The 72,089-nt window shown below is 36.0% G+C and overlaps 1 long non-coding RNA gene and 1 pseudogene across 2 annotated transcripts; one reads left to right on the top strand and one right to left on the bottom strand.

Annotated features, from left to right (window-relative positions):
* Nucleotides 1–12,228: 12,228 nt before the first annotated feature.
* LOC143657069 (UPF0711 protein C18orf21 homolog pseudogene) lies at nucleotides 12,229–12,878 on the top strand (annotated as a pseudogene).
* Nucleotides 12,879–23,489: 10,611 nt separating this feature from the next.
* LOC143661329 (uncharacterized) lies at nucleotides 23,490–58,920 on the bottom strand. 2 transcript variants are annotated; one of them, XR_013164514.1, is made up of 4 exons: nucleotides 58,831–58,910; nucleotides 55,700–55,889; nucleotides 25,120–25,306; nucleotides 23,490–23,799 (listed from the first exon to the last, which is right to left on the bottom strand). It is a non-coding gene; the product is annotated as an uncharacterized LOC143661329 (long non-coding RNA). The 2 variants fall into 2 exon arrangements; XR_013164515.1 differs by lacking the exon at nucleotides 55,700–55,889 and having other exon boundaries at nucleotides 58,831–58,920.
* Nucleotides 58,921–72,089: the final 13,169 nt, after the last annotated feature.

The following is a 72,089-nucleotide window of genomic DNA, read 5'->3' as shown; positions in this document are numbered from 1 at the left end:
TGAGTACCTCAAAAGAAGGAGTAGGAGAGTTAGAGAAAGGGTGCTAAGAGGGATGGGTGCTAAGGTGGATTTGGGTGCTGGGTCATAGCAGGCTCTAGGGAGGGACTGGTCAGGGTCTGTAAACTAGGGAGTTGCTGGAACACCAAAGGTCTTTATCTTTAGTACATATGATGCCAAGTGGAAACACCATTGACAAGTTTGGTGTGGTCTCATCTAAAATACATGGGTTTGAGTTAATCAGTGTTAAAAGAATGTAAACTTATACGGTCTGTGATAATTAGCATGATTTGCTCTAGTTTATCAATTTTGTACTTCAGGACACATTTTGCGAGTTGTGGTTCCTCTTTCAATATTCATTTATTCTTTCACAGCCTTTCTGCCGGAAAACTTTTCCCTTTCACACCACTGACAAAATGCATAACCTAGGGTAAATCTTTTACATTTGTTTGATTTGGACAATAAAAATCTTGGAGTAGATGTTCAGGTTCAGCAATATTTTTTAACTTGTATTAGAGTGAGGAGACTAACCCTTAAACATCTCTGTTTAAACATAAAGAAGAAAAAGAATTTTTTGTCAACTAAGCCTTAACTATTTAACTCAAATTCCACCTTGGGAGAGTGTATAAATATGTTTTTTAGCATGCAAAAAGTAGAAAATGCCATGTTTTAATTTTCTGAATACTTACTGAAAACGTAAAAATAAGTCGCAATATAAAATCACAGTAGATTTCAAAAATGTCGAGTTTGATATGAAGGGCACTCGTGGTAAATTGGAAAAATGATGATAGTGATGGAACTGTTGACTCAAATGGACATCCATTACCCTCATTAGGTGTCAAAAGAATCGAGGCAATTGCAAATGAAAGAGAAAGCACAAAGACACTGTCTCACAATAAAGACCAGATAAGCAATATACTTTCAACAAAAATTGTTTCTTCCTTAAAATGTTAATAAATGCTTTATTACTTTTATCTCGTGAAAAAAAAAAACACATAAAATGAAGGCAATTTCATTGTCTTTCTAATGGAATCCTCTCCCTTCTGTCAAAAGATGACCCCTATAGGAAAAATGAGAAATTCTTTGCCCTGGACTGGTAAAATCTGTCTCTTCCCTGTGTCATTCTCACTTCTGACCTCTGTAGAATTCATCTTGGTAGGATGCCTGATGGGGCTGTCTTTAAATCACGTGACTTCAACTCTACCTCAAACATGGACATGAAAACGATAAGCTTGCAACAGTTTAAAGTATAGTTAGTATAGCAAACTACCAAAAAAAAAAAAAAAAACCCAGTATAACTTTTAAAAAAACTTGTACTCAAAATTTAAGACTCATTAATGTCTAATTTAAAAAACAGATTCTAGGTCACTCACCATCAGCCGATAAGCTAATTACTGACTAGCAACAATTTGCTGATCTTCATTCTATTTCAAATAATGCAGGGTTCATTATGAGAAGATATGGATGACTCACATACATGCAGAAACCATTACTTCATTTATTTTTTCACTACTTTTCATATCTTATATAAGAATCCTCTAAATACTGATGTATGGTTGTTCTTCTTTATCCAAAATGAATTAAAAATTTTACTAATTTTACTGCTATAGAAAGCAATATATTTCTCCTTTCACTTTTTCCCCATCTTTGTAAGTGGGATAATACACATTGCTTTAGTATAAACAATTTCCCTCACCCTCCTTTTTTGCTACTTGGTTACAGCAACCCAGCCCAGCCACATCTTCCTTAGATAATCCAATATTAACAACCTATTTTTCCCCATATTTTAATAATCTCATAGATGACATATATATTCATAATTTGTTTCATTTTATTTTTCACTACCGTGAACAATTTTGCAAAAGATAACTTTATATACAAGCTGTTACAAATTGGTATGCTTGCTTCTGTAAAATAGCTTTCTGGGAAAGGAATTGCTATTATTTTTCCTCTCAATTTTAGTAGGTATTGCTGGACTATTTAAGAAACCTAAAACACATTACAACCAGCAATCTAAGACAGCATCCTTTCACCCATATCCACACTGCAGTAGGTTTTAGAGCATTTTATAATTTTTTCAGGCTAAGTCATTGTAAATTTGGTTTCCATTTCCCTAATAATTAGTGAATTTCCCTTTTCCCCAGTGTGTTAGTTATTTGGAGTTGCCCTTTGTAGATTGAATATTCACGTATTTTTTTTTCCATTTTATACTGTATTTTTATCTTTTTATCTTTTTAATTTTTAAGAACTCTTTGTATGTTACTGAAAAGAGCCCACTGAGTATAACTGCATTGTCATTTTTCCAGATAAACTTTTGTCTGTTAATCCTGTTTGTTACTTTTTGCAATATGAATGTTTTAAATTTAACTTAGCAAACTCTGAATTTCTAGATACTCTAGGTTTCTAGTATTGAATATAACTATCTATATTTTCCAGCAAGATTGGAAGAAAAGGATCAATGTTATAAGTCAACTGGAATTAATTTTTGTGAACAGTGGAAGACAGGCATTCATTTTTATTTTCTTCAGATGGATACATTTTTGTTCTAACACTGCTTTTTAACAGCCATCCTTTTCTCCCTGAATGCAACCACTGTTTTAATAATGTCCATTATTTTTATAAGCTACATAGTATAATAGAGGATCCAAAAATATGATTTTGAAAACTGTTTTTTAAACGTATAGTTCTTGCTTCTCTTCTAATGCACTAATGCAATTTGGTAAGTGTGAAGATGAAATTCAAAAAATTTCTCTCCTGGCTATAAGAGTACAGTTCTTATGAGTTTGATATTTGTGCTATATTTGCTCATCAGTATTTCTAAAGAGCCCTTGCCAACCATGAAATTATTGATTTACACTAGCATTTTAATTATTCTTTGCCATATGTGTGTATTAGAATACATGAGACTGTGTGCTCACATATATACATTTATATTACATATACGTATATAACTTGGTATATTTATAGATATATACATGTATATGTTTGTATCATACTTCTACATCTCTCATGGATAGGCACAAATGAGCTTTGTGACATTTTAACCTCATGTGTGATATATATACCTGCCATACAAGAAGCCTGAGTGTGTCTTCAGTGAAAGCATGGATTTTGAATTTAGTCTGGATCACTCACTGAGCTCTGTGATTTTAGACTCTGATGGTTAGATTCTGGTGTCAACTTGGCCAGGTGATGATGTCCAGTTGTCTGGTCAGGCAAGCACTGGCCGGACCATCGTTGCAAGGATATTTTGTGGATGGTCGATAAACCAAAAGGCTGGTGTGTTAAATCATCAGTCACTTGATGGCATCTGTGCTGGTTTGAAAGGAAGTATGTCCCCTAGAAAAGCCATGTTTTAATCAAAATTCTATTTCATAAAGGTAGAATAATCCCTATTCAATATTATATGTTTGAAACTGTAATCAGATCATCTCCCTGGAGATGTGATTTAATCAAGAGTGGTTGTTAAGTTGGATTAGGTGGGTCTTGATAAGTTTCTGGAGTCCTATAAAAAAGGAAACATTTTGGAGAATGAGCGATTCAGAGAGAGCAGAGCAGAATGACATAACCACGAGAAGCGGAGTCCACCAGCCAGTGAACCTTTGGAAATGAAGAAGGAAAATGCCTCCTGGGGAGCTTCGTGAAGGGAAGCCAGGAGACAAAGCTAGTAGATGATGCTGTGTTCACCACATGCCATTCCAGATGAGAGAGAAACCCTGACCCTGTTTGTCACATGCCTTCTCACTTGAGAGAGAGAACTTTACCTTCATCGGCCTTCTTGAATGAAGGTATCTTTCCCTGGATGCCTTAGATTGGACATTTCTATAGACTTGTTTTAATTGGGACATTTTCTTGGCCTTAGAACTGTAAACTAGCAACTTACCAAATTCCCCTTTTTAAAAGCCATTCCATTCCTGGTATATTGCATTCCGGCAGCTAGCAAACTAGAAGAACATCTTTGACTGTTTAAACCTGCAATCAACTAAGGTGTGTCTCCTGCAAAATGAGATAATTCAATCAACTGAAGGCTTTTTAAGGCAGAAGACTTTTTCACTGCTTCTTCAGCCAGCGAGCCTCTTCTTTGGAGTTCGTCTAGAGCCTCTTCTGTGGCATTCATCTGGACCCTTGATCAGAGCTGCCAGCTTCACAGCCTGCCCTATAGATTTTGGACTCTTCCATTCCCATGGTTGCATGAGACACCTTTATAAATCTCATTTATTCAGATTACTCATGTTGGTTCTGTTTCCCTAGAGAACTCTGACTAATACAAACTCCTTAACCTGATCACACCTAAATCTCCTCATCTGTTGAAAGAAAGAACAATATCCATATGGTTTTAGTATTAAATTAAAATGTTTGCATGTAAAACATTTAATAAAGTATCTTGATCATTGTGTTGGTTTGAAAAGGTTTATGGACCCTAGAAAAGCCATGTTTAATTCTAATCAACCTGTGGGGTCAATGGTTTCTTCTAATCCCTAATCAGTATGGTATGTTGGAAACTTTAATTAAATTATCTCCATGGAGATGTGACTCACACAAGAGTGGCTGTTAAACTGGATTAAGCGGAGATGCATCTCCACTCATTCCAGATGGATTTTGATTGCTTTTACTGGAATCCTTTAAAATAAGAAACACTTTGGGGAAAGCTAGAGAATGACAAGAGAAAAAGCTTTGAGATTCTGAGAGAGCAGAGAACACTGTAAACCAGCAGGCACAGAGTCCACCAGCCAGTGACTTTTGGTGATGAAGAAGGAAAATACCTCCTGCAGAGCTGGAGACGAAGCTAGCAGATGATGCTATGCTTGCCATGTGCCTTTCCACTTGAGAGAGAAACCCTGAATTTCATCGGTCTTCTTGAATCAAGGTATCTTTCCCTGGATGCCTTAGATTGGACATTTATATAGATTTGTTTGATTTGGACAATTGCATGGGCTTAGAACTGTGTAAACTTGTAACTTATTAAATCCCCCCTTTTAAAAAGCCATCCCATTTCTGGTATATTGCATTCCAGCAGCTAGCAAGCTAGAACAATCATATTAGCCATTCAATATAATATTATTTTCTTTTTCTCTCTTCTCTTCCAGAGACCTCCATAAATGAATTTATAAAATGAAAAAAGTGAAATAGTCCAAAAATCCCTCCTGCATTCTAATTGCTTTTAATTCTGATCCTCTGCTAACTTCTCACGTTGAACACGAGAAAGTCCAAGAATCATTCTCTACCTCTAACTTCTATTTCTCTTCTCTGGTTCCTGCCTATCCTAACTCTACTTCTTCCCACCCTCCAGTGACAACACTTCAGGCTCTAGTCAAACTCCCCAGCACTCACTCCTCCCAAATTCCTCATATCCTGATAACTTTTTATATATCTTCCTAATACCAGATAGGTTGAAATTTAATCTTCATACCCCTTTTTGATCCTCAAATAATCTGTAGAAGTAGGTATTGTTACTATTATACTTATCTAGCTAAAGAGATTTATGTGACTTGCCCGAGATCATCAAGCCTAAAAAACGACAGAGGCAGGATGCCAACACACACTTTCTGATGACATTTGCTTTCTGCTGTTGTCTTATCTATACGATAAGAATATGTCTTTTTCATCTGATTGACCAATCTCAGTTAAGGTGATAATGACTAACAATTGGTGTAGACTTTACCAAATATATAACTAATTTGTTTTCAATATTTAGCAGATGTATTTGGTCACAGACATTGTGTATGTGTGTACATGTGGGTGACGAGGTTATTATGCATCCCAGGAAATACTTTTAATGTACTATGCCAACAAAATAAATTCAAATTTCAGTAGCTCCGATAGGTTTATACGTAGAATTATTTCAGTTGCCATAGGACAGGGAGCAAAGAATTAATGAAAGAATGAGAAGTTAGAAGTTCTATTTACAGAAGGAGCTCCTTGGCCAGAGTCACCTATGACATTCAAAATGTCACTGATACTGATAAATTTGGCATTATAGCCTACAGGCTTCATACTCTCTCTCTTTACAATTCCAAACACTCAAATATACTGTGTTTCTTTTACACAGAATGTACTCTTCTATGTCAAATTATTACAAAAATGTATATTTTATTTTTCTTAGCATTGGCAGATTTAGCAAATAAAAATAAAAGTCACCGTTTGACTCAAAGTTCAGATAAACAACTTGTTTTAAGATAATTAGGTGTCGGCGGGCCGCGGTGGCTCAGCGGGCAAAGTGCTTGCCTGCCATGCCGGAGGACCTCGGTTCGATTCCCGGCCCCAGCCCATGTAAAAAACAAACAAACAAACAAAATACAATAAAACAAGAAAATGTTTAAAGATGTTTCCCTTTCTTCCTCCCTTCCTTCCTTCCATCCTTCCTTCCTTCTCTCTGTCTTTCCTTCCCTTCCTCCCTCTCTCTTTAAAAAAAAAAAAAAAAAAAAAAAAAAAAAAAAGATAATTAGGTGTCATACAATACTTGGGACATACTCAGACCAATTTTATTCACTGTTTATCTGAATTTAAAGTTAACTAGGTGTCCTGTACTTCCTCTGGCAGTTCTGATTTTTATTTATTTAATGCTACAACCACATTAGTATTCATATTAATGCCTTCCAAAAAGAGCAACAGCTAAATAGGCTCACAAGATTGCCTAAACCTATTATTTGATGAATAGCTACTTTATAGTTTATTTTTAATAGAATTCCCAAAATCTAGAGTCATTTCTAATTTATTAGTTTGGGTATCATTACTCTATGGGAGGTAAAATGTTAAAGAAATGATGAAGCAGCCAGACATAGCACACCTAGGAAGGATAACATGAAGGAAAAAATAAAAGGCTTGGTCCATAAATCACAAAAAGTACAAAAAATGGATATACAAGGATTGGAAAATAGGAAATAAGAGGAATATGTCACAAAGAGATAATGACAGCTCCTCATTGAAATGGCCACCTGGCGCTACTCTGGACAAAAAGAGCACGTCACACGCATAATGGATTTCCAGAGACTGGTATTAAATTAATAGGGGTTATCAAGTGTTCAAAGTTATGAAAACCAAGCTTTTGTGCATGGAAAAAAAAACTAGCTACCCTCATTGAGTAGCTTTTAAAAAATGACACAGCAATATATCCTTTACTTTTAAAACTGAACATGTAGGATAGGAACTTTTATGTATTCAATGTAATTCAATTTACAAGGATTCGAGGGCATTGAGTATGATTAGAGCAAAAATTTCCCTTTCCTTTAATTTGGAATAAAGTATTTTCAAAGCTTCCTAAAAGCACAAAACACTAAGTTATCATTGAGATTGTAGGAACAATGTGAGCCTGTGTATAAATCACTTGGATGCCACGGTAATGATTTATTTTTTTAAATAAACACTGTTCGAGGTTACCCAGCATCTCTTAATTTCCTAACAGTTAAATCAAATCTTGGAAACAATTGGAAGAATAACGTGTTTGTTTGTTTGTTTTGTAGTTACTCTACATGTATTTGAATTGTCAAGATTCTTATTGAAAAGCAAAATTGGGATTTTTACTATTACAGAATGTGACTACATTTTAGAAAAATAACTTTTTTCTAAAATTACATCAAGTAGCTATGCCATTTTATTCAACATCATATAAATTAGAAGAATCCTTTAAAGACTTTCACACTCCATTTAAAATGGCCATTTTCTTCACCAAAGTATGAATTAAATATATCATTTAATAATACTAAGTTCACCGTATCACTATGTCTGTATGTATTTTACATATTTATCTTTTTTTTAAATTAACACACAGACTAATATTTGGAAATTGTGTCTCAAAGTCAGGTGGTTCATTATTTGGAGCAACAATATTTTTGAAAACTCAATGTTAGTACATTTCAGCTTCAATGTCTCTGAAGTCAAGTTAATTCCCGCCTATTTCAGTGCCAAAATTAGCTAAATGTAATCATGGGCAGCTGATTTGAAAGCAGTCACTTGTTTAATAGGGGTCTTCAAATAAGAATACGGTAGGTTAAAAACATAATGTGAGTTAAGATCTGGAATGAATTCTTAATCTATCACTTCCAATGATTTGACTTTTGAGAAGTGACATATGCTAAATTGCCCTATTTTCCTTTGAATCTTTAAAATGGAAATGGTGGCAATACCTGTCCCACCTTCTTCAAAAGGAAGTTGTGAGGATCAAATGACTGCAAACATTTCTGGCAGAGAGAATTTCAAATTGAGTTTATTGAAGAATGGTATATAAAATTTTTATATGTCCTTTAGAGACAAATGGAATTATAATTTTTAGTTAAAATCAATTTTTTTACTAAAAGACATTTTGGTGTACTTGGAAGCCATTAGACTCATGTCATACCAAAAAGATGTCTTGTCCTGTTTTGCCAAATGTTCACTATTTGAAAAGAGGATATTCAGGTAAATACTGTGACATTGCATTAATCATCCAGTGCTCATCAATCCATCCTCAAAATTAAATACAACCCATGTAGTATTAGCTACTAGATAAGGATGATGTGTGCATAGCCAGAGTTGCCTTCTTCTTTCCATTTAATCATAACTAAACATACTAGCTGCAGATAACTAGACCTAAGATTTGTCAATTTAATTTATATAATTAATATACCAGAAAACAGAAAACCTGCATTCTTATCTCCTCCCTGTTACTACATTATTTGTATGGCTTTGGACAAGTCACCTGACTTACTGATAGTTGGCCATTTCATGCAAAAACCAGGATGACATATCCATGTTGCAAAGGGAACTGAATTCTCTTATCTCCTGAGTTCTCTTGAAGAACTAAGAAATTTAAAGTTGGTACAAAACATTGAACTAAAGTTTTATATTTACAAAAGAAATTGAATTCCTTACTTATATTGAAAAGAGGCTACATTGTCTGGAAAGAGGTATTCTTGTGTCAAATATTCACAACGACCAGTGGTTTCCATACTGTCTATGGTGCATCAGCCAAAAGGAAATATGGTATTACTAGCAAGAAGAAAATAAGCAAAGACTGCATTAAAAATTTTAAATTAGTTTATTTGATTGCATCTACACTCAGAACACATCAAATCTGCAAATTTTCCGGACAAGACAGTTTATAAAGCAAGATTAGTTCTGTACCGGTGACATGTAATTTTGATAAAGTGATTACGTTCTTCAAAATTAGTGGGTGGGTAGCTGTTTTGAAAATAATGGTTGGAATCATTCTAATTGCCATCCCTAAATTATTTTGTTTATAATAAAATGCAGTTGAAGTAAGATGAGGCTGAATCAGTTGCCAACATATGTTCTCGCATCTCTTGGGTGGTCGTTCCTGGAGGGTGATTAGCAAACTGGGATATTTTCATTTGAATTGGCCAAGTTTCTAAAATTGGAGCAGGAACATATGTGGTCAAGTGATGAGAAAGTCCCATGAGAAGCAGGATTTGTGTTTTTCAATTCTACTTTAACTAGTGTCTTAAAGTTGCAAATTCTTTTGGCAGTTTGCATTTTCCAGAAGAATTCTCAAAATGATAAGACTGGGGAGAATAAGCTAACATGATCAATATTCTGACTTTAGCACTGCAAGAAAAACAGTTAAGTTGTGGAAAAAAAACAAAAGATTGAAAAATATTCTGACTTTAGGACTGCAAGAAAAACAGTTAAGTTGTGGAAAAAAAACAAAAGATTGAAAATTAGGCTCTCTAGACTAATTTTGTGAATAACTGACCCTCTACCTTTAATGAGTAGACAATCTTTTAGGGTTCTTCAGCTCCTCATTTTATGAGCCTTAGTCTCCTTACCTCTAAAATAAGCATATATTTTTTAGGATTATTATAAAAATGAAATAAGCTAATCCATGTAACAGGTTTAGCATAGTGTTTAGCATAGAGTCCAACACATTGTGATTTCTCAAAATAGTTTAAAATTGTTAGTAACAATAGCAGGCACTGGAAAAACAATGATCCCCTTTACAACCCCTATAACTTAATCCAAAAATGTTAGTCCCTTTTCTTTACATATTATAATATATTAAAAAGATTATCAGGCTTCCCTAAACTCAACAGTGTTCAGTACATATAAGATACTTTACTTTTAGTTATTTTAAAGAGGTGACTACAATTCTATTAATTAATGAATGAATAAACTACAAATTAAAGAGGAAGAGTATATAAGAAAGACTAAAATAAGAGCTGTCATTACACCCCCCAAAAAAGAAAAGTTCAGAAGTTGAAATAAACTGTTTCTCAGCCCGTGAGATTTTCTTAAAACCAAGCAAAAAACTATTTTGTCTTTGATAGTACTAGGCATTTTCATACCTGAGGTCTCATCAATGAGTTCTTATTTAATGAGCGTGAATGTAGGTTTTTGAAAAGTTGCATTCATTCCTGCTTGGGAAGTGGAAGTCTCAATGGAAAATTGTGGGATTTTTGTCTTAGGCTATAATGGAGAAGAAAATCTCTCAATTATGTTTAGTCTACATTAGCCTGGATTTGACTTTTGTGTCATTTTGTTCCATGGGCATATTCAATCGAGCTAATACTACTTCTTGAAAGTTGACTCTTTCCTTCCTTTCTCAGATCATTGCAGTAGCCCCTTTGTTGTAAATCTTTACCTTGCCTTATCTCCCACCTCCCCCATATCACCAAGATTGTTTTTGAGGACATTTTCTAGGCTATTTCTGACCCTTTGCATGTCTGTATTAATTTTAAAGTATCTATCAATTTACACAAACACACACATACAGACACAATTGACACAAACACACACACATGCACATAACTTCCTGGAATTTTTAACTAGAATTGTATTAATCTATAAATCAATCTGATGAGAACTGACAACTTTACAATATTAATTTTTCCAATCTGAACATAGTATGTTAATATTCTACTTACTTAGTGTTCTAGTTTGTTAGCTGCCAGAATGCAATATACCAGAAATGGAATGGCTTTTCAAAAGGGGAATTTAATATGTTGCTCGTTTACAGTTCTAAGGCTGAGAAAATGTCCCAATTAAAACAAGTCTATAGAAATGTCTAATCAAAGGCATCCAGGGAAAGATACCTTGGTTCAAGAAGGCCGATGAAGTTCAGGGTTTCTCTCTCAAGTGAGAAGGCACATGGCGAACACAGTCAGGGCTCCTCTCTCGGCTGGACAGGCACATGGCGAATACGGTGTCATCTGCTAGCTTGGTCTCCTGGCTTCCTGTTTCATGAAGCTCCCTGGGAGGCGTTTTCCTTCTTCATCTCCAAAGGTCGCTGGCTGGTGGACTCTCTGCTTCATGGTGCTGCAGCATTCTCTACTCTCTCTCTGAGTCTCTCTGAATCTCCAAAATGTTTCCTCTTTTATAGGACTTCAGAAACTAATCAAGACCCACTCAAATGGGTGGAGACATGTCATCCCCTAATCCAGTTTAACAACCATTCTTAACTAAATCACATCAACCAGGGAGATGATCTCATTACAGTTTCAAATATACAGTACTGAATAGGGATTATTCTACCTTTAAGAAATGAGATTTATATTAAAACATGGCTTTTCTTAGGGGGCATACTTCCTTTCAAACCAGCACATTCCCATCTGGTGAAACAGGATTAATAACTCTAGGGCTAATCCCTTCAGGAGGAGGTTGGGTGGCCAATTCCTCAAGGCAGGCTGGAGGTGGGGCGGCTATGTCCTCACTTTAACGGCAGACACCATGCAAGACTGAGATTTCAGTTTACGTTGTAAAGTTGCTACTCTAACAATAAGATTCTGAGTCTGATTTTCAGAGATCTCAAGTCTACGGCTGCAGGACTTAGATCTTCTTTAATTCCTCTTCATAACATTTTATAGTCTTCTGTGTAGAAACTGCAGGTTTTTAAATTAATTTAATCCCTAATTTTTTATACTATTATAAATAGCTTTTATATCTACTTGTTCACAGAATTTCTATAGATTTTTAAATAATTTTATCCTACATCCTAAGATCTTGATAAATTCACTTAATTCTAAAAGTTCTTACATTCTTCTTGATCATCTTTGCACACAAACTTTAATTATTTTTTATTTGTTTTTTATCTTTTATTTCCCTTCCATGATTTATTACATTGGCTGAGACCTACCGCCAGTTCAAATAAGGAACAGTGATAACTTCTACATTTGTCTTTGCCCCAACATCGAAAATAATCAATACTAAAATTAGGAGTCTGGAACAGCAAGGTGGCCAAGCTAGGCAGCCAGCGTCGGGCATCTTCTTTTCTCGTGGAGCATCCACGGCATGGAAGCAACGATGGCTGCTGGGATGAGGCAGAAGCACTTCTTGAGGCTGCAGCCCGGAAACTACCAGCTAGCTGGTCTCCTCTGGGCCTATGGTTTGTCACACGATGATAAAAGCACTTTTGAAGAAACGTGTCCCTACTGTTTCCAGTTGCTGGTGTAGGATAACTCTCCAGTGCGTCTGAAACCCAAGCCCAGACTGGCAGCCACCAGAAAGAAACTTGCTCATCGAGAAACAAAGAATTACACACTCAAGTTTTAAAGAAGCAAAAATTGTGAAAAAGTACAAAGACTCCAACGTGTATGGTTGATTACTTGTAAAACATGCAACAGAACAGTTAAACATCTTGGGAAAAGTAGAAGCTTTCTATCAGCACTGAAGAACAAATCCTACCACTCCTACAAGGAAACCCAGCCTGAAGACACCAGGGAGAAAGACTCAATGTTCTGCAAACCTAAATCATGGATATGGTTGGTTCCAAAGGCTTAAGTCCAGCATTGATTAGCAGAACACCTACATCTAGGCAGTCGACACCCCTTTCCTCTTCAAAGAATAGGAGGGAAGCAAGGAAACACTTCTCTCAACTGAAAATGTTGCTTAGTCGGAAAGAATCCCCGAACAATTCAAAGGTAGTCTTCAGAAATTTCTTGTTTTCTCTATGAAGGATGGATTTTGATGATAAGAAATAGCTAATGTAATTTCTGAAAGCAAAGTTAGAACAAGAACATTCTTCACTAATTCTTGGAATACATGAAAACTAAGTCCAAGAGCAAACTTTTCTTGGTATCCTTCAGTGTTTATGGAGATAATACATCATTGGAATGAAGAACTGAATTCTGCCCGGCAAAGGGTGGTTGTGAGGATCAAAAAGTATGTGAAAGGTCCTTGTAATTAGCATATAGGTTAACAGATGTTGAGTACTATTATTTTCTCCTCCTTTAATTAGCAGTTTTTATTATTTATGTTTTCTTTCATAAGAAAACTAACATACACACTTATGAGAGGGTCTACTCACTTATGAAGATTTCTTCCAGATATCTAAAGCTTTATTACTAACTCAAAGTAGGGATCAATTATATGTGTCTTTGTTTTCCTTCAGTCAGCTGCACAGCTGTACATTAGAAAATTATTCCTATTCTGAGTGCAAAAATAAATACCTGGGGGGAAAAAATAAATATCTGGGGCAGTCTTGAATTACAGATGATTCAATAGGATACTGAAATTTTCATTTTTACCACTTTGTATTGCTTCTATGATAATATTTCACCTTAGGATATTTTAGGTGAAAATTTTTGCTCTAGTAAAGACTTATTTGTAGGTCTAAAAATTATATCAGAACATAACATGTAAACAACAACTTAGCTATCTTAAATATTTTCTGGGACATAAATACATATACATATTTATATATATTTTTATGTTAAGCTAGGATTGTTTTCAAGCTGTCTTTTAAAAAACCCTTTAAATAATGTCGGTACCTGAACTATAAAAACATTAAGCATGAGATTTGCTCTGTGTTTGTAAATTAGCTTTTAAAATTTAACAAATTCTGTTTCCATATAGATGAACATCTCTTTCTTTTAGTTCCATTTATTTATTTTCAAATATTAAATCAAACATATCCCAGGAATAAAATGAAGTTGATTATAAAGGTCACCCTTCCTAAAAATTGCTGAGCTTATTTTCGAATTTTTTTTTTTAGAGTTTTTAAATTTATGCTCATGCAGTATAGTGGATGTATTTAACCTTCCCTCCTTCCCTCCTGTCTTTGTTGGCTGTTGGTTTCAAATTTATACTGACCTTACAAGGCAATGTCTATTTTCTGGAAGATTCTGTGCAAAACTGGTGTTACTTTTAGAGGCTTAGATGGCTTCATTATTGAATTCACTAAGTCTGTCAATTTCTTTCTGGGAAGGCTAATCACAGATTCAATGTCTTCAATTTTAAATATTGGTAGTGAAGGGTTTTCTATTTCTTCTTGTGTAACTTTTGGTAATCTGTGTTTTCTCAGGACTTTGTTTCTTGAAAATTTTCATTTCTGTTGGTATAAATTTGCAATGTCCTCTTATTCCATTTTTTTTTAATAATGGTAGAATCATTAGTGATGGCCTCTTTTCAGCAATATTAGCAATTTGTTTCTGCTTTTTCTACCATTATCGATTCTTTATTTCTATCTATCTATCTACCTATCCATCGTTCTTCATCAGACTTCCCACTTGTATTTCCTACTTTTCTTGTGACCAAAGATGTACTTGGTTGTGTTGGTCTTCAATATTGTGTATATTGTTTCTGTCTTGTAAATTTCTACTCTTACCTTTATCACCTCATTTCTACTATGAAGATTAAATTTGCAGTTCTTTTCCATGTTACTGAAATAGATACAATTTTTTTTTACTTTCTTCTTTTCTAATATATGCAAAAAAATCAATCTAGTATATATATACCTAGATTGCCCAAGTTTTGATATGGTATATTTCCATCATTATTCATTTAAACTATTTTCTAACCTAACAAGATATTTCCTATTGACATGTGAGACTTTAGAAGTTTTTTAATGAAAAGGAAAATTGATAAATGCATGGTATTGAGTTTTTTAAACAGTTGGGGACATTCTAGCTATTTTTAAATATTGAGTTCTAATTCCTCTATAGTTAGGAAACATATCTGAAGATTATAATTATTTAAAATTTACTCTCATTGTGAATATATTCCAGCATATACTAATTTTTTTAAATGTTTCCTTTGGATTTGTAAAAATGATATATTCTGGAATTTTGGATTGCAGGGCTAGACACAAGTCAATAAATCAAGCATGTTAATTTTCTTCTTCAACTCTGTACAATTGATATTTTTGTCTGAAACTTATTGAAAGCATTGAATTAAATATCTTCTATTGTGGATCCATCTATTTCTTCTTTCAGTTCTGTCAGTATTTCCTTGATATATTTTGAAGTATTATTATTACAAATATATTTAAAAATATTATATATTCCTCATGGATGAACTTTTATATCATTTTGAAATAACTCTTCCCTCATAATCCTTATTGTTTCAAACTCTATTTAGTCTAATAATTGTAAGGCTATACCAACATTCTTTAGACTGTTTTTTCATCCTTTATTTTTCACCATTTATGTGTCCTTATATTTAAGCTGAATATCTTCTAAGCAACACAAATTTGCGTGTGTGTGTCTGTGTGCACATGTTTGTATTTATCCAAGCTACCAAATTTAGTCTTTTAATTGGAGTATTTAATCCACTGACATTTAATGAAATAATTGTAACATTGTCTTTAACTATCATCTTACATTTTTTTCTTGTTCACCACTTTTTATAGTCCTTTTTGATTAAAAATTATTTTTGTGTAGAGAAACCATAGATTGGCAGAAAAATCACACAGAAAATACATAGTTCCTGAATACCCCTCCTACTGACAAATTTGCATTAGTGTGGCACCTTTGTTACAAATGATGAAAGAATATTATTTTAATTGCATTATTAACCATATCCCATAGTTTACATTGGATTTCACAGTTTGTGTTGTGTGGGCTTATGTTTTTTTTTTTTAATTCTATGATCGTAATATAAATATATATAACACCATAATATATATATTTGAAAATTTCACCTTTTAACCATGTTCAATTACATAATTAAGTAGTGTTCATTAGATTCACAATGTTGTGCTCATCAGCACTCCTTCATCAACACATTTACATCACCCCACATGGAAATTTTGTGCCATTTAAACATTAACTCACCAACACTATTCCCACCCCAACCCCCTAAAACCTATATTCTGATTTCTGTCCCTATAAATTTCCTTATTCTAATTATTTCATATCAGTGAGGTCATAAATATTTTCCTTTTAGATCAGACTTTTTTCACTCACCATGATGTGTTCAAGGTTCATTCATGTTCTTGCATGCATCAGATCTTAATTCCTTTGGTATGGCTGAATTCCATTGTAGGTATGTACCACTCTTTTTTTGCATGGGCAGGCGCCAGGAATCGAACCCTTGTCTCTAGCATGGAAGGCAAGAATTTTGCCACTGAGCCATCACTGCACTGTCCTGTACCACTTTTTTGAATCCATTCATCTGTTGGACATTTGGGTTGCACCCAATGTTTGGCAATTGAGAATAATGTCACAAAGAACATTGTTGTGCAAATATCTTTGAATACCCACTTTCGAAACTGAGCTGCATACTTAAAAGTGATTGCCAGCTCCTATGGTAATTACCCATTTAACAGTCTGAGGAACTGTAAAACTGTTTTCCATAGTAACCCTAACCATTTTACATTGCCACCAAAACTTAACAAGTACTCTTAATTCTCCACATCTTCTTCAACAATTATTTTCCACTTTTTAATTGTAGCCATTCTAGTGGGTATGAAAGGGTATTTTCATTGTGGTTTTGATTTGCATTTCCCAAAGCTAATGATGTTGAGAAACTTATATATGCTTTCTGGCCATTTGTAAATATTCTTTGAAGAAATGTCTATTCTTCAAGACTTTTCCCATTTTTCCTATGTCTGTTATTTGGTTGATAGCACCATTCAAATCTTCTCTTTATTTATCAATCTTCTGCCTAGATGTTTTATTAATTATTGAAAGTGATGCATTGAAATTTCCTATTATTAATGTAGAACCATCTATATCTCTTTTCAATTCTGTTGGTATTTGCTCCGTATATTTGAGGCTTTGCTATTAGTTGCATATATATTCATAATTGTTTTATCTTCTTATTGAATTGACTCCTTCATCAGTATATAGCGATCTTCTTTGTCCCTTATAACAGTTTTGACTTAAATCTGTAACAAACACATTTGATTTGATGCCAGCTTAATTTCGATAGCATGTACATACACTGTTACTATACCCTTTCCCCACCATCTTTTTTGTTGTACTTGTTACAAATTATATCTCTATACATTGTGTGTCCAAAGCCATAGATTTATCATTATTTTTTAGGCATTTACATTTTAGAAACTGTAAGGAGTAAAAAGTGGACTTATATTTCAAAAATACAATATAATATTACTGGCATTTATAAATTATCCATATGGTTACATTTACTGGAGGTATTTATTTCTTTATGCTGCTTCAATCCATTATCTAGTGCCCTTTCCTCCCAGTCTGAAGAATTTCCTCCAGCGTTGATGTAGGGCAGGTCTAGTGGTGACAAACTCCCTTAGCTTTGTGGATCTGGGAATGTCTTAATCTCTCTCTCTCTTTTAACATACTGTCTTACTGGATATAAAATTTGGGGATAACAAATTCCTTCTTTCAGCACTTTAAGTGTATCATTCCACTGCCTTCTTTTGTCCATGGCTCCTGATGAGAAATTGGCATTAACTTATTGGAGCGCCCTTGTACACTACATGTTACTTTTATCTTGCAGTTTTCAGAATCTTCTCTTCGTCCCTGACATTTGACAATGATTTTTCACCACACCCATTCAATTTTGAATGTGACTTCCAAGCCACCACACTAAGGCAAGAAAAATAAATAAAAATTATACAGATAGGAAAAGAATGGTGTGAACCTGTCTTTATTCACAAAAGACAATGATTCTTTATGTAAAAAATACTAAAGAAAATATGAAAAAGTTTACTAAAAGTAGTAGGTAATAAATCAAATGTAATTTCTATGCACTAATATCAAACAAGCTATAAAACATTGCTGGGAGAAGTTTGAAGACCTAACTAAATAGCAAGGTATTACATCTCTACGAATTGAGAGATTCAATATTATAATGAGGTTAGACCCGGTCAAATTTAGACATGGATTTAATCCAACAACCAAAAAAAGCATTCCAACAATGCTTTATTTTGTTTTGTTTTGTTTGTTTGTTTCTTTACTGGTAGAAAGCCATGAAATAGTTCTACATTTCACACAGCAATTTGAAACAATTTGGAGGGACGAAAACTTAGTTTGGGTATAAACTACCTAATTTTAAGATTTACTATAAAGCTAGACTAAAGAACATGATGTTGCATAAATAGAAATATAGATAAATGACAGAAAATAGAGAGTTCACACATGTATATTTTGTCAATTGACCTTTGGCCAAAGGGATCAAGGCAACTCAAGGAAGAAAAAATAGTCTTTCCAACAATTTGAGCTGGAGCAATTTGATATTCATCAAGAAGAACATTTCATATCTTACATGTGCAAAAAGTTAAAATGGATCATACATCTAAACTCAAATCTAATACTATAAAAATTCTAAAAGAAAACAAAATGGTTCCCTCTCTGATCTTGAGTTATGTTAAGTTTTCATAGAATGACAGACTAAAAAACATAACATTTTTAAAGTGACAATATTAAATTGATTTTATCAATTGATAAAATAAAATAAATTTTTTCTGCTGTTCAAAATTCATTATCAGAAATGTGAAAAGCAAGTCTCATCTTGGCAGAAAATTTTATATAGCTCTAGGTACATATCTATATCTATATCTATCTATCTATCGATCTATCTATCTATATATATATATATACTTCTAAATGACATTTCCTTAGACTATCTAAAGACCTCTAACAACTCAAAAATAATTCTACTTTTAAAAATAGGCAAAATATTTGAACATACACTTCCTTTAAAAAATGGCATCAAATCATCGATAAGCACATGAAAACATGCTCAACATCATTAGTCATGAAGGAAATTGAAATTTAAACCATAATGAGATACAGTATACATCCACTGTACTTTAATTTTAGTTATTAGAATTGCACTGGCTAGCAATAACAAGTAAGGCATGAATGTGGGTTAACTGGAATTATCATCTATTGCTGTTGGGAACGTAACACAGCTCATGTACCATGGAAAACATCGTAGCAGTTTCTCCAAAAGTTAAGCTTATACTTTCCATATGATATAGCTATTATAATCATAAATCTTTATCCAAGAGAAATGAAAACATCTGCCCAAACAGAGATTCACACACATATTTATAGTAGCTCTATTCCTTATAGCCAAAAATTGAAAGTAACAAGATTATTGTTCAGTTGTATAACAATACCTTGAACTACTGTTGGCAAAAAGAAAGAGTAAAATATCATATACAACAATATGAATGAATCTCAAAAACATAATGCTAAGCAAAAGAAGACAAACGGAAAAGAGTACGAACTATGCACTTCTGTTTATATGACAAACTAGTAAAGCCAAATCAAATTCACATTTATAGGAATTAGGTTTTGGATTGTCTGTGGCTGATGGTGAGGTGGTAATTGCCTGCAAAGGGGCATAAGGGAACTTTTCAGGATGGAGAATATGTTCAATGTCATGTTTTTGGTGGTAGTTGAATAATTCTATACATTTGTTAAAACTCTAACAAGCACCATTTTCTTGACCCACTTTTTGGGTAGACTCTGCCTCCATTTGCCATCAGTAAAAATTACTTACTGTATACCTTCTCTGTGTAATTGAGTTTCTTCACTTCTGATTTCCAAAAGGACTGCACGGAATCCATGAACCTTCTGAAATTATATGCTGAATATTGTGTTTAAAACACTTCATTTCTCCAAGAAGTACCTGGCTTCCAAAAATCTTAAAAGCCCACCAAGAGTAAAATCAGAATCTTATTCTATGTATTTTTCATTCCGTTATCTTCATGTTTTCTGTTGTTCCACAACTTAGAGAAACTCTTCCCCTGCTAGCTCCATAGACAGTGAGAATGCTGAACAAGATAGAGAAGTCAGAGTTTCTTTTTGTCCCAGAATAGTTGTGTAATAGTTTGCAGTATCTTTTTTCACTCAGGAACTCATTTTTCTCACTTGTAAGATATCTCCAAATCATTTTCAAATTTCTATGAGTCTATCTTTTTTTTCATTTTAATAATTTCCCATAAAGTAAAACATCAGAATTGAATATACGCATTGGCTTCTATATTGACTATCATTCTATTTAGCAACTGTTTCTGTTTCTTTCTTCTTTTAATGAACCATCTTGATCTCAGATCTCACAAAACACCAGATGTTTTCATCTACTCTTCACTGCTGTTACCTGTGTAGTGGGTGCTACCAATACATGTGTCTGCAGAATGGTTGCAAACTTTCCAGGTGGAAGTTAAAGTGAGATCTATATGTTAAATTATGGCAGAGAGAGAGAAAAAAAACAGGTTTAGTATCTGCTTCAATTTTCTCCAAAATTTCTATTTTCCTGGTGCCTTCAGTAGTGTCTGATCAAAGCAAAACAAAAACACAAAACCTTTGAAGCATGTGCAAATATTCCTAGAAAACTGAGCTATTATTCAAAATTCCAACATTTAAGAAAAGTCAGGAAACTAACCTGCATTTATTAGTCTTTTAGCTAACAATATATATCCTGATTACTAATCGTGAGAACCATTTTTATTTTGTGTTGGCATACTTTCATTATCTGGATTTATTTATTTTATGTAACTTTTTAAAGAAAATATGGTATTTGTATTTCAGTCTAAAATTTATTAGACACTATTTAGTTTAAAAATAGCTTAAGGGGGTGTAAATGGCAGATTTCTCACCTGCCATGCTGGACACCCAGGCTCAATTCCTGGTCCATGCACTTCCCCTCAAAAATAAAATGAACAAGCAAAACAAACAAAAAGTTCAACAACTGATGCTGCAATAACAGAATACTTACATTGAAAAATGATGAAATGTGACCCCGCCAAACAGCATACAAAAAAAAAAAGCTTAAAACAGTACTAAAATCAAAAGTAATACTCTGGCAAAGGTAGTCTCCCCTGGAGAGTTATGAATTCATCACATTGTTGACATTCAGTGGATAAATTGAAGTGTCCTTTGAAAGAAAGAAGACTAAGCAACTTTTTAAAATAATCTGAAAGGATGAATGGGGAAACTAAAGAATAATAACTTTTTTCTTTCTACCTTTTTGGGAGAGTTCAACTCAAGACATAAATTTTCAAAATTGACACTTGAAGACATACTGGAGCATAGAAAATTGAAGGTCAAATGTCTGGAATATTGTCCCAAGAAATGATGCTGCAACCAGAGTTTTTCAGCAACTGCAAAGTAACAGGAGCAGGGTATCCTTTAATATAAGGTACAAGATACCTTAGCCCTCAGTACATTCTATATGAAATGCCACTCAATGCTCTCTTTCTGTGTGACCCAATTCTGTACTTATAGAGGACATTTTCACTAGCATCTCAGGAATGCTGTTATTGGAAAGATGTTACCTTGGATAAATTACAATTGCTTGATTGAAAGTATCTCTTGTACATTAATGAAGTACAGAGTGGTTTATAATGTTAAGTCTTTTGTAAATTTGATCTATGTTAGTAAGTCTCTCCCTTTTCATTCACCTTTTGAGACATTGATATGCCTAAGGAGCCTTGTTATAAATAACTATGCAATGTTTTGGTTACATCTCTGTGTCCTGTTTTTGACTTAACAGCCTATCTTAGTTTGCCCGAACTGCTATGACAAATACCACCCACTGGTCAGTTTAACAACAGGAATTTATTGGCTCACAGCTTCAGAACCTAAAAGTCTAAACTCAAGACATTGGGAAGACCATACTTTCTCTTGGCTGTCTGTAGTGTTCTGGTGCTGGTTTGCCACAATCCTTAGGGTTCCTTGGCTTGTATCTCTGCTCCCCATCACATGGAAATTGCTCTCTCCCTGTCCCCTGTTCTCTTAGTTTCTGCTCGCTTCTGACTTCTTCCTGTGACTGTTTCTGGTTTCTGACTTCTTTCTATAAAACTTACAGAAGTACAGATTAAGATCCACCATGATTCAGTTTGTCCATACCTAAATATGATCTTAGAAGATCCCATTCACAAAGGAGTCCAGACCTTAATGGATAATTCATCTTCAAAATATCCTATTTATAAACGGGCTCACACACAAAGGAGTGAAAGTTAAGGTTAAAAACATGTCTTTTGTTAGGGTGTATGACTCAATCTAACACACTGCCCTTAACTGAATCCTTTTTAGAAAGTTAACAATTTATGAGCTAAGGAAATATTTGGTTGAGATTTAGAGATTACATATGTTACAACATTCTCCTACAATGATTTGGCTTGTGCTACTCACAAAGGGGAAAAATCTTTTCTGAATAGTTCTAAAATGTATTGGTATTTTTCCAAGGAAACTAGGAATTTTACTAACCATTCTGTTTACATAAACAAACTTATATTTATGTATTTAGAATGTATATTATTTTCCCATTTGTCTAGAAGAATAGATGATTTAGAGGTTGTTAATTAGCATTTATTTCTTTGGTCAACACACTAGGGGAGCACAGAAGTAATTTTTGAGTAAATATAATTGAGTGAAAAAAATGTTTCTTGAATAAGATCTTTAGTATAGTATTTCAATAGAACATATATTCCTTTTTTTAAAATGGCTGAGTTATAGACTCTTAGAAAAAGGATTTATAGTGGAAATGCTGACACAATGTTAGCTCCTGTATGGTGGTGTGAACTCAGTGCTATAATAATTAAGCAATTAGGCATGACAGAGAGTGTGAGTTTCCTGAGATAATCACACCCCTGGGGCATTGCAAGTCATGATCCAAAGATAAGTGTTTTTAATCTCCCAAGGGTATGATTATCGGATGATAACCACACCCTCTGGAGAAGACTTATGATTCATAAAAAAATCTTTACTATAAGGAGAAATGATTATACTACTCTAGTGGATTTAGCTGGCTATGTATTTCCCAAAAATTAATTAATAATTGCAAAATGTACACCACCCTAATGATATTAGGCATCAATCCTGTTGAAATAAAGAGTTGAGAGAAGGAATCTCCAATTCTCAACCTCTGAAAGAAATGTGTAATTGATTAAATGAACCATAAAGATTATATTACCAGGTTTTTCTATTGCCTGTGTCTTATCAAATAAACTCAAGTCAGATTCTCTCATTACTTAAATTGCTCACTTTTAGGTAACTTGGGCACTTTGGAATAATGAGCTTTATCTAAGAGCATTTTATCTTTCATCATTCATTCACTCACTCATTCATCCACTTCATCCCAATATCTATCAAGTAAACATGTAGCAAGTATGCTGAAATTATGCATTTTCCTTTTATAATCTCATTGTAATCCTCACAATAACTGTGTTGAGGTAGGTAATATTTTTCTGATGTTACAGGTAGGGAAACCATGATTCAGTGGTTCTGAGCCAAGATCAAGGTCAGAAACTAGTTGAGGACATGCTAGAACTAGGAAAATGGGTTTGTCTCCAGAATATGTACTCCTAACCACTAAGCACTATTGGAAAAAATGTAGTTTGAATTGCATCCTTGTTTATTTCAGAGTCCCACATGAAGCAAAGCATTCCAGGAAGACAGAATTGGCAGTGTAAAGTGGGGAGTCTCAGAAAGACATAGCATATTCCTTGACCCTTCTCTATAGTTGAAGTCCTTGATGCATGGATCAAGAGAGTACTGGAAGGAAGAGTTAGAAAATTCAAGTTTGAATTAAATTTGGGCCAAGTCACAGAGGAGCTTCATTGCTTTGCTAAGTACATTGTCCTGAACAAATCTGCTTCACTGATGTCAAGTTCAGTCAGACTGGTCATCTGGCAGTGAAGATTCCTTCTCTCACCTTTATCTGCAAAGGTCAGACACACTTCCTAAGAATGTACATCATAGTGGCAGCCATTATAAAACAGATAAGAGTCAGACAGGCCAGGCACTTGCCCTCTATAAAAATAATTTCTGATGGTTATTTTAAAAGTTGGACATCTTCAAATGATTCAAAGGAAGGTGGGAAAATAAAATTTAATTTTGATTTAGAAACTAAACATAAGTTGCAGTGCATATTGAGGAAGTAGAAATTGTTGCTCTAGAACCTATTTTAATGAAAACCCTTTCAGAACCAGGCTGTTAGTCATGCTGAGAACTACAGAAATAAGCATAGAGAGAATATACATATAAATGAGCAAAGTCTGGTATTTGGAAAGAGCTCAAGAGTCCCTGGGAGATACAAAGGTATGTAACACATGGTATCTGCCTTTGATGAGTTTGTGATCTGCTTGGGAGCAAAACATGCTCAATTTTCTGTGAAACCACCAGGAGAAATAAGAGTTAAGCATTGTTAACTATTCTTTAGGGTTTGGATGGAAAACTACTGGTCTACTTATTTTTGGAAAAGTAAAAAATTAACAGCAAAGACAATAGAAATCTTTCATTTCATGTCTTAAATGGGTCTTCATTTGCTCTAACTAGAAAGCACAGGCTTAGAGTCAGTTAGACTTGGAGTTTTAATCCTGGCTGCAGCTCCTGGGTGACACTCCCTTTGCCCATTACTTGACCACAGAATCTCACCCTCCTTTTTGTAAAATACAGTCCATACTTCAACACTTCCCAAATTGCAAAATGGCTAAAAAGATTTGAAATGATGTATTATAGGATTTGGCTTAGTGACCAGCAGATGGGAGGCATTTATGAAATGATAGTTATTAGGATTGAGGAGTTCAACTCTTGGACAAAGGCAGTAGCACAGTCTGGAGGGAGTTGCAGTCCAGAGCTCAGACCACTCTGGATGGCCGTGCTTCCACACATATTTACCTTCCCAGTCCGTTTCCCTCCACCCACAGGCCTTTTTGTCTGGGAGCCTCAGTTAAGGGCTTCCCCAGGTACCTGGGCTGCCATCTCCTCACCAGGGGAGAAGGACACTTTAGAGATATTTTTCTTCTCGCGGTCTCAATACTCTTGCACTCCAAGCCCTTCCTTCTCTTCCTCCCTCCAGCTCCTTGGACCATGAAATGGTATGAGCCTTTTGTTCAGTTTTCCCCTGGCTATGAGATCATCCCCACTTCTGCACTGATCCACCTGGTTCTCACCCAACCTGCCAAGGTCCATTTGGGGATCCAGCACATTCTCCTGTATAGCCTCATGTTTATACTATTGCAGTAAGTGATTTTCTTACCCTGGCACACAAATCTGGACCTCAGCAAGTTCTCTGTTTCTCAATTGGATTCCACAGGTGATCCAAGGGGTGCTGAAGGGATGTGATTCTCCCATGGGAGCATGAAAGACCCACTTCCATCTTATGCATCTGGATGCAGTATCCAGAACATGTTTTAGTTCTTTTACGTGGAGTCAGTCTTCTCTACCTATGGAAGTAGAAATGGAGTCAGAATTTGAAAGGAAAGGCCTTTAGTTCAAGTCTTAATAACCATCGCCGTCTTCATAACAAAATCCTGAAAACACTGGCTGCTGTGTACCCAAATGAATTCTGCCCATAATTATCCTTCTTTCTTACTGTGCTTGCTGCACATGTTCCTTCAGTGCTTTATTAATTAAGCTTCCTTGAAAAGAAGATATGATTAGGACAAGTGACATAATTAAGATCTGAGACCACCCTGAGATTAATGTTTCAAAAGCACTGGAATATTTACTTACTTGTGACCTCTGGAGTTCCCACAAAATCACTGGGTGTCACTATTTCAAGTGAATTTTTGGAGAGGTAATGTAAAATTTGCGCAAACCATGAACAAGTTATTTAGCCACTCTGAAACTTGGTTTCTTCATGTGTAAAATGATGAAAAGCAGGAGTTGACATACTGTTTAAGAACAGCAAGGACTGAAGTCAAAAGCACTAAACTGAGAAACATAACCCCTTTAAATCTTCTCTGGAGTAATATAAGGGAAACGTTAATTACTGTTTAATACCTATACTTAGGGGAACAGACACTACTCTGTAGCAGTTTTTTTTTTTTTTAGTGCAAAACTGTTTGTTTTTTCAGAAATGGTATTTGGAAGAACAAGGTAAATAGTAAGTACTCAAAAGAACTTCATATTCTTCCAAGTTGCTTAACTAAAGATGAATTTGCTTATTTATTTCAGGTCAAGTGAGTGTGCAACTGGAAGCTGAAAAAGACAAATAATTCTATGAAAAATTATGGAATTTGATCTGTATCCTTTTATGGTAAGGTATTTCTGTTGCCATTTTTTGTTCGCTCAGATCCAGAGTAAATTTAAGCGTATTACTCTCTAATTCCCCAAACTCAAAAATACATTAATCATTAGAAGTAGGGGGTATATGAAAAATGTATGTGGCTACATGTCTTGCAGTTATTTTGTCTCTCATGTTATGAGGACACAAATACAGTTAGCTTAAAGTAAGTGTATAAAATTAAAGAATGCTAAACATTGAATGAATAAAAATTATTTTATAAAAGGAATACTGTTAAGATAATTAAGCAGAATAAATCAATTGAAAATAGATTAATGGTTTGAGAGGCAGTACATGTGGGAGACAGAACGAGGTTTGGGATAGGGAGTGACAGCTAATGGGTACAAGGTTTCCTATGGGGGAGATGAAAAAATGTCCCAGGATTAGATTTTGGTGGAGATGGCTGCATAACTTTGTGAGTATAATAAACATGCATATATATACACACACTAAATATGTAAAAAAACAAAAAAGTACTAAAATTGTACACTTTAAAATGGTATAGGAATTACACAATGGTTGTAGAACATTCAACGTGAAGGTCAGGACTGCAGTGTCCATCACAGAAACAGAATTTTGAAGCTAGAATCAATAAAGGAAACATTACCCACCAAAAAAGTTCATGAAGTCCAATAAATTGGAACACAATTAAGCTGTGACTACTTATGACGCAAGGGCAATCAAGTCAAAGTTACCACATTTTCCAAAACAACAACCGAAACAAAGACAAACGGGCTAAGGAAGAGACAATGATTGCCCTGGGTCTTTGTGTATACATAATATTGGAAATGCAGTTTGGAGTTTCAGTTGTTGCAATTGGAATACTTAGGTTTTAAGGGATTGGAGAAACAACAGAATTGAATATTTAGACCACAGCTATTCTAAAATGGCCAAAGTTATGGATTCATATCTCTCGGTCAGAATACTTTGTTGGCTGAAAAACAATTCTAACAGAATAAATCATACCCAAGTAAACGAACACAAAAATACAATTAAAATATTACAGAGTTCACAGTATTGAAGGGAAACAATTAGGTCTCAGGAAAGACAGGAATCAGGAAAACCCTCAGGAAGATAAATGTTCTGGAAACTAATGGAGCGTTTTCTTCAGAGAATCACCATGCAAATATCAGATTGAATCACTTCCCTTCATTTTTTTACTCTTCTCAGGGTTGTATTTTCAGGAGAAAAAGCATTTGATCATCATTTAGACTTAAATAAAGGGAAAATCACCTAAACTGACAGTCCCACCTTGATTGCATCCAATGAGGGAGCAATTTACTAAGGAACTCTTACCAAATGGTAGAGAACAAGAAGCAGGATACAAAACACACACAAACTAGAGCCACCGATCTTCAAATTGCCTAAACCAACCTGCTAGTATACTATAGAACTTATGAGATAACTTTAAGATATTAATGTTTACAAAGTGACTGTGTGATTGTGAAAACATGTGTCTGATGATCCTTTTATCAAAGGTATGGACAGATGAGTAAAAAAGTATGGAAAAAAATAAATGAATAATAGAGGGACAAAGGGTAAAATAGAGTAGATGGAAATACTAGTGGACAAAGAGAGGGAGGGGTAAGGTGCATGGTACATATGAGTTTTTTCTTTTTACTTTTTTCTTATTTTTCTGGAGTGATGCAAATGTTCTAAAAAATTGTCATGGTGATGAATACACACATATGTGATGATATTGTGAGCCATTGATGGTACACCACATATGGAATGTATTTGTGTGAAGATTTCTCAGTAAAAATATTTTTTTTAGAAAAAAGATAACTTGCTTAGGTTCAAATTCTGACTTTGTATTAGCTAGGTGGCCTTGGATAAGTTATGTAACTTTGTTCATCGGTTTCGCTCATTTGTGAAGTGGGGTTAATGCTACTACCCACTTCACAGGGCTGATATTGGTATCAGGCACACAGTATACTCGTTATTATTATTGACATTAAAATATGAATAGCATGTGCAATACATGTAAAACATAAATATGCTCAAAGTATTTATTTATTTAAAAGTTTAGAACATTATAGAATAGCTAGCTATTCCTTATAAGTACATGATAAATCAAAACAATATGATTATATTCATCTAAAAAGTTCAGTAATCTTAACTTAAAACAGATTTTGCTCAATTGATAGAAATCAACCAACTTTTCTTGTACTTCTATAGGAAAAGCAATATTTTACTTAATTCCTTTGGAGAAAGGCCTTGCCTGAATCCAAAATATTCACCTTCTTATTTTTTTGAGCTAATGTTGATTTAGACCAGAAAGCAGACTTTATAACATCAGCATTTACACAATCATTTATATCCCATAGAATGCCGTGCATATGTATCATGCATTATATGGTTTAGTTCGGTCTTACTACATTAGCCTAGTAACAATAGGAATCCATAATTTCTCTATAGTCATTAATCATTCCTGCTCCTTGAACAATAAACTCAACAGAATGGAATGTCACATAGTAGTCAATTTTAAAATAAACATAATTAAGTAAACAACCCCAAAGTAAGAAAAACTCTGTAGAAAAAAGTGTATTTTTCTGTACAGTTAACCTGTTGATGTATCCTTTGTGGATAATTTCAGTGGAATCCTTACTTTTACTCTCGAAAACATTGCCCCCTGCGGGAGCTTCCAATTTCTTAGCCACAGCTGGAGATATTTAGGCTTTCTTACAGAAATGAATTCAATTACCTATTACTAGTTTTAGATGGTGAACGAAAGTGTTACCATGTCACTGCTTTCTGAGCCCTCCCCATCACATACACAGAGACCGGTCAGCACCTCCGGCTATCCTCTCCCTTTGATGCAGATTAGCAACATTTTGGGAACTGCATGGGGATGTTTTCATTGAGCTACTTGTAACATTTAGGTTTCAATTATGGAAGAATCACCACTATAAATATTCTAGAATAAGGAACGTATTCTAAGAATTGGGTCTTACACAATTATATGAGAAGCTGTGGGAAATAAAGATCCAAACACATCAGAGAAAAGCCCACTAACCAGCCCTGGCACTAATGAGTGACCTGGAGCAGAATAAACCCACGGCTGGAAATGGAGTTTCCTAAACACTTCATACAAATATAAAACGACAATAGGTTGAAAAAAATGACAGGTATATCCAAAGTCCAGTTTGAGTTTAAAATAGAAGCGAGCAGCTCTAAAAAAGAAAGCAATGATAACTGAAAAATTCTTGTTTAAAAGAACAGTTATAAATAGGTGATGACTAAATTTCAAATTTGAATTTCCCTTCTCAAATTTGACACTAAGAATAAGTCTGGCAAATCCAAGTTTCCTCAAACTTCAGTAGCTTCTGGTATAACTGGAGAGATAAAATGGTAACAGGAACCTGGCTTTTGATGCCATTTTCCCAAATAGTTCCTTCAGCCCCACTCAAAATTTGAGGGTCCTCTCTGGGGTCTCAACTGTACGTCCAAAGGCTATTTCTACCAGGTGCCTCTTCTTCTTTGCCAGCTATATACACTGGGCCTTGTGATGTCCCTCTCCCTTTGGCCATGTCGCTCCAGGCATATGAGGGTTCCGCCATGTCCAATGGATTCCCCCAGGCCCTACATAGAAGAAACGGAAGAGGGCATATACAGTCCAGAGACGGTTCATGAGTCAAATGTGAGGGAGAACAAACTCCTCAGCCCATGCCGACTTGTGTATTGCACTTTGTGGGAGTGGTTCCCAAGCAGGGATGACTAAGTCCCCCAGGTTCCTTATGAACACTGTTCTTTCTGTAGCCTCTCTCTTGTCAGTGCTCAGACACCAGCATGAGGGGATGATCAGGGTCTGACCCCAGTATTATCCTTTTCATTCCATGCTCATCTTTCTCCTGCAGGTAGCCCCTCTGCCAACAATGTTGAATTCTCTAAAACTGCACAATCCATTAGAAATGTAATACAAGTCAGATAGGTAATTTAACACTTAAAAGTCTAAAATTTTAAATTTTCCATCAAAATGTGAAAAGGTGAAATTAATTTTAACATCTAATATGAAAAGGTGAACTTAATTGTATTTAACTCAATCTATTCAAATATTAACATGAAATCCATGTACAATTATTAATTATTTTCTTCTTTTGTACTAAGTCTTTGAAATCCAGTGTCTATTTTACACTTAGAGCACATCTCGAGTTGAACCAGCTACATTTTAAAGTTCCCAATAGCCACACATGGCTACTGACTACCGTAGTGGACAAGGCAGCTCTAACACTCACCAAGATTCTCATTCCACTTAGGCATATGTTGTAGCAATGTTCTCTTCCCCATCAAAACTACAATTTATGTAGATTGAAATTGTTTAACAATTTATTGGAAAATGTTAGTAAATCAGGGTGGGCCATGGTGGCTCAGCAGGCAAGAATGCTTGCCTGCCATGCCAGAGGACCCGGATTCACTTCCTGGTGCCTGCCCATGTAAAAAAAAAAATTAGTAAATCATAACCACTTAGCCTAACTTTCATTCTTCAGATAAATCAATCTTTCACTTTCTCACCCTTACATTATTGCCTTTGATACCTGTAAATAACATTAATATATGAAAGACAAGGTTTCCAGAGCCATAGGGCAGAGAAAGCTTTAGCTACAAGAATTATCTGCGTCCCTTTGTAATTTCTTTTAAAGAGTAGAGTCTAAAGTTCCTCCTGCCCCAAATTTCTCTCAACCAGAGTGTCAAAAAGGACAACACTTCCCAGTGCCAAGACATTATTTCATGATAAGGAAATGGCTCCACTGATTTTAGTCAAACTGTGGATGCCTGAGCATAATATTAGTCACTTATATCTCGCTCTTTATGAACTTAGGCATTTACTTAAAGTTCCAACCTCATGGCTACTTGAAAACTGGATTTCTCTGTGGAGAGGGGTAGGAGGTGAAAAAGACATTATAAATCAAATGAGGAGATGAGGCCTTTAAAATCACACTTGGTCTACTTTACTCCTATGCCTGGAACTGATAGGTCAGGCTGAAAGCTAATGATTTGCTGGTTGCAAAGTAATGCCATCCTCATTTGTGTAGGTTGTAGATGGTGGGATGAAGGGGAGGTGCCAATGCAAAGACAGAACAGCAGTCACTATAATAAGCAATTGTTACAGTGACATGGCTTTGCCTTCTCCCCATTCATTTTATTTGGGAAGATGAAATTCCTGCATGTAGCCATTTTTAGCACTTATTGGGAGTGTGTGTAGAATCATTTGTTGAATGTTGCAGAGATCCTTGCCCTGGCCACAGCACTTGGACCTTTAAATGCAATCTAGAGAAATAAACACTGAGAGAAGTTTAATTTGTTTCCTACTTATATACATTTTACTTCCATCAAGCAAAAATAGAAGACTTACACTGCCAGCTCTTTCTGCACTAAGGAGCAGGACATTTGCATCTTTGTGGGGTGATTTAGCGGACACTAAGTAGCAGGAAAGTGCTCACCTCAGCAGAAGTAGGGACAGCAAAAGTTAGGAAATGATGTCGGAGCACAGCTGGGTGGTCAGGACATAGGACAGTAATTACTAGCCAGTGAAAAAAGAATGAATTCCAAATGAGAGGATGAAAAGACCAGGGCCCTGGGGATTGGGTTTTCAAGCACAATTAACATAAATCAAGAGACAGGTTTCATTTGCCCAAAATACAGGAGACATATTTCTGTGCTTTTGCTGTGTGGATCTTAAAATGTCTGAAAAAGCAAGCAAATGCATGTTCCCCAATTCTTCCACAGCTGTGCTCTGCTATTATTGCGATTGTTAATAATAACAGTAGTAATAATAGCCAGGGTACCTTTCTCCTGAGGTGTTTAGGACATCAGGTAAAAGCTTCCAAATTCTATGAATAATGTTTAGCTAATAAGCATTGCAAAAATGTCATCTTAGTAAAAAAGAATAAGGTGTGAGCTTGTGATAGGAAACAAGGGAGAAAGTGATAATTTAGAACAAAACAAAACAGAAAGAGCAAAATGAGAAATCATTTGCAAAACAGCAAGTAAGCATAGGAGACATCCAAGCTCCTTTGGCTGAACTTTCCTGGAAAAACTTTCACAAATTAATGTGTAGTCAGAGCAGAAAACCATCATACAAAACCTTTTAAAACAAAAAAATTAAAGGTATAACTGTCTTCATTTCTCTTATTTCAAACCCCTAACTTAGGCCAAGCATTAAAAGCATCATTAACGCAGAGTAAACTGGGAGAGAATTGAGCACTGAAACTTTTCACATGAAGATGAAACAGATATCTAAAAACAGATAGAACAGATGGAAAGAGAACAGTTTTTTGCAGAAAGTCTTTCCAGTTTGTGTTAGGTAGGCTTGTTCCAGCCATCTAGATCTATTGAGATGCTACCTGCTTATGTACTTGTCTTAAATCTTAGTTTTATGTGATTGTGCTGGATAATAATAGGCAGCATTTATTGTACAACTCTGTTATAGCAGGCACTGTTATAAGAACTTTATCACAACCTAATGGGGCATCATTATCCACCATATTTTCAGATGAGGAAGCTCAGGCATAAAAAAATTAAATGACTTACCCAATACCACATGATTATCAAGTTGTAGAGCTGGAATTTGAGTTAAAGCAGTCTGACTCCAGGGGCCTTTTACATCTTCCTCTTTTTTCCCCCAGGTTGACTGTTAAAGTTAATTCATTCATTCATCTACTAACATTTTTATTAATTTCTATTCACAAATATTCTGTACCTACCAAGCAAAACTCCTTCTTGTCCCTTCTTGTACCATCCCATAGTAATCTCTAATGTACTTTGTCTATGAATTGGTCAATTTCTAGATATCTCATGTAAGTGCTGCCATATAATATTTTCCTATATGCCTTTCTTATTTCACTGAGCATAATGTTTTCAAGTTTCATTCATGAAACTTGCATGAAGTTGCATGAAGAAATGCAACATTTCTCAGAACTTTATTCCTTTTTAGGTGGAATAATTTTCTATTATTTGCGTGTGCCAAATTTTGTTTATCCTTTTATTTGTTGATGCACATTCGGGCTGTTTCCAGTGTGGCTATTATGATTAATGCTGTTATGAACACTGGTGTGCAAGAATCTGTTGGAGACCTTGCTTTTCACTTTTTGGGGGCATATTCCTAAGAATTGTCAGGCCATAAGCTATTTATATATATAAGAACCATAAATCTATGACTTTGTGACAAACTGCCATATTGCTTTTCCACAGTGATGGCACCATTTTATACTTCTACCAACAATGCACTAAAGTTTCAATCTCTCTGTATCATCTCCAATTCTTGTAGTTTCCCATTTTTTAAATAATGGTCATCCTTGTGAGTGTGAAAGGGCATCTCATTGTGATATGATTTTCATTGCCCTAATGGCTAATGATGTTGATCATCTTTTCATATGCTCATTGGCCATTTGTATATCATCTTTGTAAAAATATCTGTTCAAGTTGTATGCCCACTTTTTAATTGCCCTTTGTAACTGGGTTGTTTGTCATTTTGTTGTTGCATTTGTAAAAGTTCTTTATATATTATGTGTATTAAGCATTTATCTGATATATGGTTTGCAGCTATTTTCTCCCATTCTGTAGATTGTCTCACTTCCTTGGAAATGTCCTTTGATACACAAAGTTTTCATTTGATGAAGTCCAATATATCTCTTTTTTCTTTTGTTGTTTGTGTTTTTGGTGTCATTTCTAAGAATCCATCAATGAATCCCAGGTAGTGCAGATTTGTCCCATGTTATTTTCTAAAAGTTTTATGACTTTAGGACCCATCTCGTTATTCACTTCACTATATTGGTAAAAGTTATAAATTAAGTTGCCAGGAACTTAGGAACCATAGATGGTTTGCTGGGTCTTTTTATAGATGCTGTGTTAGGGAAAATATACCAAAGCAAAGATCTGTACTAGTCTCTAATTCAAAGACAAAGTAGTCTTCTATACTATCAGAACCATGTGGCATCCCATTTTTACTCCTTTCCATACTCCCTCTCACCAATTTTTACTCCTTCTTCTCTGACTTTATATTGTGTTTCACATCACATTTTGTCTACAAATGCATGAGATCTAGATCTCACTCTGAATTATACTTGGTGACATTAAGAATTTAGGGTAAACATATCATACTCCTTCAAAAAACAAAACAATGATTTCCAAAACCAAATAGGAGTCAGTAATTTAAAACATCTTGCTGGAAAATCTTTGAGAGAAATGTATGTTTTTACTTCAATGAAAAAACAACCCTAATTAGATTTGTCCAAGTATTGGACAGTTTGACTTACCTTGCACCTTGAACAGCATCCGTTAGTTTATTTTCACAATTCTAAATCATCTTATTATTGGACTGAAATAATTATCAACTGAGAGGCTAGAAGATTCTAATAGGAGTTCAGAACTCTTACAATCAATACTGGTTGGCATAAAGTCTCACTGGGGAACAATGAAAAATGTTCTTGCTAGATTTCTAACAATAGGTCAGGTTATTGCCATGGCATTAATGAGTAATGCAGGTGCTTCTCAATTGTGCATTGAAATGCTGCTGTTCTTTCTGTAGGGCAGTTATTTTTGTCTCTCTGTTTTTGCAGCATAATTTGGAAAGAATAGAGACTAAAATTTACAGTTTGCAGACCATGTTTTGATTTCCTTCCTGTAGGTATGTTTTTTCATCAACAATAATTAAAATGAATGTGCTGTGTTCTTACGGAACCAAAATTTTCTGTTTTGTCCAACTATATAAAAAATATAATGTAAGAAATCAAGAGCAAGAGGAGTTTGGGTAATTAAGTATTTTCTTAATTCACTAAAAGCTGCCTTGAAGTCGTGGTTAAACATTAGCAATGAAAATGTTAGCATGTATCTAGCTATACCATGTAAATATTTAATGTAAAGCTTCTTGGGGTTAACTCTTGGCTTTTTCAGGAGTACTTTCGATCAAAAAAGAAATGACTCAGTGAGGCAGTAAATGGCTACAAGATTTTTTGCATTTTCCTTCAGACATTGTGGAGTCACAAGAGTGTCTTAAATGAGAGGGAAAAGAATTTTGTCATCATTTAATTTTGGAAAATTTACTTTGGTTTAATATGGATTGGAAAATGTTGAACTTAAAAGCACGGAAGTAAGTTAGGATGCAATTGCTTCAGTCCAGACATTTTCACTGGGGTTTGATTTTGCTACCCAGGGAACATTTGTAAATGTCTAGAGATATGTTTGGTTATCACAGCATGAGGAATAGAGGTAGCTACAGTCACCTACAGGGTAGATACCAGAGATAATGTGAAATATACCATAATGCACAGGACAGACAGTCTGCCACAATAGGAATTATCTGGTCCAAAATGTCCACAGTCCCAAGGTTTAGAAACCTTGCATTACACCGTGCATAAGATAATGATGGGCTGCACAAAAGATGTGCAAAGTAGAAATGGGTATTTTTAGGATATGTAATGAACCAAACTTGGTGGACCAGTTAAATATAGTCGGTGAGATAAATTAAGGAGTCTTATAATGGCTATTAGAAATAATTATTGGTAGACAGTTTGGATAAAAGTGATAGTTATGAAAAAAAAAAGGAAGAAAAAACTCAATGAAGGGAGTACAAAAAAATAGAAGTTTCGGTAGAAAGAGAGATGAAGAGAGTAAGTCATTGAATTTGAGAGGGACTTGTGATACATCCATTTCCCATGAGATTATACATATCTGAAACTCAGGATAGAAGTCTAATTTGAATATATATATTAGGAGGACATCAACAGCTGTGGAAATGGATAAGATGCCAGTGAGAAAGTGTGTAGGAAAAGAAAGGGATACTATTGAGGAATGATGAATTGATGAGAATGAAATTGTTCAGTTGATACGATTCTGTTAAGCCATGAGGAACTCAATTTGGACATCAGTGGCCTTCCTAAGCCCTTGTATTCTTACTAATTATTAACCACAAAGGGATTTCCTTTATGTGAAAAGGGAAGGCAGAGGACTTTGAATTGCTGTTAGGTGGACACTTAAGAATAAAAAAATAAATAAATATGTAGAGAAACTAATGAAAACATCCTTTCCTAAATGAACACTTGGTACAGAAACTTTGGCAATATCTTCTCGCTAGAGGTGAGAATTGTTTGATTAATTTTAACTTGGTGTAACACAGAACCTGATAAAATATTAAGATTGAATGTTTGGTTTAAGTAAAATTATTAAGACAGGCTTTTTTAAAAATACTAACTTTCTCTCTGAGAAAAATGCCTATAAATTGTTTCAGGAAAGATACAAATCCTGATTCATTATTGTAATGGGTTGAAAAGATACATCCTCCCAAAAGAGAGTCCACAGAGAATTTGAGAATGTGACTATATTTAGAATAAGAGTCTTTGCAGGTATAATAAGACAAGGGTCTTGAGATATGATCATCCTGGATTAAAGTGGGCCATAAATCCAAGGACAAGCATCTTTTGAAGGGAAGGAAGGCAGAGGAGAAGGCCATGTGAGGATGGGGCCAGAGACTGGAGGACGCTGCCACAAGCCCAAGGAACACCTGGAGTCAAGAAGAGCTGGAGGAGGCAAGGAAGGATTCTGCCCCAAGGCTTCCAGAGGGAGGTCAGCCCCTCCAGCACATTGATTTCAGGCTAGTGGCTTCTACAACTGTGGAGAATAGATTTCTATTGCTTTAAGCCAGTTTGGGTATAATTTATTACCAGTTTATTATCAGTTTGAAGTAATTTGTTATAGAAGTCCTAAGAAACTAATACATGTATTCTAATACTATGCTATAACTTTTACTGAGGATCAACTTTCCAGTCACTTTAACAAAATAGTCACAAAGTAACAGGTAATTAAGAATATGATAATATATTTTGAATCAACATATCTTGAAATAATAAGGCTTGAGGTAAAAGAATGATCTCAATCAGGAAGAGATAAACATAAATTGTATTTACTTCCTGTCACAGATACTATTTTCTATTCCCTATTAACATCTATCTTATAAAATTTATTGGCTGACATCACATTGTGATAATTACTAGCCATATATAGATTAGGCAATGTTATATATAAAAGAGAATTAGCATCAACATATGTTATTTTAGGCGTCACGTATTTTGCATGCCCACTCTTGCTTTCAGATTCTAAAATATAAACAAGTGTTTTAGATCCTTAGTGGTAAAAGCAGAAAATAACAGAGGATATTTTGAAATATATAAAGCAAGAGACAAATGTGGCTTTGTGAGTTTTGCTCTAAAGATTTGACTAGACCACTGGGAGTGTTTCAAGCCAGCTGGGTTTCCATGATGAGCATGTCTTGATCTTTACTAGATAGGGGGAAGGGAGGGGCTTCATTTGGATAATAATTCCATGGACAGAAGGTGGTACCAAAGGTTCAAAGAGCATTGCTTTATTATTCACATGATTCTCAAATTTCCCTTCCCAAACATTACTTCAAGAATCTTTTAAAACATAGTTAGGCAGGAACTGGCTTCTCGCCACTTACTGAAAACCGGAAACACAGGACCGTAACAAGTTTCTCTTTCACTTGCCCCACTTTCATTTCACCTACTCTGTTGGTAAACTTGGAGGATTAATTGAACAATACTTGTAAATTGATTTGAGAAGGTTCACAGACACACATTTGTACACTACCATTGTTAAAGAAAGGCCGTTCTCATAAATTAAAAGAGATAAATGTAAACTAATACATTTAGATTCAGTGTTCTGAGGTCTCCATAATAAATTTCACAATGTAGGGAGACACATGATATAAATTCCATGTTCAGCTATCGGCTGATAATACTGAAAATTGTACAAAATCAGTGATTCTTTTCCCCACATAGTATTAGTTAATTTCATTGTAAAGAGATAACTCCACATACAGCAGTTTCTTTAACCCTAAAGGTTTTAAGGAAATTGAGTATACCCCTAAACAGAGATGGTATGCTAATTAGGTAATGTATTCATGCAATAGCATTTGGTAATAGTAATACAATAGAGTATTAAATCAAATAGGAACTGTTAGGTTTAAAATTAAATAACTGCTCCTATGAAAAGATAAAAATGACAATTGTTCCCTAAGAAAAATAAAAGATAATTTCTCAAAACAAAATAAAACTCCATTCTTTGGAATTCCTATGATCCTAAAAATCTAGATTTTTCTTCCGCAGATGAGAGACCAATCACCAATGGTATCTACGTTCATTATTTCAATAGTACATTGCTTTTAGAAACTAAAACTGCGTGACTTTGATGTATGGTAGTTTGTTGGAATCCTGTTTATTATTTCATATATCACATACAGAGTATAGGTGTTCAAATTTATTTCCAAATACATATCCCAAAATGGTTTTCTTCCCTAGAAAAAGGAAGGTCAGAAAAGAAAAAACAACGGGGTATACTGACAAATGAAAAATGCTTGTTTTGAAAAAATTCTGTTAGTGAAGCTCCAAAAAGCATATTGAAACAAAATTAGGAAGTAGGAAGACAGCATTAAAAAAATAAAAAGGAATAAATTTGGATGTCACGCTGCTACAGACCATCCCCTAGTTTTCCACTTTTATTTCCATCAACCTGTCTACTTCTTATACTTTAGATAGCTGTTGAATATTAATATGATAAGCTGCTGAATATTAATATGACAAGCCATTCAAAAACTCAATACTTTAATCAACTGAAGATTCAATTTGTTTGGTGTGACTTGAAAATGATAGACAAGGAGGTTTGACAAAAGGATATAATTTACCATCAAAAATACAGACTGATTGGCCAGGCTTCCCTTCCCTTCCTTTCTGTTCCCTTTTCTTCCTTCCCTTCCTTTCCTTCCTTTATCCCCTTCACCCTTCCTCCCAGCATTCCTGCCTTTTCTCCTTCCCCCCTCTCTCTCTCTTCCTTCCTTTATTTTGTCCTTTTACAGCAACCCATGAATCATTAGATGTATGAAAACTGCAGACTATTACAAAGTCTGTTTAACATAGGAGTGATGAGCATGACATCTGGAGCCAGATGTCAGGGTTCAAATCCTGGCTCTGCCAATTAACAGATGTGTGACCTGGGGCAAGTTATTCAACTTTTATCATTTTGTTTTCTTATCTGTAAAACGAGAAGAACATCAGCACATACCCGCATAGTGTTGTTTTAAGAATGGGATTAGTTAACATTCATAAAAACCTTAGATCAGTATCATCTATATAAGTTTTATTATATCTAAAAATAAAATTTGGCCCAAAAGAGCAGATCAGCTGTGTATTAAAGTCATAAAATAGGAAATAAAGAAGAAACTAAGAAGGGAGAAAAGCACTTGAAGGAATATTAAGAGCAAGCTTAAAACATTACTAGAAGAGGCAGGGCAAGGTGGAGGCATAGGCAGTTGTGGGGTTTAATTCATCCTCTAAGGCAGCTAATAAATAGCCAACAACTATCTGGGAAAAAAGGTTTGGCAGACTTCTGTGATCAGAATCACATCACACACCAGCCTGGAAAGGGTGGAAGGGCCAAATCACAGCACAGACCTGTAAATAAACTTCCCTGCTGTTAAGGCTGGTGCCCCTCCCCCAGGGATTTAGCAACCTATCTATAGTCTTGCCCTGGAGGGAAAAAAAACCCAGCTTTACTCAGAGCAAGGGAAGGAGAGCTCAACCAAGCTGCAATTGCAGATTTGATTGACAAATTTGGACTACTGAATACAAATTCCAAGCACAGATAAATCTGCAGGGCGAACACAAGAGAAACCAGAAGGTCTTTCCCCAGCAGTGAGGCGGCAGGGCTGATGAAGAGCAAAACAGGCTTTTGGAGCTGGCTGAGCTCAGAATACTGGGAAATGTCTGTGTCTCCCAAGAAAATGGACAGATAGAGCCGGATACCAATTCTGGCTCTTGATTGGTAAATCCCGTGCATGGGGAACTAGATCTGAAAAGGATTTCTTTTTTTTTTTTAATTTTTAACATCCTGTTAAAGAAAGCAGAAGGCATTCTTAGTTTTTACCTCTGCCTGACACAAGAGTGGACTTAAGGAAAGCCTGAGAAACAAAGTAAATTATCAAGTGAAGGGGATAATTCCCTAAAGGGCTTCTCTTCCCCAAGAAAGGGGGGGGGTGGTGTCCAGTGCAAGTGACATCTCTTATTCAGAGTATTAGGACCCCAGCATCAATTTCAATAAACCAAAAGTGGAGACTAGCCTGTCTCAAACACACAACAGCTTTAACCTACAAGAAGCTGAGGCCAGCCTGTCTCAAGCACGTTTTCAGTACAGTAAGGTAGAAAAGGGGCTACTTAAGAGACCTGTAACTTTTCCAGCCTGCCAAGAACAGGGGGCTGAAGAATAGCGCCTACCCTCTTCCAAAAAAGAGGCAAGGCCCAGCATAGGTAGTGACATATTTAGAGAAGTCCCAACCTAGGAGCTGGAAAAAAAAAAACAGTTTAAGCCCAACTTTAGCCTCAGTCTCTGACTCAACCATGCCCCTGACAGAGATAAGGTCTGCTCAGAACTAAAAGCACCACACCACTTTATGCTGATGGGGAGCAATGGGCTGACAAGTGCCATCTGCTGGGTGGGACAAGAAAGGCACAGAATTAAGAAGCATCACAGGATAGACTAGCACCCTGCTGGGTTCCATCCTCAGGGAACTTTGATACGGATATCACCCTCTTCAGTCCTGTGTCTGTCTTGTCTGGTAAAACTTGTCTGGGGTTGATCCTATCTGGGGAGACCCTCCCAGAGCCAGACTTGCAGGCAAAAGTTGCTAGAGGAATTGAACAAAGGTGTATTAAAAACATATAAAGGCAAACAAAACAAAACAAACAGCACATTGACAGTCCTCGAGATGGAATAGAGAAGAGAGATATTTCCCCTGAGGGTGAAACACACACAAACACAAAGGGCAATTTCAAAAAATTTCCATGTAAGCAGGGCAGGCACTAGAAAAACAAGAGCTAAAAAATTCTGATCAGTTAAACAGAAGTTCTGCCAGAGGCCTAGAATAAGTTGAACCGAATGTCAAAGAACAGATGGAGAATAAAGTCAATCACCAAGAAAACCATAGGCAAATGAGAGAAAACAAACTCCAAATTAAACCAATCAAGAAAATCAGATGCCTAGGCATCAGCAAAATATCATGAGTATTACTAGGAAGCATAAAGATATGGCCCAGTCAAAGGAACAAACTAATATTTCAAATGAGAAATAGGAATTGAAACAACTGAAAATGCTCAAACAAATTTTCTAAATCAGTTCAACAAGTTGAAGGAAAATATGGCAAAAGAGCCAAAGAATATGAAGAAGACACTGGGTGACTACACAGAATAATTCTATAGCTGGTGAAAAAAAAGGTAGAACTTATGGGAATGAAAGGTACAATAGAAGGGATGAAAAAAAAAAAAAAGGAAAGCGTGGGCCATGGTGGCTGAGCAGGCAGAGTTCTCACCTGCCATGCCAGAGACTTAGGTTCAATTCCTGGTGCCTGCCCATGTGAATAAAAAAAAAAAAAGAAGAAGACATACAACAGCAGTTTTGAAAAGACAGACAAAAAGATTAGTGAATTAGATGACAAGACATCTGAAATCCTACATACAAAGCAACCTATAGGGAAAAGAATGGGAAAATATGAGCAGAGTCTCAGGAAATTTAATGACAACATGAAGCATATAAACATACATGTTACGGATGTCCCAAAAGGGGAAAAGGAACAAAAGAATAATGGAGAAAATAATCACTGAAAATTTCCCATCTCTTATAAAAGACAAAATTACAGGTTCAAGTGGTAGAATTTTCACCTGCCATGTGGAAGACCTGGGTTTGTTTCCTGGTCCATGCACTTCCTGGAAAACAAACAAAGAAAAACCAAACAAAAATTCAACAAATAGTGTTGCAATAATGGGATACGCACATGGAAAACAATGAAATGTGACCCTACCATACAGTATACCAAAAAAGAAGAAGAAAAAACAAAACTTATGGGATGCAGCAAAGGCATTGTTAAGAGGAAAATTCACTACCCTAAATGCCATAGTAAAAAAGAAGAAAGAGCAAAAATTAAGGAATTAATGGCTCACTTATAGGAGTTAGAGAAAGAACAACAAACTAACCCCAAAGCAAACAGAAGAAAGAAATGACAAATATTGGAGCAGAAACAAATGAACTTGAGAACATGAAAACAATAGAGAGAATAAACAAAGTCAGAAGTTGGTTCTTTGAGAAAATCAATAAAATTGAAGGACCTTAAGCTAGGCTGACAAAGAGAGGATGCAAATAAATAAAATCAGAAATGGGAGGGGGACATACATACTGACCCAGAGGAAATAAAGGAGATAATGAGAGGATACAGTGAGCAACCATATGCTAAGAAACCTGACAACTTAGACAAAATGGACAACTTCCTAGAAAAGTATGAACAACCAACACTGACTTAGGAAGAAATAGAAGACCTTAACAAGCCAACAATAAGTAAAGAGACTGAATCAGTCATCAAAAAACTCCCCCAAAAAGAAAAGTCCAAGACCAGATGGCTTCACATGTGAGTTCCACCAAACATTCTAGAAAGAATTAATGCCAATCTTATTCAAACTCTTCAAAAATATCAAAGAGGAGGATGAGTTTCCTAATTCATTCCATGAAGCTGGCATTACCCTAATACCAAAGCCAAGCAAAGATGTTATAAGAAAAGGAAATTACAGACCAATCTCTTTAATGAACATAGATGCAAATGTCCTCAACAAAATACTTTAGTATTCTGCAAGTTGAAGCCAGCAGCACATTAAAAGAATTATGCACCATGACTGATTGGGGTTTATTCCAGGTGCCTGGTTCAGCACAAGAAAATCAATTAATGTAATACATCTCATCAGTAAATCAAAGAGGAAAAACACATGATCATTTTGATTGATGCTGAAAAGGCATTTGACAAACTTAAACATCCTTTCTTGAGGAAAACATTTCAAAGATAGGAAGAGAAGGAAATTTCTTCAATATGATGGAGGGAATATATGAAAAACCTATGTCTAACATCATACTCAATAAGGAAAGCCTCAAAGCTTGCCTGCCAAGATCAGGAACAAGACACAGATGCCCACTGTCATCATTATAATTCAGCATTATGCTGGAAGTTCAAGATAGAACAATTAGGTAAGAAAAAGAAATAAAAGGCATCCAAATTGGTTGCCATCATCCAAACAGCAAAAATGTTGCTGTTTGTAGATGACATGATCTCAAATGTAGAAAATCTCAAAAAAATATATAGCGAAACTACTAGAGCTTTGTACAACAAAGCAGCAGGATAGAACAACACACAAAACTAAGTAGTGTTTTTATACACTGGTAATGAGCAATCTGAGGAGGAAATCAAGAAAAGAAAATTCCATTTACAATAGCAACCAAAAGAATCAAATATTTAGGAATAAGTTTAATGAAGGACATAAAAGGCCTATATGCAGAAAATTACAAAACATTCCTAAAAGAAATCAAAGAAGAACTAGATAAATGGAAGGCATACCATGTTCATGGATTGCAAGATTAAATATAGTTAAAATATCAATATAAATTGATTTATAGAGTCAATGAAATACCAATTAAAATCCCAACAACATACTTTGAAGAAATAGGAAAACCAATAACCAAATTTGTTTGGAATTACAGTGTACCTTGAATTGCTAAAAATATCTTGAGAAAGAAAAACATGGATAAGGTTCTCATACTAACTGGCTTTAAGCACATTACAGAGCTATTGTGGTCAAAACAGCATGGTACCAGCCTAAAGATAGATATATTGACCAATGGAATCAAGTTGAACATTCAGAAATAGACTTTTTCATCTGCAGACAATCAATTTTTGACAAAACAGTCAACTTTACTCAACAGGGACAGAGCAGCCTCTTCAACAAATAGTGCTTGGAGAATTGGTAATCCATATCCAAAAGAATGAAAAAGGATCCCTGTCTCACACCTACAAAAAGCAACTCAAAATGGATCAAGACCTAAACATTATAGCTAAGACCATAAAACTTTTATAAGAAAATGAGGGAAATATCTAAAAGATCTTGTGGTAGGAGGTGGTTTCCTATACCTTACATCCAAAGTGTGAGCAATGAAAGAAGAGAGAGATTAATGGGTTCTCCCTCAAGATTGAATACTTTTGCACATCAAAGAACTATGCCAGAAAATTTAAAAGGCAATCTACACAATGGGAGACAATATTTGCAAACCACATAGCAGATAAGCTTTTAATAACCAGAATTATAAGGAGGTCCTACAACTAACAAGAGAAAGACAAACAACCATATATTTGCCATTTAAAATGGGCAAAATACATGGAGAGACATTTTTCCAAAAAGGAAATACAAATAGCTCAAAAACATAAAAAGGTGCTCAACTTCATTAGTTATCAGGGAAATACAAATCAAGACCACAATGAGATATCATCTCACACCTACTAGAATGGCCATTATAAAAAAAAAAAAACCATAAAACTACAAGTGCTGGAGAGGATGCAGAAATACAGGTATACATATATACGGTTGGTTGGAATGCGGAATGGTGTAGCTGATCTGGAAGGCAGTTTGGCAGTTCCTCAGGAAGCTGTATATAGAACTGCAGTATGACCCAGCAATCCCATTACTAGGTATATACTCAGAAGAACTGAAAGCATGGAAATGAATGGATATTTGCACACCAATATTTATAGCAGCATTATTCATGATTGCCAGGAGATAGAATGTCCATCAATGGACAAGTAGAAAAACAAACTGTGGTATATACATATAATGAAATATTATATAGTTGCAAGGCAGAATAAAGTATGACACATGCAACAATATCAATGAAACTTGTGGACATTTTGTTGAGCAAAATGAGCCAGAAACAGAAAGACAAATACTGTATGATATCACTAAAATGATCTAAGTATAATGAGCAAACTCTGAGAGCTGAAGTTGGGAATACAGGATACCATGAGATAGAAAGAGAGTAGATATTGAGCAGTTGATGTTGAAGGATCACAAAATGTGCAATAGAATTAGTTGTAAAGATTCAGAAATGGATAGCACAATACTGTGAGATAGTAGCTCAATATTGTAGGTATACAATACCTACAATACCTTTGTTTGTTACAAAGTTGAGTGAGACCATGTTTGAAAAAGAAAGGTTAGGGCCATGTTTGACACCAGAAGGAAAGATAAGGGATACAAACTGGGACTGTATAACTTAGAGCTGACAATTGTGGTCATTAAATATACAAATGTAAGAAAGATTTTACATGAAGAAGAACGCATGAATGCCACCATTGCAAGGTGTTAAAAATGCAATGGTATGTGAAAAAAATACAATTAACGCAAACTAAGGTTTATGGTTGACATTAACATTGAAGAAGTCTTTCATTAATTGTAACAAGGTCAATATAACAAAAGCTACACATCAATAAAGGGGGGATAATAGTGAGGTGTAGAAGATTATTATTGTTGTCGTTTCTCCTTTTTTTTTCTTTTCCTTTTCTTTCGTTGTGGAGGAAATGGAAATGTTCTTGTATAGATTGTAGTAGTGAATGCATAACTATGAAATTATATTGGAAGCCATGGATTGTACACTTATCTACCTGATCCCTAATATTACATTCCACCCAATTTAAAGACATACAATAAAGCTAAGTTAACTAAGACAGTGTAGTATTGTCAGAGATAGATGAAAGCTCAGTGGAACAGAATAAAACATCTGGAAGTAGAGCCATACAAACATGGGCAGTTGCCTTTGTTATTCAGATGTGGCCTCTCTCTAAGCCAAACTGCAAATAGAATCACTACCCTAACCCCTGTGTGGGACATAACTCCCAGGGTGTATATCTCCCTGGTATCGTGACCATGACTTCCAGAGATGAATCTGGCCCTGGCACCTTGGGACTGAGTATGCCTTCTTGACCTAAAGGGAGAAAAGAAATGGAATAAAAGAAACTTTTTAGTGGCTGAGAGATTTAAAATACAGTTGAAAAATCATTTTGAAGGTTGTTCTCATGCAAACTTCAGCCAGATATTTCAAATTGCTACAGTATGCCAGGCCCCAACCATTAACATTCCTGAAAACCCTAAATATCCTGGGCTCTATCTAAGACTATAAATGTGTTACCTAGTAAGTTAATTTTTTCAGAAGCTTAAGGCCACTAGATTGTTTCTTTGACAGACAAGTCCTGAAACCCAGAGGCCCCAGTCTCTCCAAGAACATCATCCAGCTGTTCCTCTGCCCCATAAGGTCAGCACATCTTTCTAACCCAAAGAAATTTAAATGGTCATTGCCCAGCTATCCCTGAAGATTGAGAGAATGATTAAATGAGAGGGAGGACGAATAATGGAGAAATTCGTATTTAACAAAGGATTATGACTATTGACTGATTATATAGATGTTTCTTTTTAGTTCTAGTGTATTAGAATAGCTAGAAGAAAATGCCATAAATTGTTGAGCTGGAATCCAATAGTGCTAATCTTTGATAATGGTTGTACAGCTATATATATAAAAAAAGGCAACTGCCCATGTTTGTATGGCTCTACTTCCAGATGTTTTATTCTGTTCTACTGAGCTTTCATCTATCTCTGACAATACTACACTGTCTTAGTTAACTTAGCTTTATTGTATGTCTTTAAATTGGGTGGAATGTAATATTAGGGATCAGGTGGATAAGGGGTATGGGCTGTTTGGGGTTTTCTTCTTTCTTTTTATTTCCTTTTCCAAAGTAATGCAAATGACTAAGATTGGTCATGATGATGAATGCACAACCATTTGATGATACTATGAACCACTAATTGTATACTTTGGATGGATTGTATGGTATATGAATATATCTCAGTAAAATTACATTTGGAAAAACAAAGCATGACTAATGGGTGCTTTATTTCCTGATGATTGTTTTCAGTGTTTTTTTATAACAGAGAACTGCTGAATCTTTCTTCCCCACAATCACTTCTTTTAGGAGCACTTACAGGTCTTTAGTGTGACTTTCTCTTTTGTTTCATTTTTTGGGGCCAGTTCTTTGGAAATATAAGTAAACCTGATGCTATGATTTGTTTTCAATGGACAGTTACAAGGTCAGCAGATTATGGTATAGTAGGGAAATAGGTAGAAAATCTAAATCTGTCTCTCTCTTTCATACACACACACACACATTCTCACACATGAATTGACAGTGACTCAAATGTGTGTTGCCAAAACTGACCCTCCTTGAATGACATTCTCTAAAAGACCATCTCTGATCAACCACTTTTCCAAAGAGCGCAATAAGTATTACAAATCATATTTAGGAAGATTCAACAACAAATTTATCTCTTAAAGGGATATTTTCTTAAAGTTTAAGTGCTCTGAACAAAAGTGAAGTATAAAGTCCACTGCAAAGAGAAAGAATGCAGAATAAAAGGAAAGTACACTTGAGACATCTACTAACATCCATTGAAGAAATGAGATTACAGACAGACTCTTGAAACTGATGCTCACAGAGGCTAGGTCATTTGCTTTGAGAAAATAGTTTTTTAATCTGTGCCAAGCAACTTAAAAACGATCATAAAATTAAATCCAATGAATTCTATTTCAGGAATTTTTTTTAAAAAGGAAATAACCTGAAATGCTGATAATAGTCCAATAAATAATTTATAATAGCAATATTTTCAAACAAATTACTAATAATTTGGCAATGGCTAGGTAAATTATGGATAGTTTTTCATAACATTTTCCTGAAATACATATGTTCCAAACAGTTTGTATATAATATTACTTTTATATTGTTATTTCATTTTGTTGCATTTATTTATTCTAAAAAAATGAATTAAATTTTAAAAAATAGATTCCTCTATGGGAAAAAATCTTCAGGAACAATTTTATGAAGTAAAAAATAAAGGCAGATAAAAATTGGCTAAAAATTATTTGGCTAAAATGAAAATGTATTCAAAAACAATGAATTGGTTGAGAGCATTTTTATTTTTTTCACATCATTGATTTTATGAATCATGGAATCATTTTATGGCAATTTATGCCTTGCATGCACATTTGACCTTTTAAAAATACTTTTTCTATTAAATTTATTTTCACATTGGCCTCCTCCATTTTATTTTATTCTGTTTTTATGATCATCAATAACTATTCAGTTTCTGGCTCACAGTGGAATATTTGAAAACATATTTGCCAAAAATTAAGTTTCCAAATTCTATTTGATTTATCAATGTTTTGCATATATCACAATAACTATGCCCGCATTTTGCTTTTTAATATGCTTTGGCAGAGTGGGCTATGGTGGCTCAGCAGCAAAGTTTTTGCCTGCCATGCCGGAGACCCAGGTTCGATTCCCGGTGTCTGCCCATGCAAAAAAAAATGCTTTGGCAGTTCTTAAAAATTCCTTTTCTTTCTCAATGTCTAAATTTTAATGTATGATATATGTACATTAAAGTGCAAATTAGAGATTTTATTCTGTGTTTTAACTAATTTTTTTTTGTAAAGTGACTAGGAATATTTGTGTTTAACCAAGTTGAAGTTTGGAAACACTTTATTAAACTAATTTACCAAGAGCCATTTTAAATTTTTATTTTTAATTATTTTCTGTATTATTCATATTTTCTTTAATGCACATCCATTAATATAGCACAACATTTCTTTAAAAAGTGAGGTCAGTGAATAGGAAACTTATTTCCTTTTTCAATAGTAAACAACTTCCAATAAGAATCTGTTCAGATAAAGATTCCCTATTGAAAACTATATTCGTAAAATTTTTGATTACCAGATTGAGAGGTGATAGAAGATTGGTTATATAAAACTATTTGTTTTATAAATAGGTTATATAGGCTATATAAAACCATTGGTTATATTGACTTGTTTTATTTTCTCTCAGTACTGTTTTTTTTTTTTTTAATGGTCTTTCCCTTAGGCTGGAATTTCTACTTCCAGCCAAAGGGAGTAACAGGGTAAAAAGAATTGAACATATATTTTAAACAACTCAAATCAAACATCTTGAGATGAAAACTACAAGATCGAAAATGAAATATACACTCCCTTCTGGAGTCTATTTTCTAAATACCCTGAGTGTTCAGTGAGATTTCTTCAGTCCGACTCATAAATTTGATATCCTCCAGCCCTATGAAAGCTCTAACAAATGTTCATTTTACATATACTGGGTGCCTCTTTATCCCAGTCTTATGAAATTATATTCTATGCCCATGTGGATAAATATGAAGCAATAGACTCCAGGTGACACCTGTGCACATTTTTGGAGCTTTTTCTCTGTGTATCTCCCTTCTCTTTCCTATTCTGGCCCACAACTTCCAACTGCTTTACTCTCTCCAAGCTCTGACTTCTGTCATCTAAATTCAACACGAGTGATGTGCTCTGCTTGAGAACATCCTTCTTGGGTCACAGTCCAAAACAGGCCTCCAGGCAGAAAGCTGGGGCAATCATAGCATTCATTTTAGTCATTTCCTTCATGGATAACAGCCCTAGGCTGCCTGTTTTCAATGTCTGAAAACAGTTTTGTTTTGTTTTGTTTTTTATGATGTGTAGTTTTCTAGTTGTTTATGGTAAGAGTATGAACTAGTTACTCTCATAGCCAGAAACAGAATCCTGAATTGGATTTCCAGAAGTTACTTCTGAACAGAAATAAAAATAAAAGTAAAAAATGCAATTTTCTGGATAAGAATGTAACAGTGGCAGCTACCAAATATCTGTTAATATTTTTATAATGATCGTAGGCAAAAAGTATATGATAGCATGTTCAGGTTTAGCTGTGTCACTTCCAATTTCTGTATAGTAAATTGCTCTACTGACAGAGACATGATAAATCTATTTCTTCTTTACTCTAAGCAACCTTTCATGCTGCCCTCATTGTTCTAATGCTCTCTCTCTCTTTCCCTCCCTCTCCTCTTCCTCTCTCTCTCTATCTCTGTTGCCTCTCAATGCTTTCAACCATAAATCCAACATAATCACCTCTTACTTCACATGTAGGTGGCAGGGTTCAGGGCTGTGGTGGGGAGGGGCGGACTTGGAGGAAGATTAGAAAAGGTAGAGCAGACTTTTATCACTCCTAGCATCTAAATTTGAAAAAAAATAAATGGGCCATAGCACCAGGGCCATGGATAGCATTAGTCTTTGCAAGTCACCCTCACCCAATACATACCAAACTTTTGGCCAAGAGAATAATGGAAGCCAAAGAAAAATACCAGAAAGAGGTTTCCAAAGAGATGGCTGAAGTTGTCCTTTCTGAGAGCTTCTACCTCTGAATCCAGTCAAAAATAAAATTTTCTAAGAGTAATAAATGAATAAGATCATGCTTTTTTTTTCATTTGAATCTCGACTTCCTAGATTTCTGTTCCACTACTCATCTTCTGACAACATATCATAGTCATAGCGTACAAGTCTGTAGTAAACTGGAGACCAGTTAAGGCAGAAACTTGGATACTGGAATTTGAATTGAAGGCAGAAAAGAACCAGCAGAAATTCTTACTTGAAATAGAAAACATCTATTTAGGTGGCTCTCATTTTCTTTACCTACTGTTGGGATTTACATAGTTTGAGTTCTTTAAATCTGATAACTATAAAAGGAAGTATTTGCCTTTTTTTCACTTGACTTTTCATTTAGGACAGTGATTTAAACCCTGAATACACACTAGAATCACCTAGGGATCTTTTTTAAACATACTTCCATCCTGACTTCTCCCTTTCTCATGGTCAGGTTCATGTGTCAACTTTGCCAAATGGTGGTACCTGCTTGTCTGGTTGGGCAAGTGCCCTGTCTGTTGCGATGAGGACATTTCATAGAATTAAATCATGATCATGTCAGCTGTATCCATAGCTGATTCCATTTGTAATCAGCCAAGGGGAGTGTCTTCTGCAGTGAGTGGTGCATAATCTAATCACTGAAAGCCTTTTAAAGAGGATTCAGAAGAGACAGGCTCTCTTCCTGCTTTGACTAGTGAGTCTCTCCTGTGGAGTTCATCCAGACCCTCCAACAGAATTGTCAGCTTCACAGTCTGCCCTGCAGATTTTGGACTGTGCATTCCCATGGTTACATGAGACACCTTTATATATTTTATATTTACAAATATTTCCAGTTGTTTCTTTTTCCCTAAGAACCCTAACTAATGCAACTTGGTACCAGGAGAGGTTCTTAAGAAAAAGAATCTTAAAAATGGGTTTTTATAAATGTTTTCTAAACTGACTAGACTCAAAGGCACTAAGGACTCTGATTCCCATAATCAGAATGGCATTGCCAATCCATGGAGTGAGTTGGCATAAGAGATAGTCAACATATCACCATTTGATTCTCCTAATTCTTCGCTTGTATGAAGCCAGGTTCTGGGGGATAATGTTTTTGACACCTTTACAGAGTTTTGTGGAAATAAGAGGTATAGAGATGTTGGATGGTTGTTGTTAGATACACTGGATACATTAAGGAGTGAAAGGGATGGGCTTAGCTTCAAATGAGAAGCTTAAGCGCCATCTGACAGATGTAGAAGTTTCTGTGAGTATCCTGAAAGAAAATCTTATTTCCTATAGCCATAGATTTGAGATCTCTTGAAATCAGACTCAGAAACTTATTGTTAGAGTAGCAACTTTACAATGTAAACTGAAATCTCAATGTTGCTGTTAAAGTGAGGGCATTGATTAGAAAAGAGTGGGACCCTGAAATATGGGATGGTGACGTATGGATTGATAATGATGTCGGGGTGAGGTTGAAACCCTGGGTCATGCTGAGTCTTCTCTAGATAACCTTGTAATAGTCTACCCTGAGGACATAGCTGCCCCACCTCCAGCCTGCCTTGAGGAATTGGCCACCCAACCTCCTCCTGAAGGGATTAGCCCTAGAGTGATTAATCCTGTTTCACCAGTTGAAACTGCAAATGAATGCCCTGAAGCAAATGGCTTGGAAAATATTTCTAATAATTCATGACCCACTCCCACCACCTCTCATTTCTTCCAGACCTATAACTAGACTAAAGTCCCAACAGGCTCCTAAAGATGAAGTACACAGTATCACATGTGAGGAGGTATATTATACTTCAAAAGAACTGTGTGAGTTTTCCAATTTATACAGACAAAATCAGGGGAATATATGTGGCAATGGATTATAAGGATGTGGGATAATGGTGGGAGGAATATAAGGCTGGATCAGGCTGAATTTATTGATATGGGCCCACTAAGCAGAGATTCTGCATTCAATGTTATAGCTGAAGGGGTTAGAAAAGGTATTAACAGGTTATTTGGATGGTTGGTTGAAACATGGATCAAAAGGTGGCCAACATTGCCTGAGGTTGAAATATCAGGATTGCCCTGGTATAATGTAGATGAGACGATCCAGAGGCTTGGAGAGATCGAAATGTTAGAGTGGATTTATCATGCAAAGTCTGCTCTTACACCCCAGGAATGTCCAGAGGATGCACCTTTTACCAGAACAGTGAGAAATAAATTTGTGAGACTAGTGCCATTATTGCTGAAGAGCTCTGTAGTTGCACTTCTCTGTAGGTCAGATATTCCTGTGGGAACTGATGTCACTGAGCTGAAATCCTTAAATGCAATGGGGATGTCTGGATCCCAAGTTGGCAGAAGCAGGTAGCAGCACTTAATCGCCAAAGGCAGGGTAGACATGGCGATTATAAAAAACAGCAAACTCTAAGCAGGAGTCAAAATTATGTGACTCACAGAGATTTGTGGCATTGGCTAGTAAATCATGGGGTACCTAGAAATACAATGAAGGGCAGTCTACTAAATTCTGGTTTGAATTGTATAAACAAAAGAGATCTAGGACAAGTGAACAGAAGTCTAACCTGAATTACAAAAACACAGAATCACAGCCCGTTAATCAATTTCCAGACCTGAGACAGTTTACAGACACAGAGCCCCTTGAATGAAAGGAAGGTCAGGTCTCTTTGGGAGAGAACCTTGTTACACTGCCAAAAATTTATACTGTTAATCTTCGTCCAAGCCTTTCCCAAGGAGACCAATGGCCTTTTACCGGGGTAACTGTGCATTAGGGGAAAGGAAATGATCAGATATTTCAGGGATTATTAGGCACTGGTTCAGAAGAGACATTAATTCCAGGGAGCCAAAACGTCACTCTGCACCACCAGTCAGAGTGGGGGCTCGTGGAGGCCAGGTGATCAATGGAGTTTTAGCTCAGGTCCATCTTGCAGTGGGTCCAGTGGACCCCTGGACCCATTCTGCAGTTATTTCCCCAGTTCCAGAATATATAATTGGAACAGACATACTGCGCAACTGGCAGAATCCCGACACTGGTTCTCTAACTCATGCAGTGAAGGCTATTATGGTAGGAAAGGCCAAATGGAAGCCACTAGAACTGCCCCTATCTAGTAAAATAGTAAATCAGAAGCAATTCCAGATTCCTGGAGGGATTGCAGAGACTACTGCCACTCTTAAGGACTTGAAGGATGCAGGGGTGGTGATTCCTACCACATCCTCGCTCAACTCTCCTATTTGGCCTGTACAGAAAGCAGATGGGTCTTATAGGGTAACAGTGGGTTATCATAAACTCAACCAGGTGGTAACTCCAATTACAGCTGCTGTTCCAGATGTGTATAATTGCTTGGGCAAATCAGTACATCCCCTGGTACCTGGTATACAGCTATTGACTGGAAAATGCTTTTCTCTCAATAGTTGTTAGTAAGAACCACCAGAAACAGTTTGCTTTCAGCTGGCAAGGTCAGCAATATACTTTCACTGACCTACCTCAGGGGTATATCAACTCTCCAGCCCTATGTCAAAATCTTGTCTGCAGACACCTTGATGATTTCTCCCTCCCACAAGACATCACACTGGTCCATTATATTGATGATATCATGTTGATTGGATCTAGTGAGCAAGACATAGCAACTACTCTAGACTTACTGGTAAGGCATTTGTGTGTCAGAGGATGGGAGATAAATCCAACAAAAATACAGGGGCCTTCCACTTCAGTGAAATTTCTAGGTGTCCAGTGGTGTGGGGTATGTCAAGGTATCCCTTCTAAGGTAAAGGATAAGTTGCTGCATCTGGTCCCTCCTATGACCAAAAAGGAGGCATAAGCCTAGTTAGTCTCTTTGGATTTTGACGACAACATATTTCTCATTTGGGTGTGCTACTGTGGCCTATTTATCAAGTGACCAGAAAAGCTGCTAATTTTGAGTGAGGACCTGAACAAGAGAAGGCTCTGCGACAGGCCCAGGCTGCTGTACCAGCTGCTCTGCCACTTGGGCCGTATGATCCAGCAGATCCAATGGTGCTGGAAGTGTCAGTGGCAAATAGAGATGCTATCTGGAGCCTTTGGCAGGCCCCTATAGGAGAATGCAGACCCTTAGGAATTTGGAGCAAAGTCTTACCATCTGCTGCAGATAACTACTCTCCTTTTGAGAAACAGCTTTTGGCCTGCTACTGGGCCTTAGTAGAGACTGAGCACTTAAGCATGGGCCACTGGCCTGAGTTGCCTATCATGAGCTGGGTGTTGTCTGACCCCACCAAGCCATAAAGTTGGGTGTGCACCGCAGCACTCGATTGTAAAATGGAAATGGTATATATGAGATAGAGCCAGAGCAGGTCCTGAAGGCACAAGTAAGTTACATGAGGAAGTGGCCCAAATGCCCATGGTCTCCACTCCTGCCACATTACCTTCTCTTTCCCAGACCAGAGCTATGGCCTCTTGGGGAGTTCCTTACAGTGAATTGACTGAGGAAGGGAAAACTCAGGCCTGGTTTACAGATGGTTCAGCATGATATGCAGGTACCACCTGAAAGTGGACAACGGCAGCAATACAAACCCTTTCTGGGGTGTCCTTGAAGGATAGTGGTGAGGGAAGTTCTCCCAGTGCACCTGGTTGTTCTTAGAACTTAGAGCAGTGCACCTGGTTGTTCATTTCACTTAGAAGGAGAACTGGCCAGAGGTGCATTTGTATACTGACCCATGGGCTGTTGCTAATGGTTTGGCTGGATGGTCAAGGACTTGGAAAGACCATAATTGGAAAATTGGTGACAAAGAGGCCTGGGGAAGAAGTACGTGGATAGACCTTTCTGAATGGGCTAAAACAAGAACGTATTTGTTTCCCATGTGAATGTACACCAGAGGGTGACTTCAGCAGAGAAAGGTTTAATAATCAAGTGGATAAGATGACCCGCTCTGTGGATACCAGTCAGCCCCTTTCCCCAGCAACTCCTGTCATTGCCCAATTGGCTCATGAACAAAGTGGTTTTGGTAGTAGGGATGGAGGTTATGCATGGGCTCAGCAACATGGACTTCCACTCACCAAAGCTGACTTGGCTACAACTACTGCTGAGTGCCCAATCTGCCAGCAGCAGAGACCCACACTCAGCCCCTAATATGACACCATCCCCCTAGGTGACCAGCCAGCTACATGGTGGCAGGTTGATTGCATTGGACCACTCCCTTCATGGAAGGGGCAGTGATTTGTTCTAACTGGAATAGACACATACTCTGGATATGGGTTTGCTTTCCCTGCACGCAATGCTTCTGCCAAAACTACCATCTGTGGGCTTACAGAATGCCTTATCCATCGTCATGGTATTCCACACAGCATTGCTTCTTATCAAGGAACACATTTCACAGCAAATGAAGTGGGGAATGGGCACATGCTCATGGAATTCTCTGGTCTTACCATGTTCCCCATCATCCAGAAGCAGCTCGATTGATCGAATGGTGGAATGGCTTTTTGAAAACTCCATTACAGTGCCAACTAGGTGGCAATACCTTGAGGGGCTGGGGTAATCTTCTCCAGGAAGCTGTGTATGCTCTGAATCAGCCTCTGCTGTATCGTCCTGTTTCTCCCATAGCCAGGATCCATGGATCTAGGAACCAAGGGGTGGAAATGGGCATGATATCACTCACTATTACCCCTAGTGGTCCACTAGGAAAATTTTTGCTTTCTGTCCCTGCCTCCCTGAGCTCTGCTGGTCTATAGGTTTTAGTTCCAAAATTTTAGTTTCTTGTCCCTGTGACCTTCAGCTCTGCTACTTTACAAGTTTTAGTTCCAAACAAGGGAGTTCTTCCACCAGGAGAAACAACAGTGATTCCATTGAACTGGAATCTAAGACTACCACTTGGTCACTTTGGGCTACTTATGCCCCTGGATCAACAAGCCAAGAAGGGGATTACATTATTGTCTGGGGTGATTGACCCTGACTATCAGGGGAAAGTAAGACTGCAACTACACAATGGAGGCAAAGAGTTTTCTTGGAATATAGGAGATCCCCTTGGACATCTTTTAGTACTATCATGCCCTGTGATTAAAATCAATGAAAAATTGCAACAACCCAATCCAGGCAGGACTACCAATGGGTCTGAAACTTCAGGAATGAAGGTTTGGGTCACCCCACCAGGCAAAGAACACAGCCAGCTGAAGTGCTTGCTGAGGATAAAGGGAACATGGACTGAGTAATGGAAGAAGGTAGTGATAAATATGAACTATGACCATGTGATCAGTTACAGAAATGGGGACTGTAATGCTGTTTTGTTCATGTTATACTGTTTAAGTTGTAAGATATCAAGTTTAAGAATGAATATTACCCAAGTACTTGCATCCTATTCTGGAGAGATTTAATGTGTTTCCAGTTATATGCAGGACAGTTGAGTATTTTTAGGTGAAGGAAAAATGTGTGTCTTATTGTTTTGTATTCAGAAATTAAATATGTTTAAAGTGATATGTATAGCTGCCAAGTTGACAAGGGGTGGACTGTCATGGTCAGGTTCATGTGTCAACTTGCCCAAGTGGTTGTACCTGTTTGGTTTGTCAAGTGCTGGCTTGTCTGTTGTGATGAGGACCTTTCATAGAATTAAATAACGATCATGTCAGCTGCATCCACAGCTTATTCCATTTATAATCAGCCAAGGGTAATGTCTTCTGCAATGAGTGATACATAATCTAATCACTGGAAGCCTTTTAAGGAGGATTCAGAAGTGACAGGCTCTCTTCCTGCTTCGCCGTGCAAGCCTCTCTTGTGGAGTTTGTCCAGACCCTGCATTAGAATCATCAGTTTCACAGCCTGCCCTGTGGATTTTGGACTCTGCATTCCCACAGTTACATGAGACACTTTTATAAATTTTACATTTGCCAGTGTTTCCTGTTGATTCTGTTTCTCTAGAAAATCCTAACTAATACACCCATTTAGTGGGTATGATTTATTTGACTGGAGAAAGACCCAGATATGGGTATCAGGCAAGTTCAAAATAATTGCAAAGTAATTGCATAAAGTTGAGAGCCACTAAAATTGTGTTCCACATACCAGTAGTGTTGGCAACACTGGAAACATTCTTGAAATGCAGAATCTCAGGCTCCCCTAGACCTACTGAATCAGAATCTACATTTTAATACTATTTCACATATACATTAAAGTTATAGAATATTTCTTAATTGATAAAGATACATTTCTTTCACTCAAGAAATTCTGAATGTAAACAATAGAGCATTAGACTTGTGATAATCCTAAATTAGCCTAGCATCAGAATTACCCATTCGTTGTTTAAAATACAGATTCCTAGGCTCCATTTTTTGGCCTGGTGAGTCAGCTCCTGAAGGTGTGAAACGTGAGATCAACCCTCAGAAGAGGCATGTCTGGGTCCCAACCCCTGGTTCTGTGGGTGTGAAACCATTTGTGCATAGGACCTTAGATGTTATTAGTGTGTCCCAAACTGAATGAGGTGGGACCTTAATGCAATATGACTGAAGTGCTCATAAGCAAAGGAAGTTGGGCACGGAGAGAGAAGCCACAGGGAACAGTAAGAGCCGGAAGTCAATGAAACATGGAAGAAAAAAGAAGATGTCATCCTGTGCATTGCCATGTGTCTGAAAAGCCAAAGAACCCCAAAGATTGCTGCCAGCCAGAAGATACTGACTCCAGAAGATATTGACCCTGAGAGCAAGCAAGCATTCTAGCCTCTGAAACCATGAGCCAATAAACTCCTATTGTTAACCCAACTCATTGAATGGTATTCTTTTCAGCAAGTGGGAAATTAAAACAATGAGTAATACATATTCCAGGTGGCTCTGGAAAGTAGAGAAGTTTGAGAAATGAAGTCAAATAAGATCTGCCTTTTTTCAAAATTTTGTCTTACCAAGATTCCTAACCAAGCATAGGAATAGTACCATTACAAAAGCAATAAAAAATGGTAGCTACATATTTTTCACCTCACATGGAAATCAAGAATATTGTAGGGAAAAAAAATAATAGTTTGATGTAAATTTCAGAGTATCTTGTTAATATAAATTTTATGATTTGGGCATTTTAGCTGTGGTTACAATGAGGGAAAATATGTGCGCCCAGCCATTTACAGGTTCTAAGGTTCTGAATTTTAGGCCACCTCTATACAACGCAGGAGGCAGTTTAATAGCCTATTGGCATGAAACAGCAGTCTGACAGGAAACTGAAAGAAAATTGACAGCTGTACTGAGTGTGAAATAGTGCAAATGTTGACTAGACTGTCTTGTCCCAGAGCAAAAGAAACAATTCAAAACTAGTTAAGTTTGCTATAAGACTTTAACTACTTCACAAAAACTTGTAAGTATTGTGAATACTTTGACAGTATCAACTGTTCAAAATGTATCATATGATAAAATTTTAGGTGTCTGGGTCATGGAGTTTGAGATTGTTTCCAACTAAATTGATAGAGGGAAGTAAAAATACACCAAAATAGACCCAATTTCCTCTACACAAATGCAAGTTTCATAAAAGATTTTAACATTTAGTTTAATAAGAATTATAATAAACTGTAACAGTTTAATAAGAAGCATACCTTTATAAATGACTAAAAGCCATAAAAATCTTGCTTTGGTATGTATGCTGGTTGGAGACTGTTATGTACCTCAAGAAAACCATGTTCTTTTAATCCAATGTTGTGTGGGCAGACCTATTGTTGGGTGGGACCATTTCATTGGGTTGTTTCCATGGAGATGTGACCCCACCCATTCAAGGTAGTTCTTAATTCACTTACTGGAGGCCTTTAAGAGGGAGGCATTTTGGAGAAAGCACAAATGCTTGGAGACAGAAATCACCCATGGAGATGCTAATCTAAGAGATGAAATCGAGTTTGCCCCAGAGAAGCTAAGTGAGGACCCACAGACACTTAGATAGAGGAACACCCTGGAGATGCTAAGAAAAGATCCACAGGACATAGAGAGCAAACCACTGGACTCAGAAGCTGAAAGCAACAAACCAAGAGCGGACCAGCAGACACCAGGCTCATACCTTCCCAGCTAACAGAGGTATTCCAGATTCCAGCGGCCTTTCTTCAGAGTTCAGGCATCACCTTGTTGATGGCTTATTTCAGACATTTTCATAGCCATAGAACTGTAAATTTGTAACCTAATAAATCCCTTTTGTAAAAGCCAATCCGTTTTTGGTATATTGCATTCCAGCAGTTTTAGCAAACCTAAACAGTATGTCTCCATAGTTAGTACATCCAGACATAAAACATGAGAGTTGGAATTAGAGAATCCTGGAATTGAGTTCCAGCAAAGTAACTCACTATTTGACATTTGTCATATCCTTTGGCAATTCTGAAACCAGTCCCCTCATCTCTAAAAAGGAAAAATAAGGGTGCCTCTCATGCAGCATGAAGACAGCCACGTGCCAGATTCCTTCTCTCACTTGGGCCCAACAATCTGAGGATCACAGTAAAACCTTTTGTTAGAATCTTAAAATAAATATAAAGGCCTCACAATTTAGTGAAGTTACAGATATAAGTAAGTAAAAAAAAATAATATATAAATTTAAAAAAACACTGCTTTGGTTCCTAAAGCAATAATAAATTAGATCTCATAGTCTGGTGTGCTGGTTTGAAAGGAAGTATGTCCCCTAAGAAAAGCCATGTTTTATATAAATCCCATTTCTTAAAGGTAGAATAATCCCTATTCAATACTGTATATTTGAAACTGTAATGAGATCATCTCCCTGGTTGATGTGATTTAGTTAAGAATGGTTGTTAAACTGGATTAGGGGATGACATGTCTCCACCCATTTGAGTGGGTCTTGATTAGTCTCTGAAGTCCTATAAAAGAGGAAACATTTTGGAGAATGAGAGATTCGGAGAGATTCAGAGAGACTGGAGAATGTTACAGCACCACAAAGTGGAGAGTCCATTGGAGATGAAGAAGGAAAATACCTCCCGGGGAGCTTCATGAAACCACAAGCCAGGAGAGTAAGCTAGCAGATGATGCCATATTCGCCATGTGCCCTTCCAGCTGAGAGAGAGAAGCCCTGACTGTGTTCTCCATGTGCCTTCTCACTGGAGAGAGAAACCCTGAACTCCATCAGCCTTCTTGAACCAAGGTATCTTTCCCTGGATGCCTTTGATTGGACATTTCTAATTGGGACATTTTCTCGGCCTTAGAACTGTAAACTAGCAACTCATTAAATTCCCCCTTTCTAAAAGCCATTCCATTTCTGGTATATTGCATTCCAACAGCTAGCAATCTCTGGTGAGATAATACTCAAGTGATGACACAAGCACATTAATCCTGTGGCATCTGCCATACTGTCAAGTATACACAATTTGGGGTACATTATAGTAAAGTGTGGAAATTTTAGGTTAACAGTTAATAGATTTTGCATATACTGATTCTTTACAGGTGTTTTTCCAAAGTCACATGTTTTATGTTTAATATTCATCATTTCACTCAATCATTAATTCATCAAATGTTTCTTGAGCTTATACTATGTGCCAGACCCTAGATTTCATGTGAAAGTTTCAATGGTCAAAAATACATTAAGGAGTGGGCCAGGGTCACTCAGCAGGCAGAGTTCTTGCTTGTCATACCAGAGACCCGGGTTTGATTCCCGGTGCCTGCCCATGCAAAAAAAAGTAAATTAATTAAAAATACATTAAGGTGGGAAAGACAAGCAATGAAAACAAATAATGTAACATAATATTATGCCATGCAGTGATGAAATAATATTATATGTAATATATCATTATAGACTGTGGTATGCATTGTGAAAAAATAAACAGGTGATCAGTAGTGTCACTTTAGGCAGAGCTTTTCAGAGATGTATTTTTGAGGCAGTGGTGTTTGAACTTCCCCAATCTGAAAAGTGAAAATATGTCAGCCTTGAAAACAGGTGCCAAGAAAGCCCTGTTAGGGTTGGGCCACAATGGCTCAGCAGGCAAGAATGCTCGCCTGCCATGCCAGAGGACCCAGGTTCGATTCCTGGTGCCTGTCCATGTTAAAAAAGAAAAGAAAAAAAAAAGGAAAGAAAGCCCTGTGAGGTGGGAGAAGTAACAGAAAAGATCTACAAACCAATAGGGAAGTCCAGTGAAGTGAGAGTATAACTAGCCAGGAGGGTGGATTGATATGGAATTGAGGTTGCAAATAAGTTAGAAGCCTCATACACAGAGCAAGCTTTCAGGCCTTGGAAAGTAGTCTGGATTTTTATCTCAAAGCAATGGGACGCCATTGAAGGGTTTTTAAGTGGGGGGCAGAGCAGTATTTATAAGGCATAAAACTGGAAACAATCCAACAATCCATCAATAGGTGACTGATTTAATAAATTATGGCATACCCACAAAATGGAATACAGCATATCTCCAAAAGGAAATGAGAAACATCTCTATAACTGCTGTAGAGTGATACTCAGCACATCCAGTGAAGTGAAAGATGTAAGGGGAAAAAAAGTGCATATAGTATGCTATCATTCATCTTCAAAAAAGAGGAATATACAGATGAACACACACATATGCATAAATATGCTTACAGTGAGAAAGAGGGATAAACCAAAAACTAATTTAAGAGATAGATTACCTAGTGGGAAAAGAGGAAAGAGAGTGAAGGAGATGGAACTGGAAGTGAGATATCCCTGAATACACCCTATTTTGTACTTTTTTATTTGAAATCATGTAAATATTTTTTAAATTATACAACAAAATTAAATGAAATTTCAGCAGAAAGAAATCCTTAAAGTTGAAAGTAAGTTAAAACAAATACACACTCAATTGCATATAAGTGGGTTAAACCACATAGACTCATTGTATCAGGCAATTTTAAAACACAGAAATTAGTACATTGCCACTGGAATATTGCCTAAGGAAAGAATGACCACAAATACAACAAAACAAACCTTGCAAATATCTTAAACCATGCAGTTAACTTATTGTTATCAGGTAACTATAGTGTGTGTGTGCATTTTGGTGTGCAAATCATTTATATGTAAGCACACATATTTATCAGGATATGCATTAAAAAGTAATTATAATACTATCATTAGGGTCTTTTTTTTTCCATAAGCACAGATAACACATTTAAAATTAAAGAAGTAAAATTCATATTGGAAATGGAAATTGCAGTATTAATGCATGACATTGTTTATCTCCAATTTTTTTCCAGTTTCCATCTGATGAAAAGTTTAGAAACGTTGACCAATATAGCAGCTGGGGACATACTTAGCATTTAAATTAAGATCTTTAAATGTTTTGGGGGGCAAGAAATGCACGAGAAAAACATAGAAGATCTTATACCAGGAAGTATGGAAGTACTTGAGTCATGTACTAAGTAATTTGTACATAACTAATCAATTTGAAGCTGCACAGCTGGCCAACAGAAAGATAATTTAAGCAAAAAGTGATAATAATTGTGATAGATAAATATTGAAAGTGTTAAAATATATGATTATATAATATTCAGCAAGAAAAAAAGCATTGTTCGCTTTATTTATTTTTTTTTTTTTAAAGGAAAGACAGAGAGAAGGAAGGAAGGATAGAAGGAAGGAAGTAAGGAAGAAAGGGAAACATTTTTAAACATTTTCTTGTTTTATTGTATTCTGTTTCTCCGTTTTTGTTACATGGGCTGGGGCCGGGAATCGAACCGAGGTCCTCCGGCATAGCAGGCAAGCACTTTGCCCGCTGAGCCACCGCGGCCCGCCCTGTTCGCTTTATTGAATGCTAGAATATCAGTCCATTCTTCTAAAATTTATAAACAATGGAAAAGATTTCCCATTTATCCTGAATCTCCTGTACAAACTGACCTCAGTATTAACCACTAGGTGATGAAAGTTTTTCTTAAAGATGTATTCCAGCAAATAAATGAAGAAGGAATGCAGAATAAGTATATTAGTGTCTTGCAAACCTTGATCAAATAAAAAAGTTAAGCAACAGGTATCAACAGCTAAAACTACTAATCAAATTGCTGAGGGGAACATTACCATAAATAAATCAGCCTAATAACCCCTTAACTACTGATCAGTTTTAACATCTCACAAAGAGAGACAGCAGAGATTATGTAGCTTCTGATGGGTTTCACTAGGAAATACAAACACCACCTTTGAATTATTCTTGCCACAATACTAACCTGAATCTGTTAGTATCTCTTCCCTAATCTAACTACCAATTTTCAGAAATCACATGAATCAGAGAAACATGTTGAAAGGCACCATGTATAGGACCTGCAATTAGAAAAATTCAGGACACAGGGCATTCTGCAGATCAAATGTCAGATATCTTTTCTTTCAACAGATAAATTGAAAGAATAAGAAGGAGAAAGGGAAATATGTAAATTAAGAGACTTAAGAAATATATCAAACAAATTCAGTGTGTGAATTTTACTTGGAAGAGATATTAAATCTTATTTTTAAGACAAGTGGGGAAATTTGAATACTGAATACATATTTGGGTTATAGGACTGTTTTTAAAAAGTCCTTATCTTTGAGTAACATACAACAAGGTATTCAAAGATAAAATGAAATGGCGTTGTCATGATTTGGCTGGAATTTGCCTGAAAGCATTCTAGTGTATGTTTGGAGAGAGGGGCAGGGAAGGGGAAGGGAAGTTTAGATAAAACTATTGCTAATTAATAATTACTGAAATTGAACATTGCGTGCATAGGGTTTCATTGCAGTTTTTTCTGTATTTTATTAATATATTTGAAATTTTCCATAATAAAATATTTTTTAAAAAAAAGAGGGGACATGAGATCTTAGAAAATTTTAAGAGGGGCATAGTTGAAAGCAGGCTAGCAAGTTAAGTTTCAAAAGGGAGGAAGGACAGAGATAATGTTTGTTCAGCCTAAGACAGTGGAGATTGAGAGCTGAAAGAATTTGATATATTTGGAGGGGGTAATGTTAATTATCCTTCTAATGGGTTGGATTAGGTGGTTGAAGGAAAAAAGAGCAGTCAAGGTTTCCTTCCTAGATTTCTGCTAGGCATCTGGGTAGATGTCTTTTACTGAGAAAGTGGGGGTGAGAGAAATAGGGAGAAGATAGTCATATGGGAGTCTGAGGTGGGAAGAGTTGGAAAGGAATCAAGAGTTCTCTTTGAGGCATTTTAAGTCTGAGACCTCTATTACACATCCGGATGAAGACAGCACAGGGGAGCATTAAGGAACCATCAACATAGAGATGGTGTTTAAAGGCACAGGGCTAGAGAAGGTCTCCTGTGGAGAGGATAGAAACAAGGAAGCAAAGCCAGGGGCAGTGCCCTGAAGGAAAAGCAATATTAAATGTCATGCAGAGCAGAAGGAACAAAAGAAGCAGGGAAGAGGAAGTTCAGGATGCAACCTCATTTTCTTCTCTTAACTGTATTATATTTTCAACTCATCTAGAGAAGGTATTCAAATTTTAACCAGACTTACTAATAAGTAAATAATCACACTTTGATAACTTGATAGAAAGGGGAAACAGGGCAGAACTAGTTCCCACTGTGGCATGTCTGTATTTTATATCCAGTTTACCAAAAGTCTAAGCCAACAAATCTAAAGCCATTGAGTTTCCTTTTTGTCTCCCTAAGTTCAGCTAGAACTGATTAACCCATTTAGAAAGAGCTGAACATATCTTTACATGCACCTAATTATGGTCTAATGCATACATTCAGCAATGCCATGAGGCTGTCCATCTGCAAACTGCTAGAAATAAACTGTCCAAATTCAGAGAACAGCTTATTTTAAGGTTTAAAAATGACACTGATTTAAAGATTCCTTTTGCTGATTTGATAAACTGTTAAGTTGAAACAATAATTACATTAATGTCAATCTTGAAGCCAAAGATAAAAAAAAGGAAGAAGTAATTGCCTTTGACTTGCATACATTTAACAATGAACATGATTTTTAAAATCAGTTTTGAATACCTTAGTGCCACCTTAGAATAAAATGGATGGAGAAAGAGGTATTAACTCAACCTCACTGGGGAGAATGATAACTTCTAAGACAGTATTTAAGGGTTAAGCGTTCCAAGAAATGAAAGAGAAATGCCATTTTTCAAATGATCTGCTGTAGTTGTCTCCTCCCCGAGAGCTGGTAAAAATAACAAAGAAATGGGGGGCATAGTTCCAAAGTTAGGGGACAATCCTTGGGACAAATGACCTAAGAGAGAGGTAAGGCTTCACTGAAGACAGGGAAGGATAAAATAAGGGGTGCAGGAATTTGAAAGAGGCACAGTGCTGGGAAGCAAGGCAGAAGAGAATTAATTCTGAAAATACTGAGCTTTGTCCAGGGAGGTCCTTTGAAGGAAGACCTGGCTTATTCCTCAAGAGCTGAGGAGAAACAGTTGCAGCTGCCCATCCCTTGCCTTCTCATGGACCAATATATTCAGTCCTCCCATTTTCCTCCTTTTCTCCTCAGGGCCAACTTTTTTTGTATTTTCCTAATGTTTTCAAAATGGGGAAATAAGTAGATGTTTTCATTCTCTCTCAATCTGTACATACCATAGTATCAATCTTGACATTCATTTTAGTCATTAGGACATTCTCTATTGATTACCACCACAACCAACAGGAATGGCAAAAAGATAGTCTAAATATTCTACTTAGTAAATACTAAATCATTCAATGGTTAATCTGTGCCATACAGATATTTTGAGCAGATTTGACTTTTTACAAAATAAAAATTGCTTGGCAATAGGCAGATCTAACCTGTGTTTGTTTGGCTTTGTATTTTTAGCTCTGACATATTTTCTTTGTTTCTTTCAATAACACATGCTGAGTGGAATGGATCAGGGCCAGTCCTAAAATACAAGATTGGGCAGCCCTTGGAATTTCAGAAGCAGAACAGAGATAAGCAAGGTTTCTAATAAGTTGCACATAAAACAAGAGAAAAATCTTAGTCACTATTTTAAAAATTTTATTCACAGGAAAACTATCTTTGGGGGGCGGGGGTGGTGGTGCATGGTCCAGGAAACAAACCCTACAGGAAAACTATTTTTAATAAAGGTAAATAAATTAAGATAAGGAAGGTTTCTGATTGGAATAAAAAACATTTCAGGGCAGTATGACAGTGGCTCAGTGGCAGAGTTCTCACCTGCCATGCCGGAGACCCAGGTTTGATTCCTGGTGCCTGCCCATGCCAAAAAAAAAAAAAAAAAAAAAAAAAATTTTTTTCATTTAACACAAGAAATATTTAAAACAACTCCCCTAACTATCACAAAAGAAAGTTCAATAATCAGCAATAATTGTTCTTTGAAAAATCTCATGTGTTAAAATAGTTTACTGTACAAAATAAAAATTCAGGTCCAAAGCACAAAATATCTTTATCCTTTAATTTCCTAGCCCTACAAATTATTCTTGACATTTAATTACACCTTAATTATTATGGCTTAAATTATTTCTAAATGCCAAAATAAATGATGACCCAAGTCCCTGAGTGATATGAATGAAGCAAAGACCTGTGCCAAATATTCATGAGCCATGAAGTTCCAAAAAGACAAAATTACAACGGGGAAATTTGCTATTTTTAAGTAATGTTGGGTGGGTGTTTGAATGACTGTAGGAGGAATGGTACATTTCTCGAACTTTCAGATAGAAGATTCTTGGGCTTTCTGGACTGGCAGGCTAATGCTAAAACAATTATCTTAAACAAGCCATCATGAACCTCGCATAGAAGGTAAAACCCCATAAGAGTGCAGCTCCACAAAAAGCTTCGTGTTGTCAAATTGCAGGTAACCTGGACAAGGTTATTAGTCCTCTAATGCTTTTACTTCCACACAAGGAACTGTAAAAATAGGGGCTCTTGGATGCATTAGATGAGACCTTTCTCCTCTCACTGAAGAACACTTTATTTTGCTTCATAAAGGGATTTGAGCATTGCCACTTTGCTCGCATTGCAACTTTTCCTGTATAACACTATTTAGTTTTTCAGATGCATCCATCTGAACATTCTGAATGTGTACATATTAACATTTCAGAGCAAAAACTTGAAAGGATTTTTACCCTGACCTTTCCTTGCCCTCACACAACCTCTATCACAGTTTCCATTTCCAGGAGGTTTTTTTTTTTTTTTTTGAGATCATAGGAGAAGACGTTGCCCTGTCAGCCAACAGCTTTGCCTTTGGGTTCCTTTTAGAAACGCTAGAAATTTTTCCTCCTCCAGCTGACGGAGGGGAAAGCCTGTGAGAATATGGGTTGTTATGGACTGAAAAGTTTTTTTCTGTATTTTGTATTGCACAGAAACCAGAAGATCAAGATATAGATTTATGAACAAGCATATATTGGTTAAAAATATGCACTGTTTTGAAAGTTATAGCTTTCTTCTTTTTCTGTCTTTTTACACATACCTGAAAACTACACAGACATATGTAGAGAAATCTAAACTTCATTAAGTGTTTCTCTCTAAAATTTCCTTCACCCAATAGCACACTAGGGGAAAAATAGTGAAAACAGCCTATATATCCATTCACATGGGATTGAGTAAATAATCTGCATTACACTCATACAATAAAAACAATACACAGTATGAAAACATAATATTTGGTATATAATGAGGCATACATTCTCATAATAAAAGGCCTCCAATATATGGTACAGAACAAATTGTATGGTGAGCAACTAACAGGTATCTAAATACATATGTAGTCAGTTAAATGAATTAGAAATGTCTAATAGATACGTTAGTGACTATTCTGTTACCTGTGGGAAGTGGGATAGGGAAAATCAGTTCTCAGCAGGTAGAGATTTTTCAATTCTTTCTGTCTTCTTTCATTTTGTTTGTCTTATTCTCATAGTGTTTGTATTTTTAAAAAATGCATTAAAAAGAGGGTTTATCTGGGCCTTCTAAGCATTTTAATTGATACCCAACTTAATTCCACGATAATCAGAAACTGGCAGCACACACAGCATGTAGGCTAGCATAGTTTAAAAAGTTCAGAACCTTAGACTTCAGTGAAAATGCCATTTTATGACCATGTGTAAGTCACTCATCTACTCAGACCTCACTTGCCACATTTGTTAAATGTGAAAATGTCAGCTCTACTCACCTCACCTTCCATCTATCACTCAATGTTATGAAGATAAAGTAATAGATGAATGTTCCTTATAAGTCGTGTGAATCCTGTGGAGCTACAGTTCACCATCATGAAGGACTGTCATGGAGATCATATTCACTTCCAGATCTTTCTTTAACTGAGCGTGACTTTACCTCAGCAGCTGATAAGCGTGTTTTCCGGTGGGAAACTGAATTCCACAAACTTCTGAGTAGAAAGAAGTGCCATGATCCCAGTAGAACAGGCTTACTCTGTATTGCTAACTATGGTAACAGGTACATAAATCAGGGGACTATGTTTATTTTTTTTAATATAGTTATTAGATAAAAGACATTATAATAAATTCACTCCTCATAGATTTTTCTGCTTACCCACTGTAGTAATTTGAAGCTGTTAAGTACCCCAGAAAAGGTCCACATTCTTTTTTTTTTTTTGGCATGGGCAGGCTCCGGAAATTGAACCCAGGTCTCTGGCTCAGCAGATGAGAATTCTTGCCACTGAGCCGCCGTTGCACTGCCCAAAGGTAGTGTTCTTTTAATCCATTCCTGCGGGTGCAGATTATTGTAGGTGGAACCATTTGACTAGGTTATTTCAATTGAAATATGACCCAGCTCATTCAAGTTGGATTTTAACCCCCTTTCTGGAATCCTTTCATAAGAAGATAAAGAACACAGGGAAAAAGCCCAGAGAGCTCAGAGAAGCACCCAGAAATGCTGAGAAACAAGAATATATAAACAGAAATTCCAAGAGGAAGCCACTTTGGAACCAGAGGCTGAAAACCACAAAACCCAGGAGAGGAGGGCCAGCAGACATCTCCACGGGCCTTGCTAGCTGACAGAGGAGCCCCAGATGCCAGCAGCCCAGCTTCAGAGTCTAGGAATTATCCTGTTGATGCCTCAAGTTGGACATTTTCATGGCCTAAGAACTGTAAATTTGTAAACTAATAAATGCCCATGGTTAAATGCCTGTCCATTTTCTTGTATATTGCATTTCATCAGCTTTAGCAAACCAAAACACTCCCCTATAATAGTGATGAGAGTCGATGTTTACCAAATATATAACATGGTCCAGGAATTTAGTGGTGTAACAAACTGCTACTTAATTCTCACAATCACATTCTAAGGCAATTATTATCAGTTTTGTTGCATGGGTAAAGAAAATGAGGCAATGATGTTAACTTGCTTGAACTAATTCATACAGGTAGTAACTCACTTCTGATTGTTACTCAAATCTGTCTAAATTCAAAGTCTATCCTTTTTTCTACCCTAAACTGCTATCAGGCACTGTATTAGCTGAAACCAAAACTCAATCCAAAAATCTCTCTATTCCCCCATTATCCGTTCTACAACATCACCAGATATAATGATATAATGTGTAGTCTAAAAACACTGATCTTTGGTTAGAGGTACTATAAATTGGTATCACCTTTATGAAAATCTTCTGTGTAATTCTTTACTGGAATATTACTCATACTTTTCAATCCAGACTTTTATGAATTTACATAAGAAAATATTTGAGGGTGAGACAAGACTTTATGCTAAAAGAAGTGTATTGCATAACAACAGGAAATAGCCAGAAGCCACTTTTATGCCCAACACAAAGTCTACATACATTTTGGTAGTGCAATATGCATGGAATGATAAGCAGTTTTTAAATTTTTTCTTTTGTAAAATATATTATGATTTTGGAAACAGTTGGTGATCATGCAGTGCTGAGTGGGAAAGGGGACAAATGTGGCAGTGATATGATATGAAATATATACATCTATATACATATAGATGTATATAAAATTTCAGAAAAAGATTGCAAGGAAAATCATCAAATTATGAACATAAGAACATAGATTGTTTCTGTTTCCTTCTTAATATGGTGATGTGTATTTGCAACAACAAAAACATATCATTTTATAGTTCAAAAGTTTTTAAAAATTAAAATAAACAATACATAGTCATAGCAAAGCTTTTATCAGTCTTAGGTTGCTGCATGCATTTTATGCTGGAGATTTTAAGCATACAATCATATCACCCTCTGTAATAATTAGAAAGAATGAAACCCCAAAACAAGTCTAATGTGTATAATTTTTTGAGTTACTCTGCTTATCTGTTATTGTCTTTGGTGCCTGGAGGTGAGAGTTTTCTATGGACTGAAATCTTAAGTATGTGTTGAAATTATATCTGTAAATACCTAAAGTGCTACCATTTTTTAAAACAGAACCACAAATCACACACACAACACATAATTTTAGACTAAATACAATTATATTTAGTGTCAAATTATACCATTGTTAAAGGTACAGTGTTACTTCATTGCAGGTACACCATTCTTATAGAATTCCCAGATTATAAATAGGGCAATAGATGTTATTATCGATAGCCAAGGAAATACTAATCATATCAGATTAACTGCTTCAAAATTGATCAATGATTTAATGTTAACCTGCAATTATGGTTTAAGAAATGAATGAATGGTTTGTTAGAAATAGGGACTAAAAGAGAAGAAAGCTGGGGGCATGGGTGGGTCAGCAGTAGAATGCTCGCCTTCTATGCAGGAGACCCAGGTTCGATTCCAGGACAATGCACTGCCCTCCCCCCCCCAAAAAAAAAAGAGAAGAAAGCACACAAAAACTGAGAGGAGATAATTCACACCAAACATAATTACATTAGAAAGAAAAAAGGAACGGGAATGTTTCTGTTGTTTATGATAAGGCATCATACTTCTTTGTAGCCTCCCGAAGGGCCTTCAGTATTTTTCAATATAAACTCACTTCATTTCCATTGACATCTCAGGCACCAAAATACTCCTTATTCATTGCTCCACAACTAAATGTATTGGTAACGTGCTAATGGTGCAAAACATCAAACTCTCAGAAAAAAATGCATTTATCTGCTAACACGTGGTACACCTGTGCCCTTGGTGGAACCGGGTACTACCCAGGATTGCCTTCCATTTCTTAAGCGAATATGTTCATCCACACAACAGACAGGATTTCCAAGACAATTGCAGGATAACTTGTTGTGTGGGAAATAGAGGGTGTAGCCCTGGCAAAGTCTATGTTTTATATATAAATAAGTCTATGCCATACATAAGTTGATATGATTCAAGGATAAACCTTTAGTCATTTTTATCCACTTTTTCCACATTATGCATTGCAAAGTGATGCATAGGAAAGTAGAGCTTTAACAATTTACAAAAGCTTACTCTTTACCTAAAACAGCCTATTACAAATGAAAAACATGCACAATATACTGGCAATTTTTGTGCTTAGGTACCAGAGGCAAAATTTTTTTTATCTTTTTTTTTACATTTTTAAGTGAAAAGGTAATACAACATACACACACATACACATATATTTATATGACAAAAAGTTCAAACTATATTAAACGCTATAATGTATAAAGTAACTCTTTCCCATTCAGCTTTTAGCTTTATGCCCCCTACACAGAAGCGACAGTTTTATGGGTCTACTTCCATTAATAGTCTCTCATTCTATCCCTCCTTATTTTCCCTGATAAAGCTGAAGCTCTTCCAGTCTAGGGAGCTAGATGGGAAAAAAAGATAGAGAGAAAGAGAGGAGAGGAAGCGAGAGAGAGAAAGAGAGAAAGAGAGAGAGGGGAGGGGATGGAAAAGCAGGCAGGGAAGAAGGAAGGAAAGGAGAGGGAGAGAGGACAGGTGGAAGGAAATGATATTTTAAAGGAGTCTCTTTATATTTGTTTCATTGAAATAGTTGCTACAATACACACTGTTCTGCACTAAAATTTTTCACTTAATATATCTTGGAAATATTCCATATCATAAACGTATATGAGCTTAATTTCCCTC

The sequence above is a fragment of the Tamandua tetradactyla genome, chromosome 2, assembly GCF_023851605.1.
Source record: "Tamandua tetradactyla isolate mTamTet1 chromosome 2, mTamTet1.pri, whole genome shotgun sequence".
In the NCBI taxonomy this organism is placed as follows: Eukaryota; Metazoa; Chordata; class Mammalia; order Pilosa; family Myrmecophagidae; genus Tamandua; species Tamandua tetradactyla.
This window is presented reverse-complemented; position numbering and strand designations above follow the sequence as displayed.